Below are 72089 nucleotides of genomic sequence, written 5' to 3' on the forward strand. Positions count from 1 at the left end.
AAATGCACAATAAGGTATATATATTAGACAGTCAGCTAAAAAAAAAAGTCCCAGTAGAAAAAGAAGAAAAATCTAAGATACCATAAAAGAAATACAGAAAATTGCAAACAATATATCATACCACTGCGCAAAAGTATACTATATTGATATGTTTCATGTATCCATTATTATAAATACTAAAAATGTAATTTTTAAAATTTTACTTTATTATTTAGTTTGTCTTTATTACATGTGAATATTTAATTTTATACATTGCAGCAGGCAAATCAACAACAGCTTAGAGCAGCTTAGATCAGAATCTGTTGACCAACAACCACAGTAATGTAAACATAATTATGTACTTTTTTTACTAGACGATGATTTTGTGAGAAATTGTCTGGTGGATGTTGAAACCTTCCACACGGGTGGGAGTTTTGAAAAAACAAATATAGCACAAAAAAAAAGACTACTAATGTCAGTAAAGTAAAAAGAGGTCCTTCAGGGCTTAGGGTTGTGGTATCACAAATGGGAGAAGCAAGAAGCTAGCAGTTAATATCTTAACTCTTTTGTATATAACCTCCAGCTTCAAATCCCATCTCTGATGTTTAGTCATAACCCTAAAACTGATTCTGCCTTCAACCGGTCTGAAATTCAGACGGTTCCGCAGGGTCCAGCTGAGATTCGATCCCTGTATGAGCAGGCTGATTGAACCTAAAGTGATCCATAAATCAACTTGGGTACAACCAGCCTGTTGGATTTTTTACATATGAATACTATCTGCGGCCATAGCCACTAGCAGTAATCTTTGAGTTCTGCCAGCCAGCGTACCCCCCTCCCTTCCCCCACCAGCAAAACACAAAACCCCTAAAGGGGACATTCCCCCGTCAACATTGACTGTTTTGATAGGGGAATCAAGCAATTTTCTTTCCTTTCATCATCATTATTATTATTATTATACAGGATTTATATAGTGCCAACAGTTTGCTCAGCTCTTTACAATATAATGGGAGACAATACAGCAACAATACAGTTCAATACAAGAGGGTTAGGAAGGCCCTGCTCCTCGGAGCTTACAATCTAGGAGATCATGGGAATCAAATCATCTATGGCTTGCCTAACACTACCAACCTATCAGTGGTTATGCAACCAACCATCCATTTCTGCGAGCCAGTGGAGGAACTGGAAGTCCTTTAAGGCACCATAAAGAATAGTTTAAAATATCACCAGGAAAAAACAAAAATGGCACAAGTGTATGGGCAGGGACTGCCAAAGATTAGTAGATTTCTAAAGTGAGCAAATTAGCGCAATTCACTCAAATGCTCAGCTTACTTGCAATCCAATTGCAAATGTTTCTGGTTGTAGTGGTTTACAAAAGGGTCAAAACATGTTTTCTCATTGCATTACTTATTTCTTAAAAATTATCAATAAAATTACTAGCAAGGTAAATAGCAAGTGTGATAAGTGAATCTCAGCTGCTGAATAGTGTAATAATTTACCAAAAATATTTTGTTAAGAACAATTCATGGGAACCTATTACAAAAATGTAATTTTCCTGGCATTAGGCTTTACTGCTTTGTTAAGTAAAATAACATCTGTTTTAATACTTTTGTGGTTATATGCTGCTATATATGTTTATTGTCCTGCTTGAGAAATTCAGAATGAAATATTTTGTCTTCTTTCCTATCAAAAGCTGAAGTCTGATAGCAGCATATGAGCTATGGCTATTTTAGTGAAATGTAGGATTCTCTCAGATTTAAAGGTTCATGTTTTTTTTTTTGTAAACTAACAAACGTCATACTTACCTGCTGTGTGCAGTGGTTTTGCACAGAGCAGCCTGGATCCTCCTGTCTGTCTGTTGCCCCACAGCAAGCAGCTTGCTATGGGGGCATTCGCTGCTCCATGTGTCCATGCACACATGGAACCACAGCTTGGTCCCGCCCCCCTCTCACTCCTCATTGCTTGACTTGACTGTGATTGACAGCAGTGGGTGCCAATGGCTCCCGTTTGTTGTCTCAGCCAATGAGGAGGCAGAGACCCGGGACAGTCAAGGCTGTTGTTCACATTGCTGGATCGTGATGAGGCTCAGGTAAGTATTAAGGGGGCTGGGGGAGCTGCTGCATACAGAAGGTTTATACTTTCATGCATAAAATGTATGAAGGTAAAAAAAACCTTCAGCCTTTACAACCACTTTAATAAACAAACTGCAAAGCTGGCATAATTTGCATCCGAGTCTGGCATTTAATATTGTTTTATGTTTAAGCCTACCCAATTATGTACTCTCATATTATCTAAAGCTATTTTTGGGTATGCAATTAATCATCCAGCAACTGAATTTTCAGTTAATTTAGCAACACCCAAGAATATTCAAAAAGAGTATGCCTTTCCATAGGAAGAGGTAGCCTTTGTTTAACCACTCACCTGTTCATCCTCTATGGACCAGAGCAATTTTTACACTTCTGCTATGGACCTGTTCATTCAGCAATAACTTTGCCATTGCTAAAGTTAACAAGGTAATACATACTTTAGATGTTTTTTAAGGTCAAACAAGGCTTTCTTCTCAACATATTATCTTGCAACCATGATTTTCTTTTCCTTAGACAATAAAACTCAACAAAACTAAACAAAATGCACCTTTTCTTTTTCTTATTTTCTTAGAGCAGTGTTAGTAAAAAAAATTATTATTATTATACAGTATTTATAAAGCACCAACAGTTCGCTCAGCGCTGTACATTACAAAGGGAGACAGAACATGCGACAGCACAATAACAATACAATGTGATACACGAGGGGTTCGAGGGCCCTGCTCCTTCGAGCTTACAATCTAGGAGGGAGGGGATAGTGGTACAGGAGGAGATAGCTGTGGGGGATGGGGTGGTAGGAGGAGTGGAGGAGGTTAGCAATTAGCAGGGGGTGGGGTAGGCTTCCCTGAAGAGGTGGGTTTTTAGGGTGTGCCTAAAGGAGAGGAGAGTAAGTGATAGTCTGATGGCTTGGGGTAGGGAGTTCCAGAGGATGGGTGACGCCCTGGAGAAATCCTGGAGGCATGCATGGGAGGAGGAGACCAGGGAACTAGAGAGAAGGAGGTCTTGTGAGGAGCAGAGTGTGCGTGTTGGGTGGTACTTGGATATTAGGTCGGTGATGTGATTTGGGGCAGTATGATGGTCAGCTTTGTACATCAGTGTTAGGATTTTGAATTTGATCCGTTGTGCAATTGGAAGCCAGTGAAGGGATTGGCAGAGGGGGGTGGCGGAAACGGAGCGGTTGGTAAGGGGAATGAGTAAGGCTGCCGTATTCAGGATCGACTGAAGCAGAAATAGCCTGTGGCAATGCAGGCCAGTGAGGAGGGAGTTGCAGTAGTCTAGTCGTGATATGATGAGGGAGTGGATGAGCTGTTTAGTGGTTTCTGGGGTTAGGAACGTGCGTATTTTGGCGATGTTGCGGAGTTGGAGTCTGCATGAGTTTGTTATTGATTGTACTTGGGGCTGGAAAGAAAGGTTGGGGTCCAGAATGACACCAAGTACTCTGGCCTGCGGGGCGGGCCTGATAGTGGCATTGTTGGACATGATGGAGAAGTCAATGGGGGGTGGTGTGCGGGCTGGGGGGAAGACTAGGAGCTCGGTTTTGGAGAGGTTCAGCTTAAGGAAGTGGAGCGACATCCAATCTGATATGTCGTTTTGTGGGTTTGTGATTCGGGCAGAGACTGAGGGGGTGAGGCGAGGGGTTGAGAGATAGATTTGTGTGTCGTCGACATAGAGGTGGTAGTTGAAGCCGTGAGAGTGTATGAGCTGGCCAACGGAGGAGGTGTAGATGGAGAAGAGAAGGGGCCTGAGGATGGAGCCTTGAGGGACCCCAACAGAGAGGGGAAGTGAGGGGGAGGTGGTAGCGTTATAGGTAACGCTGAAGGAGCATTGTGATAGGTAGGACGAGAGCCAGGAGAGAGCGGAATCTCTGAGGCCGAGGGAGTGTAGTTTTTTGAGGAGGAGGGGGTGGTCGACTGTGTCGAAGGCCGCGGAGAGGTCGAGGAGTAGGAGCACTGAATAGTTGCCATTAGCTTTGGCGGTTAGAAGGTCGTTGGAGAGTTTGAATAAGGCAGTTTCAGTGGAGTGTAGGGGGTGGAAGCCGGACTGTAGGGGATCGAGGAGGTTGTTGTCATTGAAGTGAGAGCTTAGACAATTGTAGACTAAGCGCTCGAGGAGTTTGGATGTGAATGGGAGCAGGGAGATGGGTCTGAGGTTGTTCGGGTCATTGGGGTCCAGGGAGGGCTTTTTAAGTATGGGAGTGATGTGAGCGTACTTCAGAGGGGAGGGAAATGCACCGGAAGAGAGGGAGAGATTAAAGATGTGGGTGAGGGAGCGTAGGATGGAGGGGGAGGGAGGTCGTAGGAGTTGTGAGGGGATAGGGTCGAGGGGGCAGGTGGTGAGGCGGGCATCAGAGAAGACCTTGGTGACCTCCTTGATGATAGTAAGGTCGAAGGTGTGGAGTGTTGATGGGGCTTCAGTGTGAGGAATGTTAGGTGGGGTGGAGGTCAGAGCAGTGGTGAGGCCGAGGGAGAGGGGTGATGAGGGGGTAGCTGTGTGAGAGGGGATGAGTTTGGAGGGAGTTTGAGCAACGGTGATGTCCCTGCGAATTGTGTCAATCTTGTTTTTGAAGTGATTGGCAATCTCAAGGGCGGTGAGTGAGGTGCTGGGTGGAGGTGGGGGTGGAGAGAGTAGAGAGTTGAAGGTGGAGAAGAGTCGGTGAGGATTGGAGGAGAGGGCCTTGATGAGGGTCAGGAAGTAGGCTTGTTTGGCTGCGTGGAGGGAGGAAGTGTAGGTGTGGAAGGCAGATTTATAGCGGGTGAAGGCTTGTTGGGATCTGGTTTTGCGCCATAGTCGCTCCAGGGCACAACTGTGTCATTTGAGAGTCTTGGTGTGATCAGTCTGCCAGGACTGAAGCGGTCGGGGTCTAATGTTTCGTTTGGTTAAAGGCACTAGTGAGTCAAGGGCGGTTGACAGTGAGTTGTTATAGGCAGCCATAGCCAGGTCGGGGCAGGACAGGGGGAGGATGCTGTCGTGGAGTTGATCAGCTGCAGAGTGGAGGGGAGCAGGGTTCAGGTTGCGGAGGTTTCGGCTGGTAGTAGTATGACATTTGGAGGGGTAGGCGTTAGAGGACTAGGAGACAGAGAAGGTAATAAGGTTGTGGTCAGAGAGAGGGAAGGAGGTGTTTGTGAGGTTGTGGGGAGTGCAGAGGTTCGAGAAGACAAGGTCCAGGATATTTCCGTCAGAGTGGGTGGTGGATTGTATGCACTGTGCGAGTGCAAAGGAGGAGGTTAAGTGGAGGAGTTGGGATGTGGCCGGGTTGTCGATGTTTGCAGGGATGTTGAAATCCCCAAGGATGATGGTGGGTAGCTTGGAGGAGAGAAAGAAGGGTAGCCAGGTGGAAAAGTCATCAAGGAAGCGGGATATGGGTCCAGGAGGCTGGTAGATTACGGCAATCTTCAGGGGGGTTGGGGAGAATAGTCGGATGCAGTGGGCCTCGAAGGAGGAGAAGGATAGAGAGGGGGGGTTTGGGAGGACTCGGAAGGTGCTCTGTGGTAACAGGAGCAGACCAACCCCACCACCTTTACGACCGTTGGGTCTGGGTGAGTGGGTCCAGATGAGACCTCCATTGGAGAGTGCAGCAGGGGAGGTAGAGTCAGTGGCCTGGGTCCAGGTTTCCATGATCGCTAGGAGGTTGAGGGAGCGGGAAACGAAGAGGTCGTGGACGGCGGTGAGCTTGTTGCACACCGATCGAGCATTTATGAGTGCACACGAAAATGGGGGGGTGGTTTTAGGGAGCAGGGGTACAGATACTAGGTTGAGGGGGTTGCGGCAGGACGTGGAAGCGGGAGGGTGCTGTGTGGGTGAGCAAGATGGTGGAGGGCCAGGGTTCGGGGAGATGTCCTCCGCGGTTAGGAGGAGAAGAAGTGTGAGAAAGGTGGCATGGGAGCGGGATGTGCAGCAGCGTGTAAGTCTACCAGTGGAGGTGTTCGGGTCAGTGGGAGAGTGGAGTATTAGGAGGAGGTGGCGGGTGCCGTAGAGGGGCGAAGGAAGCAGTGAGGACATAATATACAGTTGTTTGGGAGGAGCAGAGGGGTATAGAGAATAGATTTTGGGAACAGAGGAGAGGGATATGAGAAGGAGGAGTGGAAGAGGCATTTTAGGGAGGTGCACAGGGTGGCGGACAGGAGTGGTGGGAGGCTTGGCTGCCGATACTCCAGCATGCAGTGGCGTATCTTGTCACTGTGTCTTCTGGCAGCTGGAGTTTAGGGGAGTAGAGAGAGGGGATTGCGTGTGGATGGATGGTTGCCAGGGGCTGTCAAGAGCCGACTGACAGTAGCCTCTAGCGACCCACTGGCCGGAGTTCCTCAGGGCGCGGAATCTAAGCCTCAGTCTGCTGGTTCACCAGAGCCCCTGATGGTGGGGATGGACTTGTAGCAGCCTGAGACCAGGTCGCGACCCCTGAGTCACACCAGCTGTGGTAAAGGCAGCCGCCAATGGCGTAAAGCAGGTAGGAGCCAGATATGAAGAGGTATAACGTAGTCAGACAAGCCGAGTTGGTAACAGCGGAGCAGACAGTACAGAGCGGCAGGCAAAGAATAAACAGGTCACAGGCCGGGTTCAGCGACAGGAGGTCAGGCAATCAGGATCAGGCAAAGAGTAGTCAGGACGAGCCAAGGGTCAGAGCAGGAGAGGACAGCAATATCAGGATCAGGCTGGGTTGGCAACAAGGCAATCAGATATACAGCATAAGCAGGAACACAGGAACAAGACCATAAGGCAAATTGGAGATGCACAGGGCTGGTTTAAATAGGGCGCCCTGTGCTCTCATTGGTGCCAGGCGCACGCCCGCGATCGCGAGTGCGCATGCACAGCCGCCGCTGCCACTGCGATTGCCCCAGTGCTCGCTGGTTCGTGCGCATCGGCGATCTGCGCATGCGTGTACCCGTGTGCAGCCGAGGTCCCTGACGGGCGCTTGGTTGGAGACAGTCTGGCGTGCAGTGGTGTTTCTCGTTGTGGTGTCTTACATCTAGGGTTTTAGTCTTTAGGTCAAGTTGAGCTGGGGTCAGTGTGAGTGGTCTCTGGGTGGTCGGATCTGGAGAGTTGTGTGGCTGTTTCTTGTCCTTTGGGTCGAGCTGGGTTGGGGTCAGCGTGAGTGGTGTCTCGGTGGTCGGATGAGGAGCGTTGTGTGGCTGTATCTTGTGGGAGGGTGCACGTGCTCTTGCGGACACTTGCTTAGCCGGGTTCAGGGTCCAGGTGGAGGTCCCAGGTAGAAGGATGAGGGTTGGCGGATGCGGGGAAACTGTAGGGAGCCTTGGGTGTTCACTGCTGTCTGGGTGGAGTCCTGGGCGCCTGAGCCTCAGATTGAGCGGACGCGCCAGGCTGTGAGGTAGTGGCCATGGGTGGTGCGGGGGTCGGGTGGTGGTGATGCCGTGCTTGATCCTGTCGGGGGCTACGGAAGCCTGGTCTTGCAGGGGTGGCTCTTGGTGCCGGCAGAGAGGGCCAGGGAGCCTGCTGGGGTGTCCGTGAGGTGGGGGGACTGCGGGTATGCGGCCGCGCCAGGCCACTAAGTGGTGTCCCCAGGTGGTGTGGTCGTACCAGGATGAGAGGTTGGTAGAGTAGTGGTGATGCCATGTGGGGGCCTTCCGGGGTCCGCGGCTGCCTGAGTGGTGGTGCTGACGTGCGAGCACAGCTGCTTGGGTGGTGGTGCTGCCATGTGGGTTGCCTGTGGTGGCCTTTGGAGCCTTCTGCACTGCTGTGGCCCCCTCTCGGTGCTGGTGGCATCCCCTAACGGTGCAGGCAGGACAGGAGCTGGTGGCTTTCCCTCTTAGTGTAGGCAGGATAGATGGGAGCAGGAGGTAGGGTCTCTCCCTCCCTGTGGCGGTGGCTTCCCTGGGTACCTGTGTTGGTGGTGGCAGCTTCGGTGGGGGTGATGGCTGCTTCCCCCTCTCACTGGAGAAGAGTATCGGTTCGTCTCGGAGGCCGCCAGGAAAGACCGTGGCTTCGCAGGCCGTGGTAGGCCGCAGGTCGTCGGAGCTCTGCCGGAGGGATTGAGCGCCCAGCACCCCTCCAGGGTGTCGGCAGGACCTCCGGTGGGGTTCCAGAGCCCGCTGGCGGCGGATTCAGTGGGGGGGGGGCACTGGAGCTGGAGCTGGCGATCAGACGGTTGCTCCGGATACCAAAATAAATTGTTACTGCACATAAAATACAAAATACATGTGTTACTGTACATGTAAATACAAAATGCAGTTTTAAAATGATGATTTCATTGATTAAGGGGAAAATCTGTCCAAACTTGTCTGGCTCTATGTGAAAAAGTAATTACCCCCCCCCCCTTGCTAAATCATGAATGAACTATGATTAACCATAGTTTTTGGAAATCTGAGTCAGATTTTTATTTGCCACACCAAGGCCTGATTACTGCTGAATCTGTTGAATCAAGAAATCACTTAAATAGAAGCTTTCTGGCAAAGTGAAGCACGCTAATACATCTAAAAAAGCAACACAACAAAAATCAAGGGCAGATGAGAAGCAAAGTAACCGATATGTATCAGTCTGGAAAGGGTTGCAAAGCCATTTCTAAGGCTTTGAGATTCCAGTAAGCCATGGTGAGAGACATTATTCACAAATGGAGAAAACTGGGAATAGTGGCGAACCTTCCCAGGAGTGGAAGGCCTACCAAAATTACTCCAAGAGCAGAAGGACGACTCAACCCAGAACAACATCTAAAGAACTCACTTGCCTCAGTTAAGTTCAGTGTTCATGATTCAACAATTAGAAAGAGACTGTGCAAAAATGGCATCCATGGGAGACTTCCAAGGCAAAAGCCACTGCTGACCAAAAAGAACACAAAGGCTCATCTCACATTTGCAAAAAACATCTTGATTATCCCCAAGATTTTTTTGACAAATATTCTGTGGACTGATGAGACAAAAGTTGAACTTTTTGGAAGGTGTGTCCCATTATGTCTGGTGAAAAACTAAAACAGCATTTTATAACAAGAACATGATACCAACAGCCAAACATGGTGGTGGTAGTATGATGGTCTGGGGCTGCTTTGCAGTTTCAGGACCTGGATGGCTTGCCATAATTGGTAGAACCATGAATCCTGCACTATCCCAGGAAATCCTGAAGGAGAATGTCTGACCATCAGTCCATGACCTCAAGCGCACTTGACGCAGCAGGACAAAGACCCGAAACACGCCAGCAAGTCCACCCAATTGGCTACAAAAAAAAATCAAAATTAAGGTTGTGGAGTAGCCGTACATCTGGACTTAAATCCAATTGAGTTGCTGTGGCATGAGCTTAAACAGACTGTTCATGCTTGAAAGCCCTCCAATGTGGCTGAATTAAAACAATTCTGCAAAGAAGGGTGGGCCAAAATTCTCCACAGCAATGTGAAAGACTCATTGTCAGTTATCGCAAATGCTTGACTGCAGTTGTTGCCTCCAAGGGTGGCACAACCAGTTATTAGGTTTAGGGGGCAATTACTTTTTAACATAGGGCCAGGCAGGTTTGAACATGTTTTTTCCCTTAATAAATGAAATCATCATTTAAAAACTGCATTTTGCATTTACTCAAAGGTTATCTGTGTGTAATATTAAAATTTGTTTAATCTGAATCATTTAAGTGTGACAATATGCAAAAAAAATACTTTTTCACAGCACTGTAAAATGAGTTAATTTTAATCTATAACTGGTCCTATTTAAAATGACACTAAAATTATGATTCTGGTGCAAAGCATTGCAAAGTTATTTACAAATTAAATAAAGCAGTTTTTTTTTTTATTTGTAAGCTTTTTTAAATGTGAAATGTATAAATATATGTTAAAGGTGTAAAAACATTAACAAACAAAAACAAATAAAGTTTAAATATTAATGGTAAATAAAAAAACAAAAAAAACTAAAAAATCAGCAGGAAAATAATAATTGGATGGAGAAGGAGAATAAGGAGTTAATTAGATTAGAGTAAACCAAAAAAAGAGTAAAATAAGGGGTTAAACAGAGGAACATTTTTTTTTTTTTTTAAACAACTTTTTTCACTTGTCAGGTGGCTTTAACTAACATGTATCTGCAGATTGAAGTTCATCCCTTTGATCTACAGATCAATGAATAGAATTCTACAAATCTAACAATAAGTTACATTGTATCTTTCTGTAGCATCTGAGCAAGTGTTATTTATAAACACTGTCAGGCTGCTTTTTTTGACACTAAAGCAACCAACCTTTTTTACATTCTGTGACAAAACATGTCCAATAAAAAAAATGAAAAAAATATAATTTCTTCATAATATTAGGCCAAAATGTATTCTGCTACATGCCATTGGTAAAAAACAAATTCCCAATAAGTGTATATTAATTGGTTTGCGTGAATTATAGAGTCTACAAATGATGGTACAGTATATATACCGGAATTTTCTTATATATATATATATATATATATATATATACTAGTAATGGCGGTGATCAGAGACCTATAGTGGAACTATGATAGTGCAGTGGGCAATCTGACATTAACACTTTGTGGGAACTGACTAACTGCCACTGACACTTATACAGCGATCAGTGCTAATAATATGCACTGTCACTGTACTAATGACACTGGCTGGGAAGGGGTTAACATTTAGGGGCAATCAAAAGGTTAACTGTGTGCCTAACAATGTTTACTACAGGTACTGTGTGCTGATTTTACTAAGCAATATGATGGTTCTTACTCCCTGCTTTGCAGGGAGAAAAAAAAAAAAGGCACACCGCTGCTGTGTTTAGAGAACCCTGTGTTGTTTACCAACACAGGGCTTTCTTCTGTCATTTGCTCAACCAGTCAGTTAGACCCAGCCATTGAGCTGTAGCAATTCCCTACCTGGAAATACCAAATCACAAACATGTACGAGATCTGGCACAGGAGAGCCGCAGGCCCACAGTATATTTGCATGGGCCAGTTGGCAAGCGGTTAATACAGGGTACATCCTATTCAACTGTCCAGTTCATTGGTATTAATGCATCATTTCAAGAATTCAGTTTCCAAGTCCTGTGGTATATTCTTGTAACTGTTCTGATGATGCCCCAATATGACACATGGTTTTCAGGAGGGGTGCTGTAGTGTACTCAGTGATATCACATGGTGTGCTAGTTCCAAGCCTTAGGCCTCCTTTGCTCCAGAGCTTTTTCCCCAGGAGGAGCTATCCTGTGTTCATTGGATCATTTTGTCTGTTCTGCTGCTGACATCCCAAGTGAAAGAACTAGACTCGTCCTCCCATATATATAATGAAAGGGAAGGGAAATTCCCTCTAGAACAGTGGTCTACAAACTGCAGCCTGGGGGCCGGATGTAACCCTTTGCTTGTCTTTTTCCAGCCCCTTGGGAACTATTTCATTCACCAACACTAATGTTGCACAGTTCCTGCCAATGACACCAACAATGGGGCACAGTTCCGTTCCTGCCAATGACAAAAATAATGGGGCACAGTAACGATGGCCATAATTCCAATGGCCAATGATGCCAATGATGGAGCATCATTCCTCCCAATGATACCATTGATGGGGCACAGTTCCTCCACATGACATCAACAATGGGGCCCAATGACTCTAATGAAGGGGCACAATTCATCCCAATGATACCAATGATGGGGCACACTTCCCCCCAATGATACCAATGATGGGGCACAGTGCCTCCCTATGACATCAACAATGGGGCCCAATGACTCTAATGATGGGGCACACTTCCTCCCAATGACCCCAGTGATGAAGCACAATTCCTCCCAATGACATCAACAATGGGGTACAATTCCTCCAAATCACACCAATGATGGCACGCTATTCCTACCGATGACATCAATGTTGGGGCACTATTCCTACCAATTACACCAATGATGGGTCGTGATTCCTCCCAATGACATCAATGATGGGGCACAATTCCTTCCAATCACACCAATGACTGGGCACTATTTTTACCAATGGCACCAATGATGAGACACTATTCCTACCAATGAGCCAATGATGGGGCACTATTCCTACCATTGATGAGGCACTATTTCTACCAATGACACCAAGAATGGGGCCCAATGACACCAATGATGAGGCACAATTCCTCTTAATGACACGAAGAATGGGGCACTGTTTATTCCAACAGATGCTGGGATATTTTCTACTCCCACAGGCCACAGTGTGGTCCCTCTAAAGTCTGGAGGACAGTAAACTGGCCCTTTGTTTAAAAAGTTTGGAGACCCCTGCTCTAGACCACAAACTAAAGAGAGTGTTCAGTGAAAAGAGAAAATTCTCACTTCCATCTGCCTTCTGACAAAACCACCTTCCATTACATGCCTTATTTTAGACCAGTGACGTCACTGTATCTCTGTGCTGCCCTAGGTAATACCCACAGGTGATGCTGAATCCCCATGATTGAACGAATTGAAATAGAATGAATGAAAGGATAGGACCAAGGATAGTTAGACAGGGAAGGAAAATCCAAGAGGATGCTGGACGTCCTCCATCAAAGATATAAAGCAGACTCTGTATGACTTACTGTAGCTTCAAATGCACACTGGGAAAAGCTCAGTGAAATCAGATATTATTTTTAATATAGGACAGAAGCCTGTACAACTCTGCAGGACTGACGGTAAGGCTGGAGTTCTTTTTCATTCCTAAATGTTGCAGCTTTCTGTAAAATAATGCCTTGTGATTCAACTTTAAAGGTCCTTGGTTCAAGTCCTGTTAGGACCAAGGAAGATTGTCACTGCCCTGAGATGGAATGCAAATATGTGTTAAAAAGGTTGAAAAGAGTATTGGGCAGTCTAGACAACTGTTTAATCTCCGGAAGGTTTTACCCCCTTCATGACCAGGCCATGTTTTTCTATTCAACACTGTCATACTTTAACTGGCAGCTCTGTCATGCAACACTGTACCCAAGTTAAATTGTTATCATTTTTTGGCACACAAGTAGAGCTTTCTTTTGGTGGTATTTGATCACAACTTGTTTTTTTATTTTTTTCTATATAAATGAAAACTGAACAAAAATTTTGAAAAATGTATCAGTTCTCAGACTACAGACAATGATCATGCATTAACTTGTGCAGTACCTTGCCACATGCTTCATGTTTCTACACAAATGGAAATTGCAAATGATTGTGAAGATCTGCTGTGCTTTAGGCTGACCATGCAGGACAACAAAGGACACCCTGAAACTACATGATCAACGCACATCTTATGCAGGTAAAACACAAGGTGCTGGTAGAAAGGTTTATAATGCTTTTAAAGTGGAACTTTGCCCATAACAGTTTGATAACAATGAATGTTTTTTAACAAAATAACATACATTCCACATTAATAATTATGCAACCAAGATTAGTGTTTGCTGTATATTGCCTCCAGCATTACTCCCGTTTTTTCTTCCTGGAGGCCACCATTTTGTTGAAGTCCAGAGCAGTCAATTCCAAATTGGAAACTCTCCCCTCTTCTTGTTCTCAAAAACTATATGTCACTCTCTACAATTAGAATATGTACATTTCCAGCCTTGATTGTATGTCTTGGCTCACTTAGAAGGGAAGGCTGACAGAAGCTTTATAGTCACAGATCTGCCAATGAGGGAGAAAGGAGATCATATAAGACAGGCAGACAATGTCTCCCTGGCAGCAGAGTTTGTCCTGTCACCTCTCCAACTTTTCTCTTCTCTCTCCCTAATCTGTGTCCCCCACAGTCTGTGTCATTCCTGTTGCTTTCTTCCCCCTTTAGAAACGGTACATTTTAAAGCTGTCAGCAGATTGGCCTCTAGTGATTGCTATTAGGCACAGTGTCGAGAACAGAGAGCAACTGAGCATGTGCAGAGCAGGAGGAGACAGTGTATTACTGGATCTTAAACCATATAGACACTTTTTTAATGTTTTACATATCTATACCTGAAAAAGAGGCCGGCCTGAAGTGATCTAGCAGGACTACATTTTCTGAATAAAGTTCCACTACCACTTGCCTATCGGGCACTTATACCCCTTCCTGCCCAGGCCAATTTTCAGCTTTCAGCGCTGCCACACTTTGAATGACAATTGCACGGTCATGCAACATTGTACCCATAGGACATTTTTATCATTTTTTCACACAAATAGAGCTTTCTTATAGTGGTATTTACTCACTGGTGGGTGTTTTATTTTTTGCACTATAAACAAAAAAAGAGCAAAAAAATTTGAAACAAAAAGTTATAAAATTTTGCAAACAGGTAATTTTTCTCCTTCACTGATGTGCATTGATGAGGCTGCACTGATAGGCAGCACTGATGGGCACTGATAGGCAGCACTGACGAGGTGGCACGGATAGGCGGTACTGATGGGCACTGATAGGCGGCACTGATAGGCGGCACTGACAGTCGGAACTGATGGGCACTGACTGACGGCACTAACTGGCGGCACTGCTGGGCACTGACTGGCGGCACTGTTGGACACTAATTGGTGGCACTGCTGGGCGGCACTGATGGATGGCACTGCTGGGCTGCACTGATGGGCACTGGTGGGTGGCACTGGTGGGCACAGGTGGGTGGCACTGCTGGGCACAGTTGGGTGGCACTGCTGGGCACAGTTGGGTGGCACTGTTGGGCACTTGCGGGTGGCACTGCTGGGCACAGATCATCAGGGCACTGATCATCAGTGCCCTGATTATCGGTGCCAATCCCTCCTCTGACAACTGCCGGTTCTGAGCAGTACTTTCATCATGCTGTGACAGCGTGAGGAAAGTGCAGCCGATAACCGGCAATTGCATTTCCCGATGATCAGTGTGTCATTGGACACGGCTGTTCACGTGGTAAAAGGCCGCTGTGATTGGCCTTTTACCATAACATGTCATCAGCTGTGTCAGTAGGACACAGCGATCACGGAGATCGCCGAGTGCGCACCCCAGGGGGCACGCATGAGAGCACATTCTGGGAGGAACTGGCCGGCCGCAGTGAAGCCATCATTCGGCTATCTGCAGTCGGCAAGGGGTTAAAGTATTATTAAGGCCACAACAATAAAATCAGTCTGTATATGCAGTAAAGCATGCTTGTTATACTCACTATGGAACCTCTGTGTTGTGTTAATCCTCTGCGTTGTGTAAAAACATTGTTTGATCCTGATTTCTCGGATCCTCCCCTTCTTTCGGATCCATCCCCCTTTTACCACCTGATAAGACATATTGTGTGGTGACACTCTACACATGCTAAGTTTGGTGTGTATTGCTAGAGTTTTTTTTTTTGGGGGGGGGAAAGTGCATGTGATCAGCACAGGGCCAATCAGCACTGTCCATACAGAGGTCAGGGGTTCTGCATCCTACCAGAGCAAAATGAAAACTCCTCCTACAAGCTTTAACCAGAGCTCTGCTGGACACTGATAGAAGTCACAAGACTGCTTTAACTGCTGATGAGAAAAGGTATTTAGCAGTTTATATTTACTAAAATAATTGAATTTCCATGTTGTGTGTGCTGTGGGAGACCAGATATAGTGAAGGCAGTAACACTTGAAGTTAATTTGAAATGTCAGACAAAACAAAAACACCACCCAATACCTGCAGCACCAAAGCAATGTTTTAAAACTTGAAATGACAAAAGTCCTTGAATTTTTGTTTTTGTAGACTATAAAATTATAATGAATATGTTTTATGGGACTGAAAGACACAGTCAAATGAAAGCGCCATTAACACACTGAAATACATAAGACTGAATATTGTTAACCTTTGATATCACCACAATATAAAACCCTTTGTAATGGGATTTGAAATGTAAAACATTACAAAGTAAACCCATGCATCATACAGACATCTGGAGCTCTGGATGAACCTGAGCTCATTACTTCCTGCTACACAATGTGCACAGTTTACAGAGTACAGACACTTCACAGAGCACACTTCATTGCAATGTTGCAGCAGCATTATCTTCATTTACACCTGGCATGTAGCTATGGGGTTTTTACAGTAAGGTTTTGCAGGGCCTTCAAATGTTTGCCACTATGGTGTCTACCAGGGGAGGACTGACAATTCATAGGGCCCCCGGGCAATAGGGGATCATGGGGCCCCTGCGTCCTTGCCCAAACTTAAAAAAGCCTATGAAAAAGGTACCAGGAGCATCTCATGGGGCCCCCTACTGACCCCGGGCCCTCGAGCAGTGCCCGAGTTTCCAAATGATCAGTCCGCCCCTGCCAGAGGCATCTCATGGGGCGCCCTACTGACCCGGGCCCTTGGGCAGTGCCCGAGTGGCTAAATGGTCAGTCCTGACCTCTGCACTCACTGCCACCGCTCTAACATGCACTTTTGTACATTTCACAGCTGGAGTGTGCAGGGAATGCATGGTGACCTGCCCACGCGCAATCATGTGTGCATTCAAAAGACGACTGTGAGCAGGCAGTTGAGTGGACATGTTCTGAACGAAAAAATTAATTTCGTTCTGATTCGTTATTTAAATAATTTTGTTTTAATTTGCTTTTGCAATGCGTTTCATTTTGTTTTCACATTCAATTCAATACGAATTCATATTCGACCAAATTTGGAAAATTCGAATTGGCATTCGCTTTCGAAAGACAGTTATATTTTTTCTGTTTTATTCAATTCTATTTAATTGCTTTTTCTATTCTATTTTATTCTTTTCTATTCTCTTATTTTCTATTAATTTCTATTCTATTCTAATATATTCAAATTCAAATTTATTCTATTCGAAATGCGAATTTTAGAAGACGGTTATATTCTTTTTATTCCATTCTATTTTTATTTCTATTCTATTCTATGCTTTTCTATACTATTCGAATCTATTCTATTCAAATGTATTCTATTAGAAATTCGAATTTCGGAAGACAGTTATATTCTATCTATTTTATTCTATTCTATTGTTTTTTTCTATTCTATCTTAGTCTATTCTTTTTCTATTCTAGTCTAATCTATTCTATTCAAATTTGAATTTATTCTATTCAAAATTCGAATTTCAGAAGACAGTTATATTCTTTCTATTAAAATTATTTTCTATTGTTATTTTCTATTCTGTTCTATTCATTTCTATTTTAGTCTAATCTATTTGATTTGAATTTGAATGTATTCTATTTGAAATATGAATTTCGGAAGACAGTTATATTCTTTCTATTAAAATTCTATTCGATGGTTTTTTTTTATTCTATTCTTTCCTTTTCTATTCTAATCTATTCTATTCGAAATTTAAATTTTGAAAGACAGTTATATTCTTTCTATTAAAATTATATTCTATTGTTATTTCTATTCTATTCTAATCTATTCTATTCAAATTCAAATGTATTCTGTTTGAAATTTAAATTTCAGAAGACTGTTATATTCTTTCTATTTTATTCTATTCTATTGTTTTTTTATATTCTATTCTTTTATATTCTATTCTTTTATATTCTATTCTTTTCTGTCCTCATCTTTTCTATTCTACTCCTTTCTATTTTATTCTAATTTATTCTATTTGAAATTTGAATTTTGGAAGACAGTTATATTCTTCCTATTCTTTTTTTAATTCTATTCTATTCTATTCTTTTTCATTCTATTTTAATCTATTCTATTCTTTTATATTGTATTCTTTTCTATTTTTTTCTATTATACTCTTTTCTATTCTATTCTATGTTAATCTATTCTATTCTTTTAAGTTCTATTCTTTTCATATTCAAGTTGAATTCGGTTTGAAGTTTGTCCGAATCTTGTTTCGTTATTTCGGATTCATTACAATTGTAATTTAGAAATTCTGATCTCAGAACACAAAACATTTGTGCAAATTTGAATTTGGAACAAAAAGAGCCGCACATGTCTACAGGTAAGTGTTTGTTATTGCAGAAGAGACATTGCATGTCTCTTCTGCAATAAGGAGCTGCCTGCTCGCAGTTTTCTATTAGTTACATGTAGTTCTGCTAAAAATATAATCATCAGCACAAAAGTGTGAAAAAGGATATCAATTATAGAGGTCATTAGTGTCCAGAAACAACTCAAAATGTCTCCCATAAAACTACTGGATACGAAATAAAGTCCATGGCTTTGCAGCACCCTGCAAAGTTGGAAATCCTTGAACAGTATTAGAAAACATACATGTGTAAAAGCACCATTGTGTAAAATCCTTAATATGTTTTTATGAACACAAAAGTGATTGATGCAAGCACACGTAACAAAAAATCCAAGTGGAAAATCTTTCATATCAACAGGCACAGGAGTCCAACTAGCAAATCCTCATAGCAAAAATGTTCGCTGCCTCAGTCATAAATAAATGACTAAAGTGGTTCAGGGGCAAACCGTCTTCATCAGAGCCACACATTGTGGCTTCGTCTTTGGAACAAAAGTCTACTTAAAGCAGAGTTAAAGTCTCCACACTTACCTTTTATCAGATTAACTTCTTGCTGACCAGCCACTTTAGAAATAAGGTGGCAAGTCGGCATGGCTGGGCAAAACCACGTTTTAAAACGTGCGTTTGCAAAACAGGTAGGGGGCGCGCACGAGGCACGTGCCCGCCCTACCCGTCCCGCCGATCGTGGCCGCGGTTGTCAGTCGCCGGGTCACAGCCAGTCATTAACTACCGTGTCCCAGCGATTAGCGGTAATCACTGACAGAGAGGACGGCTCCAGTGTTTACACTGCAGCTGTGCTTTCTGTCAGTCCCGTCAGCTCCTGACATGCTGATCCGGAGAGAAGAGTTTATCTCTCTGGATCAGTATGTTCCCCTGCAGTACACACCCCCTAGTAAAACACTCCGTTCGCACAGTTAACCCTTTCAGTAAATAAAAAAGTTAACCCCTTCCTCCCCAGTGCCATTAGTACAGTGTCAGTGTTTTTTTTTGCACTGATCACTGTATTGGTGTCACTGGGGATGTCAGTGACCCCAAGTCAGTTCCCCCCCAGTGTCAGAATGTCCGCCATAGTCCCGCAGTCCCGCCATAAGTCACTGATCGCCGCCATAAGTCGCTGATCGCCGCCATTATTAGTATAAAAAAAAATTAAAAATCCCAGTATCTTTCCTGCCATTTGTAAACGCTATAACTTTCACGTAAACCAATTAATTTACACGTATTGGGTTTTTTTTTTTTAGCAAAGACATGTCGCAGAATACATTTTGGCAGAAATTTATGACTAAATTTGATTTTTACATTTTTTTTTACTGGACATGTTTTATAGCAAAAAGTCTCAAAATTGTCAGCCTTTTTTTTTATAGTGCAAAAAATAACGCACAGGCGATCAAATACCACCGAAAGAATGCTCAATTTGTGGGAAAAAAAGGACAAAAATTTCATTTATGTACCGTATTGCATGACCGCGCAATTGTCCGTTAAACTAGCGCAGCGCTGTATAGCAGAAAAATGGAGTAAATTGCAGTATCTATACCAGCAATGGGCAAACTACGGCCCGCGGGCCGTATACGGCCCGGCGGACCTTTTAATCCGGCCCGCGGAGCTAGGCTCCCGCTAGGCTCCTCTCACAGTCCGCCCTGAAGACCGGTGTAGCATGAAAATCTGTCTCCTATGAGGATCTGTCCCCCTCGACGTATCTGCGCATGTGCCGGAGATCGCCGATCGGCTGCTAATGCCTGAAACTGGCACATGCGCAGATACGTCGAGGGGGACAGATCCTCATAGGAGACAGATTTTCATGCTACACCGGAACGGCGCGGGAACACGGCGAGAGGAACGCGCGGAGCAAAAGTAAGTGAATTGACACAGGGGGGACTTGGGGACTTAATATGGGGGATGAATTAATATGGGGAATGAATTACTATAGGGGGGATGAATTACTCTAGGGGGGATGAATTACTATATGGGGGATGAATTACTATGGGGGATGAATTACTATAGGGGGGATGAATTACTATAGGGGGGATGAATTACTATATGGGGGATGAATTACTATGGGGGATGAATTACTATATGGGGGATGAATTACTATATGGGGGATGAATTACTATGGGGGATGAATTACTATATGGGGGATGAATTACTATGGGGGATGAATTACTATATGGGGGATTAATTACTATATGGGGGATGAATTACTATGGGGGATGAATTACTATATGGGGGATGAATTACTATATGGGGGATGAATTACTATGGGGGATTAATTACTATGGGGGATGAATTACTATATGGGGGATGAATTACTATGGGGGATGAATTACTATATGGGGGATGAATTACTATATGGGGGATGAATTACTATGGGGGATGAATTACTATATGGGGGATGAATTACTATATGGGGGATGAATTACTATATGGGGGATGAATTACTATGGGGGATGAATTACTATATGGGGGATGAATTACTATATGGGGGATGAATTACTATGGGGGATGAATTACTATATGGGGGATTAATTACTATGGGGGATGAATTACTATGGGGGATGAATTACTGTATGGGGGATTAATTACTATGCTTACTATGGGGGAATATTACTATACTTACTATGGATGACACATACACATCATTCATCTACTCTTGGTCTGGCCCCCGGGTCCAATATATGAACCCATTGCGGCCCTCAAGTCAAAAAGTTTGCCCACCCCTGATCTATACCATAGTTTGTAGATGTTATAACTTCCACACAAAGCAATCAATATACACTTATTGGGATTATTGTTACCAAAAACATGTAGCAGAATACATTTTGGCCTAAATTTATAACCAACTTTGAGTTTACTATATTTTTACTATTTTTTATAGCTGAAAGTAAAAAAATATTGTTTTTCTTCAAAATTTTTGGTCTTTTTTTGATTACAGCATGAAAAATAAAAAGCGCACAGGTGATCAAATACCACTGAAAGAAAGCTCTATTTGTGTGAAAAAAAGGACGTAAATTTAATTTGGGTGCAGCATTGCATGACCGCGCAATTACCAGTTGAATTAGCAAAAAGAGGCCTGGTCAGGAAGGGGGGTAAATCCTCAGGAGGGCAAGTGGTTAATGGAGATGTACTAACTCCACCAATATCTGACCAAATATGTAAATAAAATTCAACACACGATATCATATAAAAAAATGATGTATACACATTTGTCCGTGAAGCAAGCTTCCTCCAACCTGTTCACAGCTACTTCACTTTTTAAACTCTGTATATAAATGTGCAACAATAACAAACACATCTCTATGTGAAGATACACTTTGCAGAGCTCAGTGGGGAGAGTTCTGAGAGCTGATTGGAGAGAAGAGACACACTCCCCTCCACACAGCTCACAGGAACAGAGCTGAGGCTGTCAATCACCTGGAGGTCCCTCCCATGTCACCATTCTTCTTTGGTGTCAGAAAAACTTGTCAGAAGTGACTCATGCTGATAGCAGTGGAATGAGGCAGCAGACAGTGATGAAACTTAGTGCTCTGGATTGAGACAAGTACACACTACAGAGGGACATGCTTTGTTCATATTTCATGTCTGAGGTTTACAATCACTTTAAAGCAGAACTGAACCATCCTGCCATCTTAGCCTGTTTTTGATCTTCAACTGCCATGATGCTGCACATGTGATCTGTTTGTGACACCAACCATTTGATGGCTTGGTTGAGAACACAAGCCAATGTCACAGTTAGCATTCCCGACACGTGCCTGGAATGTAAAATGCACTGGACTGCATGTGGTGTGAACTGGCCCTAAATAAGTATGTGTGTTCTGGTGGGTTTTTGATGTGTTTTACTGCGTTCCAGTAAGATTCAGTGCGGTTTCGATGCGTTCTAGTGCATTTCTTCCCCGCTTTTTTTCTTCACCTTAAGGGCCGGTTCACACCATAGAAAAACAGTCCGGATGCATTCCAGATGCGTATCTATATGCACATTTTTGGTGCATTCTGGTGCACGTTTGATGCGTTCTGGCTAATTTTTCCCCTCTTTTTCTTCAACTTAAATGATGTGCATCCTGGTGCATTTTTGGTGCGCTTTTGATGTGTTTTACTGCTTTCCAACACAGTTCAGTGCAGAAAAAATGCAGCATGTTTTACTTTTTTTTTCTGGAACTGTTACTGACGGCACTAGTGTGAACTATGCCATTGGAAACCATGTAAACTACTATCAATGCATTTTTGATGCAGACAAAAGTGCACTGGACTGCATGTGGCATGAACTGGCCCTAAATAAGTGTGTTCTGGTACGTTTTTTATGTGTTTTACTGCGTTCCAGTACAATTCAGTGCGGTTTTGATGCATTCTGGTACATTTCTTCCCCTCTTTATTTCTTCACCTTAAGAGCCGGTTCACACCATAGAAACAGTCTGGATGCATTTCAGATGTGTTTTTGATGCTTTCTGGTGCGTTTTTGATGTGTTCCAGTTCATTTTTCCCCTCTCCTTTTCTTCAACTTAAATAAGGACATGTACTTTCCAGTGCGTTTTGATGCGTTTTACTACGTTCCAGTACAGTTCAGTGCAGAAAAAAATGAAGCATATATTACTTTTTCTGGAACTGGAACTGACTGCACTGTGTGAACTGTGCCATTGGAAACCATGTAACCTACCATCAATGCATTCTTGATGCAGAAATAAAACGCACTGGACTGCATGTGATGTTAACTGGCCCTACATAAGTGTGTTTTGGTACATTTTTGATGCGTTTTACTGCATTCCAGTACAATTCAGTGCGGTTTTGATGCGTTCTGGTGCCTTTCTTCCCTTCTTTATTTCTTCATCGTAAGGGCCGGTTCACACCATAGAAACGCAGTCCAGATTATTGTTTTTGATGTGTTCTGGTGCGTTTTTGATGTTTTCCGGTTCATTTTTCCCCTTTTTCTTCAACCTAAATAAGGACATGTGTGTTCCAGTGGACTGCATGTGGTGTGACCTGGCCCTATATAAGTAAGTGCGTTCTGGTACGTTTTTGATGCATTTTTCTGCATTCCAGTACAATTCAGTGCGGTTTTGATGCGTTCTGGTGCGTTTTTGATGTGTTCCAGTTAATTTTTTCCCTTTTTTTCTTCAACTTAAATAAGGACATGTGCGTTCCAGTGGACTGCATGTGGTGTGAACTAGACCTAAATTTGTGTTTTGGTAAGTTTTTGATGCATTTTACTGCATTCCAGTACAATTCAGTGCAGTTTTGATGCGTTCTGGTGCATTTCTTTCCCTCTTTACTTCTTCACCTTAAGGGCCGGTTCACACCATAGAAACACAGTCCAGATGTGTGTTTTTGATGCATTCTGGTGCGTTTTTGATGTTTTTCGGTTCATTTTTTCCCTTTTTTCTTCAACTTAAATAAGGATGTGTTCCAGTGGACTGCATGTGGTGTGAACTGGCCCTAAATAAGTATGTGCGTTCTGGTACGTTTTTGATTTTGCATTCCAGTACAATTCAGTGCGGTTTTGATGCGTTCTGGTGCATTTCTTTCCCTCTTTACTTCTTCACCTTAAGGGCTGGTTCACACCATAGAAACGCAGTCTGGATTATTGTTTTTGATGCGTTCTGGTGTTTTTGATGTTTTCCGGTTCATTTTTCCCCCTCTCTTTTTCTTCAACTTAAATAAGGACATTTGTTCCAGTGGACTGCATGTGGTGTGAACTAGACCTAAATGTGTGTTTTGGTACGTTTTTGACGCATTTTACTGCATTCCAGTACAATTCAGTGCAGTTTCGATGCTTTCTGGTGCATTTCTTTCCTTTTTCACCTTAAGGGCCGGTTCACATCATAGAAACACAGTCCGGATGCGTGTTTTTGATGCATTCTGGTGCGTTTTTGATGTGTTCCGGTTCATTTTTTCCTTTCTTCAATTTAAATAAGGACATGTGAGTTCCAGTGGACTGCATGTGGTGTAAACTGGCCCTATATAAGTATGTGCGTTCTGGTATGTTCTGGGCCAGCTTGCACTACAAAAATGCATTCCAGATCCAGTTCACACCACACACAGTTCCGGTGCAGTTTGCCATGTTCTAGTACGGTTCTGTGCAAAAAAAAATGCAGCATGTTCTACTTTTGTTTCTGCACCGGACACTGACTGGAACTGACTGTACTGGTGTGAACTGGGGCCATTGGAATACATGGAAAACACTGCGTATGCATTTTTGATGCAGAAAAAACGCACTGAACTGCATCTAGTGTGAACAAACCCTTACTGCGTTCCAGTACAGTTCAGTGCAGATAAAATGCAGCATTTTCTACTTTTTTTTTTCTTGAACTGTCCACACTAGTGTGAACTATGCCATTGGAAACCATGTAACCTACTATCAATGCGGTATTGATGCAGAAAAAAAATGTACTGGACTGCATGAAATAAAAGAAAAAATGTGTCAAAAATCGCAAACGTTCCAAGCGCAGGTAAACGAATATGGTGCATGGTGAACTGGTGGTATAAATACAGTAAGGCTGCGTTCACACTAGCTTTGTCAGCAGGTGTCAGACAGGCATTTCGGAAGCGTTTTTAATGCTTCTCAAATGCCTATGAAAATTCTGCACATGGCAGCACACAGTGCTGTTCACAGGGAAGCATTAGCGTTGCAGCAAAACCGACGCCTCATGTCCAGTCATGAGCTGAAGCCTCCCATTCAAGTCTATGGTGATGCTCCTCCAATGCCTGGCAGGCGTTTGCGGTGCAGTTGCGGCGCGGTTGCAAGGCATTTGCGGAGCATTAATATCATTTAACTTCATTATAGGCATTTTGTGGTACAATTTTAACACTTGCCAAACATTTATAAAACACCTCAAAAACGCTATAGGAGCATTTGGCTAGTTACACAGTTGTACAGAACGCCTCCCATTTGTCATGCTACCTACACTATACGTTTCGTTGAGTGGCAATGTCCAGAGGTCTGACTGTCCCCGTTCACACATCACCACACTGCGCTCCACTGACACCACAGCCCGGTCTACAGAAGCGCACAGCTCTCTTCCCCGCTGATGTGTGCGCGCTCTGCCTTCCTCCCGGCGGCGCGCATTCCTCGCCTAGCAACCAACTCTGTTTAGCTCCCTAAACACCGAACGACGTCACGAGGGCTAACAGCCGCGCCCACCCGCTCATTCTCCACTGACTGACGCCGGGGCCGCCACTGCCGTCACACTCCGAGGAGCTCTTGCCAGCCAGCTGCTGCTCTGACGTCACGCCCCCCAAACCGCGCCCTCCAAGGATCCTCCCACGTGCACACTGGAGCTTCGCAGCTGCACTCGGTGGCTGCGCGTCACTAAAAAAAAAAAAAAAACACGTAGAATAGATATTCTATTTAACAATAACATTTGTCTGCTAGGAACTTTTTTCTTGTCCGTAGTGGCTATGAGTTGGTTCCTATGGTAACACAACTGTGGCGGTCAGTTGCGCCGCCTCTCGGGGGCTCCTAGGAACTTATGAAGCGGGGCTGGGTTCCAGGTGTATTGTGCCGGAGCAAAGGGCGTGCCGGCCATGTCACGTGAGGTGAGCCCCCGCCCCCGTGCTTTTAAGGCTTGTCAAGCCGCCCGCTCGCAGTCATACATAACACGAGGCTGGGGCTGAGGCGCGGAGCCGCAAGCGGGAGGCGGCTCTGATGGCAGCTGCGGCAGGCATAGGGAATCCCCGCAGCCGGCTCGGTGTCCCCGGGGCTGGAGAGAGCTGTGTGCTGCACAACACTGTGCATAGGCTGCGCCCCTTCTCGTCTCACTGCACGCTCTAACAAACTCTGCCCCCTCTCTGTGTGTGCCTGTATGTGTGGGCAACCTGCTCAGGACTGACAAGTGACCGCTGCCTGGATTAGTCTGGTGTCGGATGAGGACTGTTCTATCAACAGGGATACAAGGGGCTCCGCTACGTTAATGAGGTACGTGGGCTGCCAGGAGAAGGTGGGGGGACCAAAGGTGATCGATCTGTCTGATCTCTACCTGTCCATAGCTTGCACACACCCATATATATATTTCTGATTACTTCTTGTCCATAGGCTGCACCTACAGGGAGAGCCTCCTACATACATGTATCCCAACGTCTGATCACTTCTGCATAGGCTGCACCTTCAGGGAGGTCCTCCTACATACATGTATCCCAAGGTCTGATCACTTCTTGTCCATAGGCTGCACCTACAAGGAGAGCCTTCTACATACATGTATCCCAAGGTCTGATCACTTGTCCATAGGCTGCACCTACAGGGAGATCCTCCTACATACATGTATCCCAACGTCTGATCACTTCTCCATAGGCTGCACATACAAGGAGAGCCTTCTACATACATGTATCCCAAGGTCTGATCACTTGTCCATAGGCTGCACCTACAGGGAGATCCTCCTACATACATGTATCCCAACGTCTGATCACTTCTCCATAGGCTGCACCTACAAGGAGAGCCTTCTACATACATGTATCCCAAGGTCTGATCACTTGTCCATAGGCTGCACCTACAGGGAGATCCTCCTACATACATGTATCCCAACGTCTGATCACTTCTCCATAGGCTGCACCTACAAGGAGAGCCTTCTACATACATGTATCCCAAGGTCTGATCACTTGTCCATAGGCTGCACCTACAGGGAGATCCTCCTACATGTATCCCAACGTCTGATCACTTCTGCATAGGCTGCACCTACAGAGAGATCCTCCTACATGTATCCCAAGGTCTGATCACTTCTTCTCCATAGGCTGCTCCTACAGGGAGATCCTCCTACATACATGTATCCCAACGTCTGATCACTTCTCCATAGGCTGCACCTACAGGGAGATCCTCCTACATACATGTATCCCAACGTCTGATCACTTCTGCATAGGCTGCACCTTCAGGGAGGTCCTCCTACATACATGTATCCCAAGGTCTGATCACTTCTTGTCCATAGGCTGCACCTACAAGGAGAGCCTTCTACATACATGTATCCCAAGGTCTGATCACTTGTCCATAGGCTGCACCTACAGGGAGATCCTCCTACATACATGTATCCCAACGTCTGATCACTTCTCCATAGGCTGCACCTACAAGGAGAGCCTTCTACATACATGTATCCCAAGGTCTGATCACTTGTCCATAGGCTGCACCTACAGGGAGATCCTCCTACATACATGTATCCCAACGTCTGATCACTTCTCCATAGGCTGCACCTACAAGGAGAGCCTTCTACATACATGTATCCCAAGGTCTGATCACTTGTCCATAGGCTGCACCTACAGGGAGATCCTCCTACATGTATCCCAACGTCTGATCACTTCTGCATAGGCTGCACCTACAGAGAGATCCTCCTACATGTATCCCAAGGTCTGATCACTTCTTCTCCATAGGCTGCTCCTACAGGGAGATCCTCCTACATACATGTATCCCAACGTCTGATCACTTCTCCATAGGCTGCACCTACAGGGAGATCCTCCTACATACATGTATCCCAACGTCTGATCACTTCTGCATAGGCTGCACCTTCAGGGAGGTCCTCCTACATACATGTATCCCAAGGTCTGATCACTTCTTGTCCATAGGCTGCACCTACAAGGAGAGCCTTCTACATACATGTATCCCAAGGTCTGATCACTTGTCCATAGGCTGCACCTACAGGGAGATCCTCCTACATACATGTATCCCAACGTCTGATCACTTCTCCATAGGCTGCACCTACAAGGAGAGCCTTCTACATACATGTATCCCAAGGTCTGATCACTTGTCCATAGGCTGCACCTACAGGGAGATCCTCCTACATACATGTATCCCAACGTCTGATCACTTCTCCATAGGCTGCACCTACAAGGAGAGCCTTCTACATACATGTATCCCAAGGTCTGATCACTTGTCCATAGGCTGCACCTACAGGGAGATCCTCCTACATGTATCCCAACGTCTGATCACTTCTGCATAGGCTGCACCTACAGAGAGATCCTCCTACATGTATCCCAAGGTCTGATCACTTCTTCTCCATAGGCTGCTCCTACAGGGAGATCCTCCTACATACATGTATCCCAACGTCTGATCACTTCTCCATAGGCTGCACCTACAGGGAGATCCTCCTACATACATGTATCCCAAGGTCTGATCACTTCTCCATAGGCTGCACCTACAGGGAGAGCCTCCTACAGACCTATATCCCAAGGTCTGATCACTTCTCCATAGGCTGCACCTACAGGGAGAGCCTCCTACAGACCTATATCCCAAGGTCTGATCACTTCTCCATAGGCTGCACCTACAGGGAGATCCTCCTACATACATGTATCCCAAGGTCTGATCACTTCTTGTCCATGGGCTGCACCTGCAGGGAGAGCCTCCTACAGCACCCTATAGAGAAGCCACAGTTGGGGTTGCTGGTTATCTTTGAGCTGTGACTGATTGACCATGTATAGGGATAACTATGATCCTTACTGAGTCACATATATAGAGTATTATAAGATGGTTATGTATACTTCATTTTGCCTGTTCAGATGCTTCAAGTTGTTTACTGCAAATGACACTCACATATCTAGATTGTAACTGTGCCAGCAGGCGTGGGTGACATTTTCGGTGGAGTGTCCGCCTTAGTCCTTTAAACCTCCCTGTTGCTATTTGATAAGAGAGGATATATAAGCAGAGAAGAACAGGGGAATACTATTACTAGGGCAACACAATTTCCCATATACGTTTATGCAACAATAAATGTAATTCAGATCCCTAATTCATCTGCAGGTATTTCAAGTTTCCTTAAAAATAGAGGAACTTGAGCAAGGAGGTACAATCCACCCTATACAACCAGGTCCAAAGACATTTGGCAGAGCCAGCATCTCACCCCCCCCCCCCCCCCCCCCCCCATAAGGGGATGTTCCTCCCACTTATCACCAATGTGAGGAACCTTTTTTGCAATGACCCAAGGTCTATTCTCACCAGAGGATCTCTGAGAGCTGAACATTATTTCAAGGGTTCCCTTGGGGTAAAAAAAAATTAGGAAAGGCTGCTGTAGAGATGTGTCTGATCATTTGTCACAGCAGAGGTCCTGACAAAACCATCTATATTAGGGTTGGATTGAGTGGTTAAAGGTTGCATCTCCTGTTGGGTTTTTACTGCTATCTGGGGCTTCACATCAGAGATGTCTCCTCACTGTCCTGGTGACAACACTTTCCTCTGACAGGAAGTGAAGGAACATCAGTAGACCTTTTATTTTGGGTTGGGGAAGGCTGGGTCCCCTTTCAGCTTACTGCTGTCTATTACTTGTACAGGTTTTGTTTTCTATTAAGAACTGTCATCAGGATTGAAAGAGGAAAGCTCTTCTATGGTGGCTATACACCATTCAATTGATGTGTGATTTTATTAAAATGCTAAATTTCCCTTCTAATCGGGTTCTGCCAAACTGAGCTGATCAGCCAGTACAGAAAATTGATTGTTTTGAGCAATCGGCAGTATTGAGATGCTTGGTTATAAATCTGACCAAATGCAATCAGAATATGAGACTGCATGGCAGAAATAGATGCAGTTAACTTTCAGTTGTATCTTGCAACTATTGAATGAGTAACATGTCCCTTTGTATGGCATATTTTGCCTTCCTCGATCAACTGTGGGTATAAGATGGAGCTTTTCTTTTCTCATCTCCTTTTTTTTTTTTTTTTTTTTTTTTTTTTTAATTGGTTGAATAAGATGGACTTTTTTAACCTTACTATGTAGCTATGTCAATCAGTTGGGTTGTAAACAATCATTCAACCAATTCTATCAAAAGATTAATCATGAAATAAATCAAGGTTTTACCAAAGGTTTTAAGGTCAGCCTGGGCAAACTTAAGGTTGTAGAAAAAATATTGACACGGGTTCTGATCCTTACCTTGGCTGTACTTGCACTTGAAGCACATACAAGATCACATAAAGAGCCTTCTACAGATCTTTCAGTATTAAAGTCATTTTTTTCTTTTGTCAGGATGTTGTGTGCTCAATGGGTACTGATAACTTTCTACTGTCAATGTATGCAGTGTGATCTGACCGACCCTATGTATATATCTGCTTAGGCAGCCGCCCAGTGAGTGTGACATGGCTCTCAGCGGGACCTTGCTGCCTTCCATCTCCACCTTCACAGCGGGGACCCCAGGCAAGGACAAGGTTTTGAGACAGGCAAGTGTTGGCAACGTGAGTATCCCAGAGCGGATATCCAGATCATTGCTTGTAAACAATCTTCAGATTACCCACATTTCAATTAGCACTGGCTAGAGATGACCCTTATTTGTAAACTCTTCTTGTTGAGCCTTCTCTGTGGGAGCTGATTATGTATATTTGTATGATGTATCTTTATTGGCCTTCTTAGCAGTTTGACTTTCTGCCACCTCTGCTTGTGTTTGCGGGGTTCCCTGCCCTACAACCCTGTTTTAGATGTCAGTGACAGTGTAGCTTATTAGTTTTGATTGTGGTATGTCATGGGATTTGTTTGTCTAACAAGATGCTTTTCATTTTATCATGAAGCTTGAGTTTGTTTTTATTCTAATGATGTGTTGGCTGTTTGGCTTGCTTTCCCTTTTTTAGTTTAGCACAAATTCACTGTTCCAAGAAAATGGTGTGCTTTTCATTCCAGGTTTCTAAAGTGTTGGAGTTCTGTTTTTTGCAGTCATTTCCTCTATGGCTTTTATACAAAGAGAACTTGTAAATAATTTCTTTAACTATAGCATCACTTCTTTCTTATGGCATGAAGAGTTTTGTCCTAGCTTCTGTACTGGACAGTAATTGTTGCTTGTCTACAGAGGTTTGCTTGTTTAGTCCTTGCGGCTTGCTCTTACTCATCTCCTGCTGATAGCCTTCAGCTGGCAAATAGAAGGCTCTCTGTTAAGTATTATCTTCAAAACCAGTACATATACTATTAAAGGGAAATGTGAGATGCAAATTTTTCATGGCTAACAATTTGACATATGTATTTTTAGTTGCTGGGAAGCAGGTACTGTTTGTAGCGATAACTGAAATGCATGTGGATTTTCTTTTTTATCGCTATGTTTGGTGGGTGCAGTGTTTGGAAGTGTAAGTCTAGGTGTTTTTCATTTGTTTTAGTTGAAATGGTGAACAGATCTTGTAATCACAAAACGTTAGTCTGGGAAGATCTTGGGGACCAATTTAGAAATACAGCAGTAAAGAAGAATCGGGCCTTTGCCCAGAGTAATTACCTGGGCTTCAGCTTTTGTTGTAGTGGGGGGCAGCACCATCCCTTTTATCTAGGTTTCCTAAATCTGCCCCATAATGCATTATATGCCATTTGGTAAATTATGTCCTGTTTTAAGAAACTTTTATTGTTTTGATTCCCACAGAGGTGGCGAGAAGAGCTGTCCCTCATGAAAAGACATCCTGCCCTTAACCAGTCACGCCCCTATGATGGCTTAGAAGGGGAGACGGCACCGTTGGGTTCTCGTAGGGAACAAGAAGAATTCAATGAGCTGCTGGACTTTGATTTTATACTCTCCAACTCCCTTATTCATCAGGAGTCTATGGTGGCTTCTTCATCTTCATCTTCTGCTACTGCTTCCTCATCACCACCAGCTGCACCTCTCCAAGACAACATGTCTGCCCACTCATCTGTCAATTGTAACTTTACCTACCAGCTACGCTGCGCCCAGGACACAGCTGGAGGTAGTTCACTCATGTACACTCCTAGGGACACAGCTGTGCCAACTCCCACTTTTAACCTGGCGGATATAAATGATGTTTCTCCTTCTGGTGGATTTGTGGCTGAGCTTATGAGACCAGATTTGGATCCTGTTTATATGCAACAGTCACAAACTAGTCTTCAAGGTAAATTTGTTTTGAAAACTGCTGTGGACATGGGTGATTATGGCCAGTCTCTCAGTGTTAGAAAAAGTGGATCTGGTATGGACGGTCCTATGGTTTACACCAGCCATCCGCTGCCTCACATGTGTCAAAAGATCAAGCAGGAGCCATCTGCATCTTGTTCTGTGTCATGCCAAATGGATGGACAAATACAGCAGTCACAAGGGCAGCATGACTTCCAAGTAGGGAGGGTACTGCCAAGTAGGACTAACCAGCCTTTGACCCCAGAGGAGCTAATGGTTAGAGATTGCCATGCCTCCCCACAGACATTAAGCCATCCATCACTGTCAATACCTCCAGGCTACCACACTTCTGCCAGCTTCCCTCACTTCACACCAGACCAGCAGCAGCCACAGCTGCCTCCAACTCCACTTCAGTATCAAGGTCAGTCTTATCTAAATATTTATGAAGATCCTTCTCTAAACTTTCAACTATTGAAACAAGAAGTGATGCTGACTCCACCCTCTTCACCTTTAGAGCTCCTAACATCAGGATGTATGTCAGAAGAAGCTAAGCCTAAGAGAGGTCGTAAATCCTGGCCCAGGAAAAGGACAGCTACTCACACTTGTGAGTACGCAGGCTGTGGAAAGACCTATACCAAGAGCTCACATTTAAAGGCCCACTTGCGAACACATACAGGTATGTGGTTTTACCAATACTGACTCCATTTTCTAGCTTGAAGATAACTGTCTCTGGTTGTAATAAGTAACACTAGTATTACAAAACATCAGTGTGCTTTGCATAAACATCTGTGCCCACACAGCTCTGTTTCCTCCAGGAGACTATTTATAATGTTGGGTTTTGTGGTTTACTCTTGGCAAAACTTGAGAACTTGAGGCATATTACAGAGGGAAACAGAAAATGAGGCCATGAAAGACATTTCTACAGATAAAACCTAAGACCCTCAAGCTTCCTTGTTATCTAGCCTGTACATTGTTCCTATTAGTAAATTTAACACCTGGGTAAAAATCACATAGGGATCTAAAATTCTATTAGGTTTTAAAAATTGCACAATCCTGTTTTGCATCTCAAATGCAGGTGTAATAAGCCTATTGAAACTGCACTTTTTATAGAGAAAATGGAGATTGGGTTGCCCATATTATCCAATTTTTCTTTTATTTGTAAATCTAAAAAATTTCAATGGTTACTGCGAGCACCATATTTGATACTTAGCAATTTTCTTTTTTCTAGTTGAATATGTAATTCTATGAAAGTGTGTGTAATAATATACATTACACGCTCATATACACACACTCAACAGATGTGCTTAAGTCCCCAATTCAGACCTTAGGTTTTTAAACACAACTGTATTTTACGGCACATAAGACACATGTTTGCATGTTCCAATGATGCTTTTAGTGAAATTTCAGTTGTGCCAAGATCTACTAAAAATTACCAATTTTTTTGCCACTTTGGTAAACACGCATACATACATGCACGCGCACACACATGCACGCGCACACACCCTGGTAAAGTTGTGTTACGGATTATGCTTATTTTATGAAAAAGTTGTATACAAACACCATTTATATCTATATCACGTTCTGTTTTTAGTTTGTATTTCAATTTAGAGAGTTTTTCAGGAGCAAATATAACCCCCATATGAAAATGTGGTAAATCCAGTCAGTTTTTTCATCAGTTGGTGCACTTACAGCTTGTTAGTCTATGGGGACTGTCATAATTCACTTCTCTCCTATCTCACTAGAAGTCCCCGGCATCTTATTTTCCTGTTTATTGCAGTTGCCACTTTCAATACTAAGGAGCCTATTTTATATTTTTCTCATAAGTCACTTTGAATAGAATTAGGAAAATGTTTGAATCTTGTGTGAAAACATTTGTATTGAATCTTGTGTGAAAACATTTGTAAACGGGCCTCTAAGTCCACAAAGTTGAAGTGTAACACATGTAAGCAGTTTTAGATATCTTGATGAAGAAGTTGATGAGATGGTGCATCTGAACTTTGTTTTCCTATATAGTTCATTTGGAATGATTCAATGGATGCATTATTTATGACTTTGGTTACACAAACAAAAGTATATACTTAACGAAGAATCAATTTAGATTCATTGAGCTTGATGACCTGTTTTCCACCTCTGATTAGTGGAATGAACTGAACGAGCGCGCACATTCAGGTTGTTTTTCACCCAAGAGCTGCTTGTTCTATTTATTTTTTACCTTGTGCCAAAATTTGTCAATACGGGCAGTTGCATATTTGTCACTGGCTTTCAAGTGGAAAATTTCATTTCATAAGACTTTGAGGTGTGGTTAATATCCTATGCAGCCTGGCCAAGTTTTAAGCAAGTTTACCACAAAGCAGATTCATTTTTGGAATAGCAGAAAATATTTGTAGCAAACAATAAAGGTAAAGTGACTTTGATCTTCTGAGACACTACCGCAGAAGCCCTATAGGCCAAGTGCTTGATGATTGTGAAAATGCTAGATGGCAGGTAACTTTGGAAGTTAAGAAAATACTTTTTCAAGATAAACAATGCTGACAGTTTTGTAAATGCAAATCTGTGTCTCTTCCCTACTTTTTGTTTGGATTATCGATTGCATATCTTTCTAAGTACTTGTGATACATGGGGCAGTTTTTTTGCAACACCGTAAGAGATTGAGATAGGTTCACTATTGAATTTTGAATTTCAGTTTGAGTCGGAAGTCTCAAACTGAAAGAGTTCCCCCCCCTTCCCATTCAGTAGCACTGCAGCAATAGGAGATACACTCTTTACAGTACAGTGGTAGATATGCTGGTCTTCAAAATATTGCAGGTGTTTGCTCAAGATTGTAGATGCAAGCAGTACCAAATATACTGTCAATCCTTTGCTAAAGAAAAGGCAGTCTTCTATCTACGTCTGTGGCCTCAGATTTTTTTTTTTTTTCTGGCAAGTTGTTTCATAAATATCCCTCACTATATTGATAAGCAATGATGCATGCCAATACACATTTTGAGAGTGTTAACTTATGTTTTTGTATGGAAGTAGAAAGCACGCTTGTTAGTGTCTGAGTAGTGGTTACAGTGGCAAACCCCACTGATAGCTGATAAAGATATGTATGAATTGATTTATCTGCCAGGTTCTCCTCAAAAGACAAAGGTCAGCTTTCCCAGCAAAGATTGTGTCCTCTCTCCAATTAAAACATTGTAATTAAATGATCACCCTTAACAGCTGGGCTCCCAGTATCTCCTAGACAAGCAGCATTTGCTTTGGACAGTTGAGTTAGAACTAGGAATTGTTGGCCACTGAAGTTATCAAGTGATACAAAGAAGCATGTGATGCAACACACTAGTAACTATGCACAACTGTAGTAGTTTTATGGCGTAAATTTTAAAATAAACTGACTAATCACTTCAGGAAACCCTGAACATTTAACTTATAATAGAAAAGTTTAGATGATGGGCATTAAAAAGCAAGTCTTGCCTTTTGGAGTAATGGAATGGGTAAATTTCTGTGAAAATCAACAAAATGTTGGCTTCATTTTTTGCCTCACTACCTTTGTGCTATAGTGGCTTTCAGTTTTACAGGTTTTATTTTCTTATAGCTCATAAAACATGGTAGCTTTTTTGTCCTTAAATTATACAAAATGGAGTCTTTTCAGGTAGTCTTCAAATTGGTCAGGTTGCTTTTACTATTGCAGTGCTAATTCGTATATCGGTAGCCTATACATATTTTTAATTTTAAGTTGCCAATTTGTAACTCCAAGTTTCTAATGCAAGTTTTTTTATTTTTGTACTTTAAATATTTAGCTTTGGAAATGTAACAAATTTCTTGGTCACTGTAGTAGCAGTTAATCCGGACTGGGGTCCCCTCCAGCTTGTTCCTTAAGCCTGTCTGCCACTGGTGTTGGCCTGCCTAGTCATGAGGACTCGGAGGTGTTTTCTATCTGCTTCAATGTTTATGTACGGTCTTAACTGTTGGCACTGCATAGCACTATAAATACAGGTGCTGAACGAAGTAGATTTGATGCCCATCCTCACAAACTCCTGTTACTGCTTTGCTACTGCTGGGCATATGTGACTTTCTGCTTTAATGGAATCTCCATTTATGAAATTGATCTTTTTACATCAGGAAGTTTTTCCACTGAAGAGTTGAAAAAAGTATTGAATGCTAAAAAACACGTTTGATTCAGTCTAAAATGAGGGGTCCTTTCTTGGTTGAACTTTCATTAGCTTGTAAGGAGTTTTTGGAAATCTAAAAACTAATTGCAGGATTAAATTGAAACAAAAATAGGTGATTAACAGTACACTTACCAACATATTGCTGTTATTACCTTAATATCATGGGTCAGCCCTGCCTCTTCATTTACAATTTTGTAGTTTGTATTGTCCATCAGATATTCTTAAAAGGAACCAGTGAGAGAAAGACCTACGCAACTTTGGCCGATGGTGTCCATGCAGCTACAAGCTAGCTGTGAAACCTACTTTAAATGTACTATTTAAAGAACTATGTAGTGAGGGTTTACCTGATATACAGTTTCTTTGGCTATACCCTTGTACTGAAGCTATTTGTTTCTCTAAACAAGATAAGATTGTAACCTGTATGGTCAGCTTTAGTAACAGAGCTCTTCCAACACACGAGGGTTTTTGAGCTAGTAAAAAAGTGGCACCTTGAGGTGCCAGCCCATCATGGGGTCTTTAGATTTTTAAAGTTTGTTGGCAGTTTTTATATTAGTGCAGTTTGCTACATCTTTCCTACTAGTCATCAATACCTTTTCACTAGCTGTGTATTAAATACTCTGTATAAAGTGCCACCTGAATGGCACACTATAAGGTAGAACCTTGGCAACCAATTAAGTGCTGGCTTTCAACAAGTTTACTATAGTGTGACTAGAGAATGCTGGCTACGGGTCACAGTAGATTTCTGGTTTAGTAATTTGAAATGACACACCATGTTGGTTGCTTAGAGGTGATAATAAATCTCTATACACTTTGGAAATGCACAATTATAAAAATACTATGCTTAAAAGATTTATAAAGTGTTTCAAAGCATGGCGCGTTCGTTTGTATTGTAAATGTTAAAATGAAGATAAACTGGTTTTAACATATGTCTGGCTCATGACAGGTGAGCCATTCCATAGTCTATACTACATGTATTTTTGTAAAATGACATTGCACTCCAAGCAACGCTTTATTATTATTGCATTGTTTTGTGAGCTGAGAAAAAAATGTGGCAAATGTCTTGTGTCTGAAATAAGACTGGGTTGTCCATATCAATTGGGTTCCAGCTTGCGCTGGAAGAATGACAGATGGAATTTTATTGGTTTATATGAATGACCAATACTACTTTTTCTTGGTTTTCCAGTAGATTTGTGCCTTGTCTGTAATTTGGGGTGTCGTCATGTTACTAATTTTTTGCTGTTTCTTTTGTGTAGGTGAAAAGCCATACCATTGTGACTGGGAAGGGTGCGGGTGGAAATTTGCTCGCTCTGATGAACTGACGCGCCACTACCGAAAACATACCGGCCATCGGCCGTTCCAGTGCCAAAGGTGTGATCGTGCCTTCTCCAGGTCAGACCACCTTGCCTTGCATATGAAAAGGCACTTCTGAGTGGTAAATGTGATTACAGGCCTAAAGGAGTCAGTATTTACAGCACACATTACCAGGGAATGGGAGAGAAACTGAACACAAGCACTACAAATTTTGTGATAAATCAAAACTTGGAAACCTCAGTCTAACTATTCTCCACAGCATAATGGAGAACATACTAATTTAACAGAGCTTCTAGAAACATGGGGTTTTGACTGGATCTTCAGGCATTCCATTTTTGGATAAAACTGGACTTAATCCTGGAACTTTAAGGACTGGAAAACTGGTGATTGCACTATTCAGAAGTGTTTGGTCTTGTCCCACCTGCTGCTGTTGTTAATCATAATGCTCCTTCTGATAGGTTAAGGGCTTTATGGTATGTTTCAGGGAGCAAATGGCCAGAAAAGGACCATGAATAATTTTTTCCTCCTTGTTGCGCGATGCAATTGTGTAACATTTAAGGAAATGTCATTATTCCATTGGATGCTTAACTTGGTGTGCAAGTTCACACAGGTAGTATATAATGCTGGTTGAAGGAATAAATACAATTGGCTAATGGTGCTTACAGGCTGATACTTCTAATGGTACCAAAATTGAAGCCAAAGTTCTCAAACTGCTGCATATTTGACAAGGAAATCTATGTCTTCCGATTTTTTTTTTTTCTTTTTTTTTTTCTTTAAATTCTGACCAAAGTCAGGTGTGTAAACCTGATTTATTTTGTTAATATATTTGTATATGCAGACAGTACGTGATGCACTGTGGTTTCTATGTGCAATAAATTTGTACAATGGTCTTTTTCCCGCATATGCCTTATCCAGAACAAAAGTTTGTTTTCTATATAAGACTTTACATAATAAAATATGTAATATAAACTTATGTCAACTTCTATTTTGTATATTTGTAAACCATGAAGTAAAATGAACTTTTTTGGAATTTGTATTTTGCTTATTCAATAAGTTTTAAATAAAGTTATTTTATTTGGAGGATAGCTTCATGTTGTGGCCTCCATCTTACTTCAAATGAACTGCTGAAAGCAACTGGATGCCCTTGGCTTTGCAGGTTGTATAAATCCAATGTCCTATGACTCAAATTTGAGTTATCCAAGCAGCTTGTTGCTGTCTTAAGCATTACTACAGGAGAGGGATGGATAGCTATAGATCTCTCTAGTCTAGGTCATTAAATTTATTAGGCCAATGAGTTGAAAGCCAGGCATTACCTATTGATTTGCAGGCAAGCCAACAAAGTGTTAATTTAGTCTAAACTCTGAACACCTTCATTCACTTCTCCGTCACATCCAACAACGCTACCATCAAACCCGCCCTGCAGGCCAGAGTACTTGGTGTCATTCTGGACTCCAACCTATCCTTTCAGCCCCAAGTCCAATCTTTAACTAACTCATGCAGACTCCACCTCCGCAACATCGCCAAAATCCGCACGTTCCTAATCCCAGAAACCACTAAACAGCTCATCCACTCCATCATATCACGACTCGACTACTGCAACTCCCTTCTCACTGGCCTGCCTCACCGCTGGCTGTCCCCGCTTCAGTCAATCCTGAATACGGCTGCCAGACTCATTCACCTTTCCAACCGCTCTGTCTCCGCCACCCCCCTCTGCCAATCCCTCCACTGGCTTCCGATTGCGCAACGGATCAAATTCAAAATCCTAACGCTGATGTACAAAGCTGTCCACCATACTGCCCCGAACTACATCACTGACCTAATATCCAAGTACCGCCCACATGCACACTCCGCTCCTCACAAGACCTCCTTCTCTCTAGTTCCCTGGTCTCCTCCTCCCATGCCCGCCTCCAGGACTTCTCCAGGGTGTCACCCATCCTCTGGAACTCCCTGCCCCAACCCATCAGATTATCACCTACCCTCCTCTAGGCGCACCCTGAAAACCCATCTCTTCAGGGAAGCCTACCCCACCCCCTGCTAACTTGCCGACCTCCTCCACTCTTCCTACCACTCCATCCCCCGCAGCTATCTCCTCCTGTGCCACCATCCCTCCCTCCTAGATTGTAAGCTCGAAAGAGCAGGGCCCTCAATCCCCTCATGTTTTGCATTGTATTGGTATTGTTCTGTCACATGTTCTGTCCCCCCCTCTGTAATGTACAGCGCTGAGCGAACTATTGGCGCTTTATAAATACTGTATTATAATAATAACACCTTATGGCAGTAGTATGCTTCTTGACGGTTTATGCTCTAGGTGCTCCCAAGTCATGAACATTTTACTGTGATATAAAAGTACAAATTGAAACCAGTACAGTGCTGCAAACACCAATATTTTTCCTTCTGGTCCCTGGCATCAGGTCATGATGAAAACCTGAATTAACCATTTTGATGGTATTCTGTGCAAGGCCTTACCATGCATGCAGATACTGCAGCTTGGGAGGGTTGTAGTATAGAACCCTCTGACTGTGATTTGGAACATGACAAAATATTATCGATTTTCACATTGGTAATGTACAATGATTATTTCTAGCATGAAGGGCTGATCTTTGAGCTCTGATTTGTCTTCATTCTGCAAATGAGAATGTCCTGGCTGCGTTTACCCTATTACGTCAATACTTGTGTCCATTACCAAGAACCCACATGCAAATGAATCTAAAATTGGTGCAGCTGTGCATGGTAGCCAGGTGGTGCCTTAAGCTTGTTCAGTTAAGCTTTCACAAAGCCTGAAAGATGAATGGTTTCTATGCACCAGATTCTGAGTGCATCGGTTTTAGTAAATATCCCTGTGTCTACTTTGGCCAAAAAAGTTCTATCCTGGGCTTTTATCTAATAAAGTTCATTAAGAACTGGTAAGACCTTAACACAGAACTACACTGCTTCTGAGCATCACAAACCAAAAACACTGTTTGATTCATTTTTAATATTCAAAGCAAATCCCCCCATCTATGTTTGTTTTTTGTTTTTCTCCATGCTTTATTTTGCTGCGATCACTTTGGAAAACACTCCCCTAGCATTTCTTGCCATGGCCATCTTGAGTAAGGGCAGGTGATTCATGTAGCATTTACTTCCTTGAATCCACCTGGATACTTTCCTATCAATTTACTAATGCATGCAGCATAATGATTAAAAATAGCCAATGTTGATTGAGAGTGAAGTTTCACTTTAATATGACTATTTTATGCCTTGGTGTTCTGATAGCTTTCTTTAGTAGTGTAGTCTGCCCAGGAACTGTATCCTTTCTTGTGAATAGGCAATGTTCACACCTAAGAATCTGGTTAGGGTGGTGGTTTGTATATAGAAACCATAAAAAGGATCATCAAAACCTTCCTTCTAATGGTTTTTCCATTTTGAAAGGTGGCTTTACCTGTGCTAAATAAGGCGTTACAGAAAATATTGTTTTAAAAGGCTTCTTCTGACATTGAATGCATAGCTGCAAAACCAGCAAGCATAAAGATAGCTATGCATTAAAATATAAACAAACTGCCTCCACTTGTAACATATTGTATTTTTCTTGACAGGTTTATCTAGGTTTTAGTGATGGGATGTGTACACACAAGTGACTGCTGATGTAGATTTAACAACCTGTTTTGTAGTCCTGATTTGTGGTAGATTACAATAGAAAGCCCACTTAACTATGACAAGTGTACACATGTACATTTTTTTTATATAAAAACAGATTAGCACATTGCAATTTGAATTTTTAAAATCTATAAGCCAGATTTGTTTTTTCTTTAATTTGTCTGCACAGTAGACATGGTTTGGCCAGCTACTCATCTAAATTAACATTTGGTTACCTTGCCACATACCAGGCAGCTACAGCTTGTTACATGTTCCAGCAATTCCTTATTCTAGTGGGACTTGATGGAGGCTAGTGATTCAGAGAATCATATTTTTTGCAACATTACTGGTAATGCAAATTACATCTCTCTGGGCAAAATGCAATTCCAGAACAAGTATTGAAAATAGGTTGTGATATTCAAGCATGCATTTTGAGTAGGTTGAAGCTGTTACAGGGATGATAGTTGAGTATGAAGGGAATGTCTGGATGGGTCAGTTTGTGATTATGGGGGTTTTTGGCAGTCTAGTAGAAGGCATAAGTAGATATTATCTGGGGAGGTTTATAGGTGAACGCCAGTTCTAAAGATGTGGGCTGAGGTTTGTGCATTAATTTAGGGCTGGATTTATTTATTAGCCTCATTCCATGGGTGGATAATGGAGGTAGTAAATCAATAGACTAAGGCAATTACAGTAGTATATTGTAAATAGGTGAGGGTTTGTGGGTTGACCAGTGGGGAGTCAAGTATGTTGTATTAGATGTTAAATTTACATAAAATAAGGCATATTTGTTATATTTTTGGTTTAACTGAATATATTTAACAAAATATAGAATGAACAATACAAACCATTTATAACCAGTGGGTATAAATATGGTACTGAAGGAACTGTATCACAAAGAACATAGGAGAAGTATCTTTTTATTTTAAGACTTTTTGAAAATTGCAGTCCCACAGTTAAAATAAAGATCCTTCCCCCTGTGTTAACCACTTACCCTCCAGTGGATTTACCCCCCTTTCCTGGCCAGGCCATTTTTTGCAATATGGCACTACGTTACTTTAACTGACAATTGTGCAGTCATGCAATGCTGTTCATAAATGAAATTTTTTTTTTCTCCCACAAATAGCGCTTTCTTTCACTGGTATTTGATCACCTCTGCATTTTTTAATTTAAGAAAATAAACACAAACCTGACTTTTTTGCTATAAAACAGCCAATAAAAATAGAATTTCTTTATAAATTTAGGCCAAAATGTATTCTGCCTCATGCCTTTTTGCTTAAAAAAAATCCCAATAAGGTTATATTGGTTTACATGAAAGTTATAGTGTCTACAAATGGTGTGTGTGTATACTGTAACTTTTTATTAAAATTTTTTTATACTAGTAATGGCGGCAATCGGCAACTTACAGCGGGATTGCGGCGGGCATTCTGACACTGGGTGGGAACTGACAGCCACTGACATCCCTAGTGACACTAATACAGTGATCAGTGCTAATAATTTAAAGGGTAAACAAGTGTGCTGTGTGTGTTTTACATTGTGTGTGGTTTTACTTTGGAGACATGCTGTTTTTGTATCTCCCCTGTCAGCTTTGCCCAGTGATCACCAAGTCCTGGCTGGGACTCGGGTGATTGACATCCCAGCAGCCAATAGCAGCACATGTGAGCCCCCCCTACCTGGAGATGCAAATCACATATATATATGATTCTGCACAGCCCTGCTGCCCTCTAGCAGTAAATTTGCAATAGAGCGGCAGGCAAGCTGTTAAACCTTTGTGAATTAAACCTATTATGTATGAAGACTTTCATAACCTAACCAGAATCTACTACAGTATTGAGGCACACATTTTATAATGTGTGTCAGAACAGAGTTGCTTGTCTGTCTGTTTTCATCACTTGTTTGGAAGGAAGTAATTTGTCTAATTTTGCTGTTTCAAGGAGTCCAAGAGTTGTAGGTTATTTGTTGAGGGGGCTCATATGTCCTATTAATGTGGCACACAAGTGGCCATTCAGGGGTGTTCTTTAGAATTAAGTTAAGGGGGTGCCCTAGTCATTTCAATTATATGCAATAATGTTATTAAAATACATTAACAGATATTTGCTTTTGACATAATTGTATAATTGAAATATTCAAACAATTTGTGTGACTCAATTTCTTTAAAGAAATTAAGCAGATTTATTAAATCACTGCCATTGCCCTGATGCTGCTACTATCTTCCTTCCTACTACATAATTCTCTCCTGTATCTTTTTGATCTTCTATTCCTTTTTTCTTCATGCCTATTTTCTTTCACTTGTTTGTCCTAGGAGGTTTTTTTGTTTTTTTTCTCTAATGCTTTTCTCTTATGTGATGTATCCATATCACCTTTTTTACAACACTATCCTCAATGCATTTGTAAGCCAATCTAACATCATATACACTATATTGCCAAAAATATTGGGACACCCCTCCAAATCATTGACTTCAGACATGTTCTCTAGTGTTCCAATCACCTCCATTGCCACAGGTGTATAAAATCAAGCCCCTAAGCATGCAGACTGCTTTTGCAAACATTTGTGAAAGAATAGGTCGCTCTCAGGAGCTCAGTGAGTTAGTATGGTACCGTGATAGGTTGCCACCTGTGCAATAAGTCCATCTGTGAAATGTCCTTGCTACTAAATATTCCACTGTCAACTGTTAGTGGTATAACAAAGTGGAAGCAACTGGGAACAGTAACTAAGCCATAAAAGATGATATCTGAGTCGGCGCATGCTGAAGCGCACACTGCATAAGTCACCAACTATCTGCAGAATCAATGGCTAAAGACCTCCAAACTTTGTGTGGCCTTTAGATTAGCACAACAGTGTGTAGAGATCTTCATGGAATGGGTTTCCGTGACCCAGCACCTGCATCCAAGCCTTACATCACCAAGTGCAATGCAAAGCATCGGATGCCGTGGTGTAAAGCATGCTGCCACTGGATTCTAGAGCAGTGGAGACGTGTTATCTGGAGTAACAAATCCCGCTGCTCTGTCCAGCAAGCTGATGGATGTGTCTGGGTTTGGCAGATGCCAGGAGAACAGTACTTTCCTGACTGCGTTGTGCCAAGTGTAAAATTTGGTGGAGGGGGGGGGGGGGATTATGGTGTGGGGTTGTTTTTCAGAGTGCAGCTGAGCATGTGCAGAGCAGAGTTGAGACAGTGTTTTACCATATTTTAACCACTTGCCATATGGTCACAGATTTACTGTGAACAGGCAATAGCTGCTGGCTCAGCAACTTAAATAATTGCTGTTTGCTTCCTAGTTTGCCAGTGAAGGCCTGTAAGTGCTAGATTGCCATCCACACTAGCAAAATTTGCTGATCACTGACTTTGCTAGTATAGTGTCAGAGTTGTGTAAATTCCAGTATATATACCATAGTTTTGTAGACTCTATAAATTCCACACAAACCAGTTAATATATACTTATTGGAATTTTGTATTACCAAAGACATACATTTTGGGTTAAATTTATTAAGAAATTTGGACATTTTATAACTAAGTAGAAAATATTTTTTTAATTTTTGCTTTTTCGTTAAAATAATAAAAAAATTAAAACAAAACCATTGGTGACCAAATATTACCAAAGGAAAGTTCTATTTGTGAGAAAAAAATATAAATTTCATTTGAGTACAGTGTTGCATAACCAAGCAAGTGCCAGTTAAAGTAGTTCAATGCTGAGTTACAGAAAATGCCCTGGTCAAGAAGGGGGTAAAACCTTCTGGAGGTAAAGTAACAGTATAGGCACTTATTTTTAATGTTTTAAATAGCTATACCTGCAAAAGGGGCCAGCATGAGGTGATCTAGCAGAACTTAATTTTTTGACTAAAGGCTGGTACAAGCAATCATCTGTCCCATAGAAGTCTGTCGACTGGCTTTTATCAAATGGGCATGCTGGAATACCAGTATCCGATCAGGCTTGCAGCCAATGGCTGTGAGCGCTGATCAATGTGTTCTGGGGGGAGGGGCAGTCCTCCTGTTAGAACACAATAGCACATAGCCCAGCCTACTGGGTTAAACGAAATAAAAAAAGTTCCCTGTATGTACCACTTTAACCACTTGCCGCCCTGCCACTGTAGAAATAGGGCGGCACTGGCAGGCAAAAACACGGTTTAAAACGTGTGTTTTGTAAACGGGTAGGGGGCGCACCGCCGCGCCTCTTGTCCCGCCGATCACATCCCGCGGATGTCAGTCGCCGGGTCACAGCCGGTCCTTACCGGCTATGACCCGACGATCGGCGGCAATCAGTGACAGCACAGCTGCAGTAGCTGTGCTATCTGTCACTTCCCTGACAGCTCGAGAACACGCTGACCAGGACAGAAGAGTTTCCCTCTCCCGATCAACAGTGTTCCCTTCAGTACACACCCCCGCCCCCTACTAAAACACTCCCCCTCACTCAGATAACCCTTCCCTGCAAAAGAAAGTTAACCCCTTCCTCTCCAGTGCCATTAGTACAGTGTCAGTGGTTTTTTTTTTGCACTGATCACTGTATTAGTGTCACTGGGGATGTCAGTGACCCCAAGTCAGTACCCCCCAATGTCAGAATGTCCGCCGCAGTCCCGCCATAAGTTGCTGATCGCCGCCATTATTAGTATAAAAAAAAACTAAAAATCCCAGTATCTTTCCCGCCATTTGTAAACGCTATAACTCACGTAAACCAATTAAGTTTACACGTATTGGGTTTTTTTTTTTTTAAGCAAAGACATGTCGCAGAATGTATTTTGGCAGAAATTTATGACTACATTTGATTTTTACATTTTTTTTTAACTGGACGTGCTTTATAGCAAAAAGTCCAAAATATTGTGTCTTTTCCTCAATTGTCAGACTTTTTTTTTATAGTGCAAAAAATAACCGCACAGGCGATCAAATACCACAGAAAGAAAGCTCAATTTGTGGGGAAAAAGGATCTAAATTTCATTTATGTACTGTATTGCATGTCCGCGCAATTGTCCGTTAAACTAGCACAGCGCTGTATAGCAAAAAATGGCGTAAATTGCAGTATCTATACCAGCAATGGGCAAACTACGGCCCGGCGGACCTTTTAATCCGGCCCGCGGAGCGTGATACATTGGCTGTGTGTAGGCGGGGCAGTGTGACAAACGTGAGGGGAGCTAGGCTCCTCTCACAGTCCGCCCTGAAGACCGGAATGGCGCAGGAACACGGCGAGAGGAGCAAAGGTAAGTGAATTGACACAGGGGGGACTTGGCTTACTACTTGGGGGGGAATAGTACTATGGGGGATGAAATACTATATGAGGAATGAATTACTATGGGGGAATATTACTATACTTACTATGGATGACACATACACATCATTCATCTACTCTTGGTCCGGCCCCCGGGTCCAATATATGAACCCATTGCGGCCTTCAAGTCAAAAAGTTTGCCCACCCCTGATCTATACCATAGTTTGTAGATGCTATAACGTTCACAAAAAGCAATCAATATACACTTATTGGGATTTTTTTTTACCAAAAACATGTAGCAGAATACATTTTGGCCTAAATTTATAACCAACTTTGAGTTTACTATATATATTTTTTATAGCTGAAAGGCCTTTTTTTGTTTATAGTGTGAAAAATAAAAAGCGCACAGATGATCAAATACCACCGCAAGAAAGCTCTATTTGTGTGAAAAAAGGACGTAAATTTCGTTTGGGTGCAGCATTGCATGACCGCGCAATTATCAGTTGAATTAGTGCAGCGCCGAGTAGCAAAAAGAGGCCTGGTCATTAAGGGGGGTAAATCCTCTGGAGCTCAAGTGGTTAAGGCAGTAACCTGTTGCATCCAATCATAATTGATTAATATTATAGCTGTATAGTGAGATTCCTCGCAATTAGATATAACAAAGCGTTAAAGAAACAATGATAGAAAAGCAGATAAGGAACCGCTTACCTGCATATTATATAGCTCTTCTCCTCTGCTGGGTGTTCAGAACTGCAGCCTTTCCACTGACTACACTAATAAAGGCAGCAGCATTGGACAGTAAACAATTGTTACAATATGTTTATTTCACAACTGTAAAAGTAAGTGCTGCTTCTTTATCAAACTGTAGCACAAATGGCTTAAAAATGTACCTTTCTCCAAATGGATTACTGGCAGTGCTGCTGTTCAATCATATATTTTTTTTTTTCTGATAGGTGACCTGAATGTGTTCTCTCTCTAGATTGCTATAATAGTATACTGTAGACCACAAAAATACAGTTGCAAAGACGGTCTGTTTTCCAGTATATATTTAGGCAAGAGCGCAAGAAACCAAAATGCTCTGAATACAGAAATCACTAACAGGCTTTGGGCACATGAGACATCCATAATCAAAGATGCTTAGTGGGAGACAGAAGGAGTCAGAAGCTTTTTTTTTTTTTTTTGCGTGAAATGGCCTCTGTAATTACCAACTTTAAAATCAAATCTGTGCAAAGAACAAAACTTGCAGACTAACATAGAAAATAATTTTCTCACACAAGACAATATTGGCAAAGAATTCTAATTGCACATAAACTGCCATATATCCTTAAGCAGTATTACAGACTTTGGGGTTCTTTCTGATAATGGTCCAAATAAAGATTTAAGGTAAGATGCTAACATCTACTCGGGGCTTGATCGGGTGCAACCTTCCAAGCTTAATTTCACTTTAAATAGTTTGTTTTGGGCCAAGCTGTCCCAATTGAGCTAATCCATTAGACCTTGTGATGTCATCTGGAGAAAGGGTCTCTCCACCTTGGCCAGTTAGAGTAAGCCTGATATTCATTGTAAAAATACATGACTTCTTCTAAATGGCAGAGAAGCATTCAGCCTACTCTCTTAAACCTGATCACTACCTTTAAAGTGCCCTTAAATAGTTTTTTTTTGGACCAAACAAACTTTACTGCACTAACAGGTTGCGCTTGCTGGGCACTGAGTATACATACGCTATACAGCACTGTGTTTCTGCAGTAAAATGGGGACTTCCTGTCTCAGTCCTCAAAATAAAGTTGGGCTGACAGTACTCAGCTATTCACTGGAAGCTATGTATTCTATTAGTAAATCAAAAGCTTCCTCTGATTGGAGTTGGAGATTGTGACATCATCTGCCTGCCTCAGCCAATCAGAGGAAGCTTTGGCTTCTTTCATAGAATACAAAGCTTCCGGTGAATGACAGACTTTAGACATTGTCAGATTTGGCTCTGAAGAAGAAGGGTTGTCTCTTGAAACGTGTAAGCCATATTGGATGCATAAGAGGTCTTCCTGGGTTATAGAATATGCGTTGCTGATGGGGAGACAGTCAGCTCTTGGTCCTTTAATATGCTTGTTCAGTCACAGTGTTTGTTCAGTCACATTGTGATTATAACATGTTTTTATTTATCAATAAAAGGTGTATTATTGTAATGTGCTAGACTGGTGCACCCTCTTTTTGTTATTTTGTAGTGCTGTATACTGTATGTGGCAAATTAGGTTTAATGTTGATAAATGTAAGGTTCTGCACTTGGGGGCTAAGAATATGCATGCATCATACATACTAGGGGGGTACAACTGGGGGAATCAATGGTGGAGGGGGATCTGGGAGTTCTGGTAGATCACAAGCTTAACTAGTTGCCGACCGCAGATAGCCGAATGACGGCTGCACTGCGGCCGGCCAGTTCTGAGTGGACGTCATATGACGTCCTCCCAGAACGCGCTCTCCTGCGCGCCCCAGGGGGCGCGCACCCGGCGATCTCCGTGATCGCTGTGTCCTACGGACACAGCTAATCACGTGATGTGGTAAAAGGCCAATCACAGCGGCCTTTTACCACGTGATCAGCGGTGTCCAATGACACGCTGATCAGAGGGAAATGCAAGTGCCGGTTCTCGGCTGCACTTTCCTCACGCTGTCAGATCGTGAGGAAAGTACTGCCGAGAACCGGCAGTTGTCAGAGCGGGGATCGGCACCGATAATCAGGGCACTGATGATCAGTGCCCTGATGATCGGTGCCCAGCAGTGCCACCCTCAAGTTCCGCCCACCTGTGCCCAGCAGTGCGCCCACTAGCTCCGCCCACCTGTTCCCAGCAGATCACCCACCTGTGCCCAGCAGTGCACCCACCTGTGCCACTCTGCAGTGCCACCCACCAGTGCAGCCCAGCAGTGCTACCAGTCAGTGCCACCAGTCAGTGCCCAGCAGTGATGCCAGTCAGTGCCGTCTATCAGTACCCATCATCAGTGTCACCTATCAGTGCCGCCTATCCGTGACACCTCATTAGTGCTGTCTATCAGTGCCGCCTATCCGTGCCACCTCATTAGTACTGCCTATCAGTGCCCTTTAGTGCTGCCTCATCAACGCACATCAGTGAAGGAGAAAAATTACCTGTTTGAAAAATTTTATAATAGAAACAAAGAAACTTTTTTTTTTTCAAATTTTTTGCACTTTATTTATTTATAGCGCAAAAAGTAAAGCGCCCAGTGGCGATTAAATACCACCAAAAGAAAGCTCTATTTGTGAGAAAAAAATGATCAAAATTTCATATGGGTACAATGTTGCATGACCGCGCAATTGTCAATCAAATGCGGCAGCGCTGAAAGCTGAAAATTGGCCTGGTAAATAAGGGGGTATAAGTGCCTGGTAGGCAAGTGGTTAATAATGGCATGCAATGCCAAGCTGCGGTTTCTAAAGCGAGCAAAATCCTCTCTTGTATTAAAAGAGGTATAGACTCCAGAGAGAGAGATATCATATTACCCCTGTACAAATCATTAGTAATACCTCAGCTGGAATATGCAGTTCAGTTTTGGGCACCAATTCACAAAGAGAACTGGAGAAAGTACAGAGAAGGGCAACTAAACTGATAAGAGGCATGGAGGAGCTCAGCTATGAGGAGAGATTAGAGGAACTGAATATATTCTCTCTTGAGAAGAGGAGATTAAGGGGGGATATGATGAACATGTATAAATACATCAGTGGTTCATTTAGTGAACTCGATGTAGAGCTATTCACCCTGAGGTCAACACAGAGGACAAGGGGGCACTCTCTACGTCTGGAGGAAAAGAAATATCTCCAAACATGGAAAGGTTTCTTCATAGTAAGAGCTGTGAAAATGTGGACAAGACTCCCTCAAGAGTTGGTTCTGGCCAGCTCAGTGGATTGCTTTAAAAAAGGCCTGGATTCTTTCTTGGATACACAGAATATAACTTGATACTAACATTTATAGGTAAATCCAGGGAATATCCAATTGCATCTCGGATCAGGAAGGAATTTTTTTCCCTGCAAAAGCAAATTGGATCATGCTTTGCTGGGTTTTTTGCGTTCCTCTGGATCAATTGTGGGTACAGGATTATAACTTTTTTTTTTTATTTTTTAAATGGTTGAACTGGATGGACTTTTGTCTTTTTTTCAGCAAGACTAACTATGTATGTAGCTGAGCTGTAAACAGTTCATAAAGCGTTCCCAGCAAGTGCACTTGTTAGTGCTAGTATAGCCCATTACAGCACACAGAGTGGCCGCATTGCTCAGTAATAAAGATAGTTTGTATGGGTGAGCATTGTCCAAATATTGCTGACAACATAAGCAGTGAGCACGTACCTTATATTACAGGCTATGCCCTCCTGCACTTCCGACACTTCAATAAAAACTACTCCATTTTAGTGTACTCATACCCACCATCCTCATCCTTCAATACAATAACTGTTAGTCCAACACCTATGACATTTTTGGTAAGGAACCTCCTCAACAATGAAAGTGAAAGAAATCCCTAGAGACCTTTCTGGACAATTTTGTCTCAAAGGGGAGAAAAAAATCCTTCTTAACTCCAAATATTTTTTATGGATATTTATATAGTTCCATCAATTTACGCAGCTCTTTACATATGTATTGCACATTCACATCAGTTCCTGCCTTCATAGAGCTCACAATCTAAGGTCCCTAATTCTCTTTCATACATAATAGTGACAATTTAGACAGGAGCCAGTTAACCTACCAGCATGTCATTGAAGTGTGGGAGGAAATGGGAGTACCCGGACGAAACCCACACAGACACAGGGAGAACATGAAAACTCCAGGCAGGTTGTGCCATGGCTGTGATTCGACCCTATGACCCTAGTGCTGCCAGGCAGAAGCGCTAACCACTATGGCTTTGATGATTTACACTCTGGATCCCATATACACAGCTGAACTGCACAGTGGTACAAAATATGTGGACATAGTACCAAGGGGCTTGGAAACAAAATTACGTAGAAAAGCATTTTCTTTTTTTTCTCCTGTAGTCTTGATATAATTTTCCATTGTGTTCTCTTGTTGATCTTTGTAAGCCATCTTCCATTTAGGTGCCAGTAATCTATGCATTCAGATGAGATAGAATAGAAACAAAATAACATAGAAAAGTCTTTTCTTCCATTCTGGTTTTTTTTTTCCCTTGTAGACATGATATCATTTTCCATTGTGTTCGCTCGTTCACCTTTTTGTTCATCTTGTCCAACACATGCATTCAGATGGGGCAGAAAGATACAAAGACTCTTGTGCCTATTTTAAGGTTGCTTGTACGCAGAGATTTACTGTATAGATATATACATTTATGAACTTCTTTAAATAAATAGAAAGGATGGATATGATGAGATAAGTAACCCAAGATAACAGAATAAAGTCTAACTACTCAGCAGTAGCTTTCAATCTGATGAAAAGTAGTTTAGATAAAAACACTTAGGGGTTCATTTACTAAAACTGGAGAGTGTAAAATATGGTGCAGCTCTGCATAGAAACCAATCAGCTTCCACTTTTTTTTTTTGTCAAAGCTTAATTGAACAAGCTGAAGTTAGAAGCTGATTGGCTACCATCAGATAGGCACCATATTTTGCACTCCCCAGTTTTAGTAAATCGACCCCTTTGTTTATAGCTTTTTAAGGGACAAAAATGAATTCTAGTTTTGGTTTGGAAGAGGGTAATCCCTTCTCTGTTTCCTAAAAGCCTAGGGCTTTGTCCACAGATGATGAATTTGGAAACTGTTTGAACCTTTGCATCTAGTAAGGGGCACCCTCAGCTATTGTCATTTGTCCTACATAAAGGGGTACACCTTCTTTATTGCTTTAAAGTAATGTATCAACAATCGGAGGGGACAGCAAAATACAATAAAAAATACACAAAAAGGAGTAGAACATGTTTTAATTTTTCTTTGTATTTTTATTATTACTTTTAGTTGCATTAAAGGAGAAGTACAGCCAAAGCTCGTTTGGCTGTACTTCTCCTGTGGATCACAGCAGTACAGTTCATTCTGCACTCCTGTGACCCATTTTCACCCGACAGTGGGCCGAAGCCTGCTGTCGCCTGACATCACTCAGCTGGTCCAGGCTCGGGAAAGATCCTGACTTCAAAGTCAGTATCCATCTCAGAGTCTGGAGCGGCACTTGGCTCAGCCTCTCAGCAAGCCGCAGAGAGCCTAAGCCAGCCGCTCCCCCCCCCCCCCTCTCCACAGCCCAGCACTCCAGTGAGCACTTGGGGGGCTGAGCGGACAGTCCCGCTCTCTGCTTACAGCGGAAAGGGGAACTCAGAGATCAGAGTTTTTTTTAATGATTGCTGAATTCTCACCCAGCAGGGGACCAAAACATAAATTTCATTTGGGTGTAGGGTTGCATGACTGCGCAATTGTCAGTTAAAGTAACGCAGCTCTGTAACGCAAAAAATGGCCTGGTCAGGAAGGGGGGTTTCACGTACCTGGTGGGAAAGCCTGACGTGAAGAGGAGGGCATCCTCTTACAACTCCCGCTCGGTGCCCCTGATAGAGCAAACAGAAGGCACAAAGCCAGGAGTGGCACGAGTGCTTGGCTGGTCTGCGATGATAGCTGACAGGTGGATAGCCCAGACAACCAGGATGCAGGTGTGCAGGAGCAGCAGCAGGAAGGTATAGCATTGACTTGACAACTGCAGACAGCTGGTAGCAAGTGATAGTCACAGGCAGGAGAAGTAGAAGAGTCAGACAAGCCGGGTCAGGATCAATTGGGCAGATCAGTTACAGGGAGCAGGCAAGTGGATAGTCAAAGGATAAGCTGGGTCGGTGCAGTCAGAGTTCAATCATAGTCAAGCCAGGTCAGGTAGGCAACAGGATCAGGCTACAATGGCATCAAGCAACAGAACATGGTAGACCAGAAGGCAAGGACTCTTAGTGCAGCAGAGGTTTAAATAGCTCGCCTGGCACCAGTTTGGCAGCAGGTGTGCATTCTGGGCATTTTGGAAGGTCTCCTGATGTTATCTTTAAAAAACTCTTCTAAATGCAAATGCGGTATACTAAACAGACGTTTTTTAACCTACATTTTTCCAGCAGTCAGTTTCCATTGTTCAGAAGTGTTTTCCAAATGTTCCATGTACATAGAGCCTTACTGTATATGCAGTCTGACTTCATCACAGCTATAAGAAGGGGAGGTTCAGTCGGGCTTTAAGGATTGCGTTGGGATATCTTCTTTTTTTACATTGAAACTATTCTGCAGTTTCAGATGGAACAAATATAATACAATATAATTGCCAAAATATAGTCACATTGTTATTTGCTACTTACAAATGTAATTAGCTTGGTTTGAGACACCTTATTTGAAAAGAGATGAAGCGTGTGTTGATGTGGGAAGGGTTCTGAAAAGAATAAAAAGAGTCTTGTTATGTAACTATAACATGGCCATACATGGTAAGGGAAATGAACATTAAAAAACGACTCCCTTTACTTGTCAGACCTGTTGTTCTGTGCTTGAATGGCATCAACACTTAACATGAAATTATATAGTATTATTACATATAATTAAACAGTAGGATCTGTAAATCTTTAACTCAATTAACCTATGCATATGCCATATATGTCCACTGCAAAGTTTAACTAATTGTGTCAAAGCTAATCTAACCCAAAAACAAAACTGTAATTTGCAACTTACCTGTGCTAAGATCAGCCTTTTTCAACCAGGGTGCCCACGCAAAATGCTTAACAATTGCCCAAAAACTTGTATACAAGCCAGCCTGCCTTTTCATTACACAAATCCACAGGTTTTCATTGTGCGCCATTACAACTTTCTTGACGCGGCAACATAACAACCAATGATGTCATTAATTGATAAGAAGGACATCGGGCATGGCACAGCATCCTTGCTTGCATCTCCCCTGCCCCGCTCCATCAGCACTGAGGTCAGATTTGCTGAGAGAGAGAGGAAATCAAGAGGAACAGATGAGAAGAGGAACAATCGAATACTATTCAATACCAGTGTGCAAAAGTGTATTTGCTTTGGAAGAATACATCACCTCTAATGTTGGGTGTACTACATGTACAGATGTTGCTGCGTTTTGTAAAACTATTAGTTTAGGTTTTTTTTACATTTTATAATGGGTACCTCAAAATTGTGTAGAATTTTAAAGGGTGCCCCAAGATTGTGGAAAGTCTGAAAGGGTGCCTCGAGATTGTGGATAATCTGAAAGGGTGCCTCGAGATTGTGCAGAATTTTAAAGGGTGCCTTGATTTAAAAAAGTTTGAGAAACACTGGCTTACATGATGTAGCTGCATTCGTTTTTTCAGACTTCTTTTCACCTGCTAATACTGCACATTACACACTTTCTGTCCCTGGTTGGCTACGCTCACACATCCACTGTATTTTTGGAAAAAGCCATAATAGCCACTCATTCAGGACTATAAATACAGTATGTGTGCCTTTTTTTTGTCTTCATGGTGGGAGGATTAGTTGCTTGCAGAACTATTGCCTGTCACTATGATGGGCTGCCTCACAGAACCATGGGAATGTATAGGAAGTGATGTCAAAATATCTCATAATGGCTTGCATTAGGAAAAAAAGGCCCACAGAAGTTGATTTATTAGATTACGGTATATTAGAGGGATTTAGCTTTATGTTCAGCTCACAAGAAGTGACGAGCACAATGCATTTTTGGCAAAATCAACAAGTACTTGTTGAAAATGTTCTGAGCCTGAAGACTACACCACATCTAACAACTGGAAAATGCCATTATAATAAATTTTTGTTCTTAGATTTAGTTAGTCTGTTATGTTCATTTTTGGCTAAATGCATGTTCTCCCACACATTATTGTGCATTGTGGTAAGGCAGCTCATTCATTTGAATTTACTAATGCACCATTGTTGTTAATGCGGTGCAGCACAATATATGATAATGCACCGTGATAATCACACAAGCTCCTTAAAGAGGAACTAAAAATGTATTTTTTTTCTCGTGCAGAGTATTTTAGCCGTAGAGACTTTACATGTTTCCTCTGTCAGAAGAGTCTTTCCACTTGCTCCTGCAGTGCATGTACAGTGGGGTATGCACTCCTGACCCATCTCCAGCCTATTCCTTGCATCTGCAAGATGCCAAAATGGGGGCCATATGTGTGGAATGACGTAACTCCTGGAGTAACATCATCAGTGGCTGTCTAATGTCCAAATATGAAGGACACAAACCAAGAAGATGGCAGCAATGGATAACAATGGTGAGGGGGACAGCTCCGAACTCTCAGCAATGGAGGATGGCAAACAGAGAGGTGAACCTCTGCATACTTGCAAGCAATAAATAATAAATAATAGCAGTAAATAATTAACTATTTCAGACATTTTGAGAGAGATAGAGAGAAGAAGCAGAGAGAGCAGTATGTGTTGAGATTACCTGTCTTTTCTGGTTGTATTCACTATGGATCGCATCATGAGCATAATGCAGCACGTTCTACCATTTTTTCCATAGCGCAAAACCTGGAACTGACTGGTGTGCAAGGTCCATTTGACTACATGGAAAATGCTTTGCATGCATTTCTGATGATGCAAAAAGGACAGCATTTGGATATGGAACAGTTAAAAACTGCTTATAAATGTGGTTAGCCATGTTTACATGTATTTACATGCATTTGGCGTTTGAAACGCTGATAAAATCTACTCCTGAACGCAAGTTTGGTGCGTTCAAAAAAACGACTGTAAACTCAACTGCCTGTAACTGACGATGTGTACATGGACACATAAAAAAACGTTAGGGAGAGTTCAGGGGCTGCTGAAAAGCACAGAAAAGCTCCTAAATGTGAGTTTATCAGCTGCAGTGTACATGAGCCCTAATAAATATGAGTGCTTTTGTTTTTTGTTTACTTTCTACTTTAACACTACTCGTGGAGAGCCTGACCCTTGTTCAACACAGAGTACAACAGTCCAGGTCTCCAGTATTCTAACACGTCCCCTGCACAGTGCTGAAACCAACAATATCTTACACATCCTGTGGAATACTGTTGATAAGATCTGTGTATAAGAGGTCTGTCGGACCCCTGCAGACCGGGACAGCAGAATGCTGTTGATAAGATCTGCGTACAAGGGGTCTGTCGGACCCCTGCAGACCGGGACAGCAGAACGCTGGTGATAAGATCTGCGTACAAGGGGTCTGTCGGACCCCTGCAGACCGGGACAGCAGAACGCTGGTGATAAGATCTGCGTACAAGGGGTCTGTCGGACCCCTGCAGACCAGGACAGCAGAACGCTGTTGATAAGATCTGCGTACAAGGGGTCTGTCGTACCCCTGCAGACCAGGACAGCAGAACGCTGTTGATAAGATCTGCGTACAAGGGGTCTGTCGGACCCCTGCAGACCAGGACAGCAGAACGCTGTTGATAAGATCTGCGTACAAGGGGTCTGTCGGACCCCTGCAGACCAGGACAGCAGAACGCTGTTGATAAGATCTGCGTACAAGGGGTCTGTCGTACCCCTGCAGACCAGGACAGCAGAACGCTGTTGATAAGATCTGCGTACAAGGGGTCTGTCGGACCCCTGCAGACCAGGACAGCAGAACGCTGTTGATAAGATCTGCGTACAAGGGGTCTGTCGGACCCCTGCAGACCAGGACAGCAGAACGCTGTTGATAAGATCTGCGTACAAGGGGTCTGTCGGACCCCTGCAGACCAGGACAGCAGAACGCTGTTGATAAGATCTGCGTACAAGGGGTCTGTCGGACCCCTGCAGACCAGGACAGCAGAACGCTGTTGATAAGATCTGCGTACAAGGGGTCTGTCGGACCCCTGCAGACCAGGACAGCAGAACGCTGTTGATAAGATCTGCGTACAAGGGGTCTGTCGGACCCCTGCAGACCAGGACAGCAGAACGCTGTTGATAAGATCTGCGTACAAGGGGTCTGTCGGACCCCTGCAGACCAGGACAGCAGAACTCTGGTGATAAGATCTGCGTACAAGGGGTCTGTCGGACCCCTGCAGACCAGGACAGCAGAACACTGTTGATAATATCTGCGTACAAGGGGTCTGTCGGACCCCTGCAGACCAGGACAGCAGAACACTGTTGATAATATCTGCGTACAAGGGGTCTGTCGGACCCCTGCAAACCAGGACAGCAGCAATTTTTGTTGAACATAGGTCGACTCGCCAGCATGCTGCTAGCAGATTTTGTTTTCACCTCTTGCTGTATCAAAAAGTAAACAAATAAAAAAACACCCCAATATTTATTGCTGTATATGTAGCCTGACTGCATCACAGTAATACAATCAGAAGGTTTAGTTGGGCTTTAAAGCATTTATTTCTCCTAAAAAAAAAAAAAAAAAAGTTGCTAGCAAGTATAAAGTGCAGGCAACTGGAGATGCCTGCACATACCTGCGGCTGCTTTTAGTGGGCCCTTTTTTCTCTGAATGCTGGCCATTGTGATCAGGCAAAGCTCCAGCAGTTCCTGGTGGTGACATAGCTTGGTGCTACCTCCTCACATTACTATGGTTCAGTGCATCATAGTGATAGGCGAATAGGAATGTGTGGGGGCTTGAGAGGTAGTTGGTAAACTCCAACACTCCCCAATGTGTCTAACCAGTTGCTGCATTTATGTGGTACCATAACGACAGTACATCATGAACTTCAAACTACATCAGAGAATTCAGGTAAAAATGTGTTCTCTGAATTCAGCAAGTCAAGTTTGATGTCTGTACAACATTCATGAGAATGCAGGATTGCCTATTCAAATGGAAGTGACAAATTCACTTTCAGGCTGCTTTTGTAGCCATGCAGCTTTTTAATTTTTTTTTTACAGATCTGAGCACAGACTGAAGAATAGATTAGGCCTTGCCTTGTCTGACATGACCCTAATGAATACAAACAGGTCTAAAGAATTGTATGCACGTAAGAACAGACATCAACAACCACCTTGAAGTATTTTGTATTTGAAGTGCTTTCTGTAGAATATGGACACCGATTAGCCATAACTTTATGATTACTAACAGGGTAAGTAAATAACATTGAATATCTCATTACAATGGCATCTGAGAGTGGGTGGGATATATTAGGAAACAACGAAACATATTGTCCCTGAAGTTGCTGTGAAGAAAGCTGAAAAAACGGGCATCAAAATTTGTTGGGTATGGGCCTGCGTAGCTGCAACCAGTCAGGGTGCCCATGCTAAATTGTGTCCAGAGTCAAAAGTGCCTACAATGGGCGCATGAGCATCAGAACTGGACTATGGAGCAATGGAAGAAGGTGGCCTGGTCTGATGAATCTTGTTTTTTTTACATCATGTGGCTGGCCAGGTGTGTCACTTACCTGGGGAAGAGATGGCACCAGGATGCAGTATGGGAAGAAGGCAAGCCGGTGGAGGCAGTGTAATCCTTTGGGAAATGTTCTGCTGGGAAACCTTGGGTCCTGACATTGATGTTGATGTTACTTTACACATACCATCTACCTAGTCATTGTACACCTGTATATTGAAACAGTATTCCTTGATGGCAGTTGCCTCTTTCAACAGTCCACACTGCCAAAATGGTTCAAGAATGGTTTGAAGAACACAAAAATGAGTTTGAGGCGTTAACATGTCCTCCAAATTCTCCAGATCTCAACTCATGGAGCATCTGTAGGATGTGCTGGAAAACAAATCTGATCCATGGAGGCCCCACCTCACAACTTACAGGACTTAAAGGATCTTGGTGGCAGATATTACTGCACACCTTCAGCAGTATAATGAAGTCCATGCCTTGATGAATCAGGGCTGTTTTGGCAACAAAAAGGTGGCCAACACAATATTAGGTTGGTGTACATAAAGTTATTGCTGATCAGTGTATATTCTAGAAAATTCAGATGTATTTGTTCCAATATAAAATAGAACTAAAGGCAAAACTGTTTCTGAGGAGGGTTATAACCCCTGTCAAGTTTTTGCCATACGTGTCCCATTGGGAAGATTTCCCTGCAAATCTTACACCAAAGCCAAAACAGGGAGTGAGAGGAAATCCCTCCAATGTGATAGAATCCCTGGTTGTCAACAGGGTCACCAGAACTAGCATCCACAATGGAAGAGTTCGTGTCTTGACAACAAAAATCAAAATTTGGCTTTTTTCACTTTCATTCTCAGTGATAATGGTAAACAGGACAAATATAAAGGATGAATCTTTCTAATGAGGGCACAGACAGCAATAAAAATAGGTGTTCTGATCGCTCTGCACTCTATCCAAAGCTAAAAAAAAAACGTTTAGTTATATTTTAACCGCTTCCACAGTGCCCTATAGCAGAAATACTGCTACATTTGCGACCTTAGCTGTCAATTACCAGGTCCCGGGTGGTGATTTCTTGCTGGCACCCAGTGATCGCCGATTATCTCTGACGGGGGAGAGACCTGTGTATAAACAACACAGATATCTTCCCTGACAGCTCTTGCACATTGCTTTCTATGGCTCTGCATAACAGAGCCATACAAAGCAGTGTACTTACAGTGAAACACAGCACACAGCCTCATAGTAAAACAGCACAGTTACCCTTTGATCAGCCCACATGTTAACCTCTTCCTGCCCAGTACCATTAATACAGTGTCAGTGCTTTTTATTAGCACTGATCACTGTATTGGTGTCACTGAGGATGTTATTGACACCAAGTCAGTTCCCTCCAATGCTTGACGCAGTCCCGCAGTCCCACTATAAGTTACTGATCGCCGTCATTACTAGTATATAACAAAAAATTCCAGTATATATACCGCCATTTTTAAACGCTACAACTTTCATGTAAACCAGTTAATTTACATGTGTTGGGATTTTTTTCAGCAAAGACATGTAGTAGAATACATTTTGGCCTCAATTTATAACGAAATTAGATTTTTTATATTTTTTTACTGGACATGTTTAATTGCAAAATTTCAAAAAATATTGTTTTTTTTTCTCAAAATTGTCGGTCTTTTTTTGTTTATAGCACAAAAAATAAAAGACGCACAGGCGTCCACCAAAAGAAAGCTCTATTTGTGGGAAAAAAAGACATAAATTTCATTTGGGTGCAGTGTTGCGAGACCGCATAATTGTCAGTTAAAATAATGCAGCACTGTTTCGCAAAAAAATGGCCTGGTCAGAAAGGGGGGGGGGTAAATCCTCTGAAGGACAAGTGGTTAATGCTGAATTTGTCAAGAACACTTTCCGATATATGCTTGTTTTGTTGATTTTATTTTTTTCCTTAATGGAACGTTAATGAAAACAATTCAAAGACCATGCTGGATTAAATGAATTCCTATCATTCTAGTAATAATTTCATTGTTAAATCTTATCCCTATACCATTAATTATGGAGTTGTTGAAGAGGTGCTCGAGCACATATTTATATTTTAAACCTGCAGACTGGAATAATCTATTGTTGGCGTCACATTTTCATTGCCCTAGGATGCTAGAGAGCCTTACCAAGAATCAGTTTATCCCACTGTCTAATTATTAGCTCTGATGAGAAATATGATATAGCAATACTGCTTTTGATTGACAGATTATATCAGGGAGGTTAAGCTTTGTGCAGGCTGTAGAAAGTTGCGGAAATGATACAGAAAATGGATAAAAATGAATTTGGACGGATTTTTAATTTTTTTTTTTGTAAATTTTATTAAGCTTTATTGCTGTTGAGATGCAAAATGAAGCACCCACATGGTGCCAAAAGTTAAAGTGTTACTAAACCCACAACAGTAAAACCAGTCAGTATATGCAGTAAAGCATGCTTTTTATACTAACTGTAACCTAAGGGGTTAACCCTCTGTATTGTGTAAAAATGCTGTTTGATCCTGACTTTTCTGATTCTCCTCTTCTTCCAGTGTCTCCCTCTTATCTCCTGATAAGACATATCGTGTGGAGACACTGCACATGCTCAGTTTGGTGTGCATGCTACATAGTTTGTTTTTTTTGGGGAGAGTGCATGTGATTAGCACAGGGCCAATCAGCACTGCCCAAACAGAGGTCAGGGGCTTTGCATCCTCCTGGAGAAAATTCCTCCTACAAGATTTAACCACTGCTCTGCTGAACAATGATAGAAGTCCCAAGACTGCTCTAACTGCTGATGAGAAAAGGTATTTAACAGCATATGTCTGCTAAAATAATTGCATTTCCATGTTTTGTGTACTGTGAGAGGCCGGATAGACTCAATGCAGGGCCCTGGGTTTAGTAGCACTTTAAGTACAAACAAAAACATTAAAAATATAAAAGTGCGTTATAACTGCTGGCTGGCTACACAAGACCTCAAAAGTGAGGTACATCAGCCAAGTACAGAACAGCAGCAAAAAAACACAAGACTACAAAGGTACAAAAATAAGAAACAAAAGCAAAAAACAAAAAAAAGTCCCCTTCCCGCTCTCCTTCCTCCCTTTCAGCTCCTCATCCCTGTGACATCATATCCAATCAGGTAGCGCAGAGATAAGCTATAGAGCTGGCAAAAACAAAGTACACTGCTCAAAAAAGGAACACTTTTTAAACAGAGTATAGCATCAAGTCAATTAAACTCCTGGGACATTGATCTGGTCAGTTAAGTAGCTAATCAATTTCAGCTGCTTTGGTGTTAAATAAATTAACAACAGGTGCACTAGATGGGCAACAATGAGACGACCCCCAAAACAGGAATGGTTTAACAGGTGATGACACTGACATTTTTTTACCTACTCATCTTTTCTTTTTGCCACTAATTTGGCATTTGGCTAGGCTCAGTGTGACTACTGGTAGCATGATGCGATACCTGAACCCTACAGAGGTTGCACAGTTCAACTCCTCCAGGATGGCACATCAGTACATGCCATTGCCAAAAGGTTTGCTGTGTCTCCCAGCACAGTCTCAAGAGCATGGAGGAGATTCCAGGAGACAGGCAGTTACTCTAGGAGAGCAGGACAGGGCCGTAGAAGGTAGAAGGGCCTATCAGCAGGACCGGTATCTGCTACTTTGTGCAAGGAGGAACAGGATGAGCACTGCCAGAGCCCTACAAAATGACCTCCAGCAGGCCACTGGTGTGAATGTCTCTGACCAAACAATCAGAAACAGACTTCATGAGGGTGGCCTGAGGGCCCGATGTCCTCTAGTGAGCCCCGTGCTCACTGCCCAGGATCATAGAGCTCGATTGGCATTTGCCATTGAACATCAGAATTGGCAGGTCCACCACTGGCACGTTTTGCACGTGACAGACTTGAAAGGGTCTGGAGAAGCCATGGAGAGCGTTATGCTGCCTGTAACATTGTTCAACATGACCATTTTCGTGGTGGGTCATTGATGGTCTGGGGAGGCATATCCATGGAGGGACGCATAGACCTCTACAGGCTAGACAATGGCGCCCTGACTGCCATTAGGTATCGGGATAAAATCCTTGGACCCATTGTCAGACCCTACGATGGTGCAGCAGGTCCTGGGTTCCTCCTGGTGCACGACAATGCCCAGCCTCATGTGGCAAGAGTATGCATTGAATACCCCCACGCTCGTCCTACCTCAATCCAATAGAACACCTTTGGGATATCATATTTCGGTCCATTCGACGCTGCCAGGTTGCACCTCAGACTGTCCAGGAGCTCAGTGATGCCCTGGTCCAGATCTGGGAGGAAATATCCCAGGACACCATCCGTCGTCTCATTAGGAGCATGCCCCAACGTTGTCAGGCATGTATACAAGCACTGGATGCAAATGAAGAAACAGAAAAAGGGCGCACCGACCTAGTGCATTATCGTTTAAAATATTGATTGAAGAAACAAAGTAAGTATCATACTCACAATAGACATAAAAACACAGGCATGTCAAACTGAACAAGATGTATGACCCAAACAACATCTGAGTCCATACGATGGAACCCTGGATGCCCAACTGGCTAACGCATTTCGAGGACACAACCTCTTCCTCGGGTGCTCCCTTTTTCTGTTTCTCCATTTGCATCCAGTGTATTTGGACCACCCCGGTCTGTTGAGGGCAGCAAGCAGTGCATATTCCAGAATATTCCAGAACATTCCTATTGGATCCACAAAATGGACTAGCCTGCTGCATCATTTTTTCACTTTGATTTTTGGGGTGTCTTTGAATTCAGTCCTCTGTAGGTTGATAATTTTCATTTCAAACGATGGGGCATCCTTATGTTACTAACGCATTACCCAGTCCATATCAGTATAGATATCCAGCATGATATTTTTCCCCATTGAGATCTAATGTGTTTTCAAAGTGTTCCCTTAATTTTTTTGAGCAGTGTACATTGATATTGTCTGTTCCCAGACAACTAAAATGCCAGGATGACCATCAACCTCGCCATTTATTAATCTAGAAAAAATATGGAACATTGAATATCAGGGTCTATAAAGAGACATGCAGATGTTAACTAATGAGCCCAAACAATTGGAGCAGGTATTGAAAATGCAGAGAAAGACTTCAGCGGGTCAACTCCATACAATAATGACTGAGGATGTAGATTTTCTCTCAGTCATTGGTGGAAGAAGTGGATAACTAGATCTGCCATACTTTATCAAACTTTTTGGGGCATCCCCTGTTAGAATATGTACACCAAGGCCTTTGTAACCCATAGTATATCTATAGTATTAACTTGGGGGCTTTTCAAGAAGCCAGAGTGGGTGCATTTGTTTTCTTCCAGTGAAGAATTTTTGCCTTACAAGCATAAAATAAGAGAACAGTGAGCAGAGTTCTAAGAGCCCTAGGGTCAATGCCTTCCACCAATCCCGATAGACAGACAAAAATAGTTAAGACATCAGTTATACAGTTGGATACCTCTGACCAAAACACCTGGATTACAGGGCAGTGCCAGAAAACATGACTGAAGGTGACTGGGGTAAAAAGCATCGCTAGCATTCAGGTGAAATAGCAAGGTAAATGTTAGCTAGCTTAGCTCGTGTCAGATAAATTCTATGTAAAAATTTAAACAGGATAAGGTAATCTCTAGCAGAGACAAAATATTGGAAAGGGTAATCACATATGTCCTCCCAGTCTTCCCCCCTATAGGTCCAGGAAATCACCTGCGCATTTTGCCAACAGTGGGCTACTGAAGGTGGCGTCACAGAATATTGTTCCTTATACACTTCTGATAATATTTGTACAGGTCTGGTAGAGCAACACCCCCTTGACCCCAGGGTTCCTGGAGTGTTCTAATCCCAATCCCTAGGGAAAATGGCGCCCAAAGAAAGGAGCTAACCAATCCATGTATTTTTTTTTTTTATAGGACCATGGGACCATTGGAGAGAAAAAATTCGCCATCCTCTGTTTTATACTTTAGAAACGTTAGCAAGATTCAGAGCAATGTAGTCAGTCACTTAGGCATTGACCTTCACACCAAGATAAGTTAGCTGGGAGACCCACTGAAGCTGTAGGATGAAGTTTGCCATGGACCTAGCAGCAGCATCTAGGGGCAAAATAGATGATTTGGACCAATTCATGCAGAGCCCACAGTATATGGCAAACTCATCTAAGATTTGAAAAACAGCTTGTAGAGTGGGGCCTGGATCCCACAGAAAAAATAGCAGATCATCCACGTATAGTGCTATGCACTCCCTGATGCCCCCCACTTTCAGGGTGCCAACCTCAAGGGATGACCTAAGGGCTATGACCAAGGACTCCATCATGAGGACAAACAAAAATGGGAATAAAGTGTAGCCCTGTCTGGTCCCCTGTCCTATACAAAAAAAAGAGGTAACAACCGATTTTAAGAGCTATTTTTGGTTAACTACATGGCATGGAAATCCAGTTCCTGGAATTGGGGCCAAAACTCATAAACTCCAGAATCATATGTAAATAGCCCCAGTCCACTGAATAAAAGGCCTTAGCTATATCTAGGGACACCAAGGCCCTAGTTCCTACATTGTCCAGGTATATTTGGAGATGAGAAAAAAAGGCTATGAAGACTGGTGTCAGTGGACTTTCGTGGCATAAAGTCTGCTTGATCATTATTCTCTAGGGCTGGGATTACTTTAGACAGCCTAGTGGCCAAAATTTTTGTTTGATTTTTAAATAATTATCAAGTTAGGCTATAGATCAGTAGGAGGAGCAAAATGTATGGTCCTTACCAGGCTTAGGAAGGAGAACCACATGGGCCTCAAGCATTGAAGGGGAGAGGGTTCCATGGTCAAAACAGTAGAAGTAAAAGGACCGCAGTCTAGGGAATAATGTATCAGCGTGCTGTTTGTACCATTCTATAGTAAAGCCATGCGGGCCCAGGAATTTATGTGCCAAAAGGAATGAATAGCCACCTCTGTTTCAAAGGTAATAATGTCTGCCTCAAGTAGAGCCCTATCACTTTTTGTTAAGGATGCTATGGGGAGGTTAGACAGTTCTCTGAAGGCCTTGCCACTGTAGGGAGGAATGAAAGAGTTTGAGGATTGATAGTACTGAACAAACGTGTCCAAGATGGTAGAGGTGGCTGTGGTAAGCTCCCCATTGACCATCCTAATACACTGGATACTAGTCAACAGCATAGCAAGAAGCTTACCATTTTTGTCCCTTTTCTCAAATAGAGACTCTGCCCTACACCTACCTGTATAGGCAGTATGAGTAAGATTAGTCACGTGTAATGACAATTGGCGACTGTTTTGTAAATTGAAAAGAAATCCTTGCTTGAAGTTTCCATCCACTTTTTGTAGCCCTACTGGGTTGATGAAAACACTTTCTTGTATTCACATATTGTTATTGTAGAAGACATATCCTCTCTAATGGTATGGAAGTTTATGTCTACTACCTCAAGAACTTTTTTAACTTTTATTTTTAGACATTCATCTACCATAGTGCTAAAATGGCATATTTTGTACCAGATTTTTTTTGTCTTTAGTCAGGTTTACTCCATTTTTAAATGCATAAATTTAAACTTTATATAAATTTTATTTTATTTACACAAAATCAATATTTTACAAATGAGCATTTTTAAAAGATGCATTTACTACAAAAGCCAGCAACACTTACATATTAGTTAGCAGTCTGACTATAACTAGCTAAGCCAGATAGTCCACTCTGTAGTCAGTTTAATCTAGTCTTGGGCTGACTTCAAAGAATCAGCCTGCTGTTAGTAGATCACTGTCTTGTGGTTGAATATAGTAAATATAAAACATTAACATGCTAAATTTAACCAACTAAAAAAAATTAATAATTTTTTTAAACATACTGTATTATGCATGCACAGTGTAGAGCCAATACAAAAAAAAACCCTCTATGCATTCGCTTTAAATGCCCTGCGAGCTGCTGTGTTACAGTACACGATTCTTATTCTTGCTTGTCTTAAAAAAATACAAGAGAACAGATGTTTGATAAGCATTTCCAAGTCAACACTAATATACTAACACTAAGAAGAAAGGTAAAGATTATTATAAAAACAAACATGATTCTCCCTTGCCCAGAATTTCTCTGATCATGGTCGTAGACATCTGCTAAGTTTCCTTGTAAGAAGTGACTCACTAGGTAACATCATTAACCCAAGAGTAATGATTCTACAGAGGAATTCCTATTGGAACTGGTTGTTGGTGCAGAATCCCACGTGACCTGAGTGAGGAATTCTCTTATTAATATTTTCTATGATTACACTATTCTTTTCCAAAACGTGTAAAGTTACCAATACTAAATAGAATTAAACACTGCATAGGGAATACTGGTAGCTACATGGTTAACATTTAGGATGTTTTAGCAAACTTTATAGTTTTTGTTATTTTCTTGCATTTGATATATTTTATTATTTGGTATATTTATTATGAGAACTTCCATATATGTATACTGTTATCTGCCCCCTGCTGGCCAAGGTGTTTTTCTTTTCTTTTTTTTTACAGCCTTCATTGAATATTTTTTATGATACCAGGTACTGCATACGAGGGTGGATTCTGGTAATGTGAGCCATTTTCACTAATACAACTAGTAGGCAGGGGCGGACTGACAACTCATGGGGCCCCCGGGCAATAGGGGATCATGGGGCCCCTGTGTCCTCGCCCACACTCAAACCACACCCAAAAAAGCCTATGAAAGGTACCAGAGGCCCCCTACTGACCCCGGGCCCTCGGGCAGTGTCTGAGTGCCCGAATGATCAGTCTGCCCCTGCTAGAAGGTGATCTGTGTAAATACTTGTGTATTCACAGAATGTTTAGATATCTTTAGATGGAAGAATGGTGGCATGTGTTAAAGTATATCTTCACCCTGAAAAAAAGCTTTCCTCCTCTCTAACACTCCTCCCTCTGCCACACAATTATTTATCTATTTTTTTGTTTGTTTGTTTGTTTACTTTTTTCATTGCAGAGATTTTGGTCCCGGCCCCATGCTCATCACCCGCCTAGATGAATGACATACCCTGAGCTCCCTGTGCCTCTTGGGATATGCACATCACTTATCCCAGGAGGCATAGTCTTTCATTCATAAAAGGAGGAGGATGCATGCCTAGTAGCACGTCATCTGGAGGCCCTCCAGCTAAACCCAAAAGAGGCAGCAGTTTCCCAAAAATGTCACACAAGAACATGGTGGCACGGGACCCAACCAATGGCAGCGGAGAAGAGGATCTCAGCAGGACAACGCTGGATCCACTGGGTCGGTGTGTATTTGAGTTTTTAATAACCTGCAATCCGGTAAGCAGGGGTTAAAAAAAATGTAGGGGAAGGTGTAGTTCCTCTTTAATGATCAAACTAAAAAGAATCATCTTTGGTGGTGCACATCCAAGCATGCATGTTCATGTACATGGCTGGCAGGATATCTCAACAATCTTGAAACAAAACAGTCCTTTAGGAAGGCCATCCAGGTTGATTAACTATTTTCTAGAGAACAATCAGCATGGGGTTTCACTGGATATACATAAAGGTATCCATCATTGCTTGGTTTAGCCAATACCCGAACAGTGCAATGTCCTTTAATGTATGTGGTTATCTTTAATTATGCAGTGTCCTAAAGGAATGACTTACAATTCCAGTTTCCCCTGTAGTTTGAGTTTAAGAAGTTCAAGACGCATTGGCTTTTACACAATTACAGGGGCATACAGCCAGTCACTTCTATGGCTAGCTTTACACCACACCTGCAGACTCTCTGAACTTTTTTTTTTACATTAGCCATATTTTTATTATTATTATTATTATACAGGATTTATATAGCGCCAACAGTTTGCTCAGAGCTTTACAATATAACAGGAGACAATACAGCAACGATACAGTTCAATACAAGAGGGATAGGAGGGCCCTGCTCCTTGGAGCTTACAATCTAAGATATGTATATTATTATTATACAGGATTTATTATTATACAGGATTTATATAGCACCAACAGTTTGCTCAGTGCTTTACAATATAACGGGAGACAATACAGCAACAATACAATTCAATACAAGAGGGATAGGAGGGCCTGATTCTTGGAGCTTACAATCTAATATATATATATGTGTTATTATTATTATACAGGATTTATTATTACACAGGATTTATATAGCACCAACAGTTTGCTCAGCAATACAGAAACAATACAATTCAATACAAGAGGGATAGGAGGGCCCTGCTCCTTGGAGCTTACAATCTAGGATGCATAAATATGCCCAATGCTGAACATTGCAGTCTCTGGCTGTGTATTCAACAGGGGAAAAACAATTGAATAATTAATGTGGAGTTCTAAAAAAATCAAAAATATCAATCAAGAGTCAATATTGAATATTGAGTTAAAAAGGCAATAGGAACAGAGGAAAGTGTCTGTGCAGACTTTAACAACAACAATATAGTAATATATTTTATATGATGAAGACACCGAGTTCCCACAAAGCTGTTGTTTCAAGCCATAGTATGCTGAATGCTCCCACGCAAAGCATAATGCCTACAGAACATGTTTAGTGGATGGGTTTAGTCATGCGCTCCAGACTTCACGTGGCAAGATATTAAAAAAAAAAAATTGGCTGCTGGCACCTATCTTTTCATACATGGATGTTATTCCCAGGATTTCTAGGGACAATGCAAATAAAAAGAAAAACCTTTATGTTTTTATTTCTATTATAACTATACTTAGCTAAATATGTGAGATGGGACAGACACCTGTTCCATTAGGCTGCTGGCTCCCAGGTCTACACATTTCAATGAATACAACAACACAAAGAAGATCTGAAGAACAAAAGCCAAGGGAACAAAGGCAGAGCTGAAAGGACATCATTTTGTATTACAGAAATAATATAAAATACCATATTAACCCACTGTTACCAGAAGGTTTTCATTGCCAAGTGTGTCTGGTAAGTTTTACAGTATTTATAACTTTTTTTAAATATTAAGGCCCGGGTCAAACCACAATTTCTGTATTTTGGGTGCATATTCCCCCTTTTTTTCTACATCTTGGTGCAGGACATGTGCATTCTGGTGCATTTTTTATGCATTCCAGTGAGTTTTTGATGCGTTTTGCCACTTTCGAGATACATACCATGCAGTAAAAAATCAAACATGTTCTACTTTTGTTGATTGCATTGGAACACACTGCACTGGTGTGAACTAGGGCAATCGGAATACACAGAAAACACGGAGCACGCATTTTTGATGCAGATTTAAAATACAGTGGACTGCATCTGGTGTGTGTAAAGTTAGCAGAGATGACCATAAAAATAACATATTAAATAAGTATAAACTAAAAGCAAATGGTAGCAACTAATGAATACAACACAAAAAGCTTCCCAGGACACTTACTAGCTATCCCGCAATAAATAAATTAATAATAATAATTTCTACACTTTTTCAACAATCTGCTTTAAAAATAAAGGTTTTACTGAGGAATCTGCACTGCCGTGTCAAAGCCTCCCTGTGAAGTGTGGTCTCTAACTCTAATCTTACAGAATACCCATTTTGGAACATGCAGTGGATATAAGAAGACTACACACCTCTGTTAAAATGTCAGGTTTCTGTGATGTAAAAAAAATGAGACAAAGATAAATAATTTCAGAACTTTTTCCACCTTTGATGTGACCTATAAACTGTATAACTCAATTGAAAAACAAACTGAAATCTTTTAGGGGGGAAGTAAACATAAAAAGCTAAAATAATGTGGTTGCATAACCGGGGATGTAGCTGTGTTCAGAAATAAGCAATCACATTCAAATTCATGTTAAATAGGAGTCAGAACACACCTGATCATAAGCGAAATCTCCTGCGCTCAAGGACTCAGGCGGGTGGCGAATAGATGGAACCAGACCTGGAAAGATCGACCACCAATGCAAGTAGAGTTGTGCAGCTCCAAATAAGGCTGGGGAAGCCCGACCAATACTGCAAATCGAAACTTTTCAGGTCCTTTTGAGGACCTATATGCCTGATTTTATTCGCTGATTGTGACTATTATTTTACAATTAATAAACTTTGGTTACTGAGGTAATGCGCAAGGTTGGTGCGCTTCTCGTTTTTGTTTTGATTTGCAGTCAGTACACACCTGCCATCATTAAAGTGCCTCTGATTAACCCCAAATAAAGTTCAGCTGTTCTAGTAGGTCTTTCCTGACATTTTCTTAGTCACATCCTTTAGCAAAAACCATGCACCGCAGAGAGCTTCAAAAGCATCAGAAGGATTTCATTGTTTAAAGGTATCAGTCAGAAGGGTACAAAAGAATTTCCAAGGCATTAGATATACCATGGAACACAGTGAAGACATCATCAAGTGGAGAAAATATGACGCAACAGTGAACCAAGAACTGGACGTCCCTCCAAAATTGATGAAAAGACAAGAAGAAAACTGGTCTGGGAGGCTGCCAAGAGACCATCAGCAGCATTAAAGGAGCTGCAGGAATATCTGGCAAGTACTGGCTGTGTGACAACAATTTCCCATATTCTTCATATGTCTGGGCTATGGGGTAGAGTGGCAAGACGAAAACCTTTTCTTACAAAGAAAAACATTCAAGCCTGGCTGCATTTTGAAAAAACACATCTGAAGTCTCCCAAAAGCATGTGGGAAAATGTGTTATGGTCTGATGAAACCAAGGTTGAACATTTTGGCCATAATTCCAAAAAGATGTTTGGTGTAAAAACAACACTGCACATCACCAAAAGACACCATACCCACAGTGAAGCATGGTGGTGGCAGCATCATGCTTTGGGGCTGTTTTTCTTCAGCTGAAACTGGGGCCTTAGTCATAGAGGGAATTATGAACAGTTCCAAATACCAGTCAATATTGGCACAAAACCTTCAGGCTTCTGCTAGAAAGCTGAACAAGATGAGGAACTTCATCGTTCAGCATGATAACGACCCAAAGCGTACATCCAAATCAACAAAGGAATGGCTTCACCAGAAGAAGATGAACATTTTGGAATGGCCCGGCCAGATCCCAGACCTGAATCCGATCACAACTCTGTGGGGTGATCTGAAGACGGCTGTGCACAGGAGATGCCCTCATAATCTGACAGATTTGGAGTGTTTTTACAAGGAAGAGTGGGCAAATATTGCCAAGTCAAGATGTGCCATGCTGATAGACTCATACCCCAAAAGACTGAGTGCTGGAATAAAAACAAAAAGGTACTTCAACAAAGCATTAGTTTAGGGGGGGCACACTTATGCAACCATATTATTTTAGTTTTTTATTTTTACTTCCCTCCACCTAAAAGATTTCAGTTTGTTGTTTAACTGAGTTGTACAGTTTATAGGTTACATTAAAGGTGGAAAAAGTTCTGAAATGATTTTTCTTTGTCTCATTTTTATACATCACAGAAACCTGACATTTTAACAGGGGTATGTAGACTTTTTATATCCACTGTATATAGCAATAAATACATTATGGGTCAGTTTGCTGGAGGCAGTCCATTCATCTTTGAAGGAGCGGAGGCACACCAAAAGCCCAGAAAAAGCTTAGAGCAGAACTCCAGGAATTTTTTTTCCCATGCAGTGGGGCTGTGCCCGCACTACATGGGTTAACTGCTCTTTTTCATCTAGGGATGAGGAGAGAGGAGATATACTTACCTAATCCACAAATTCTACCAGCGCAAGACCGGTCCCTGCCGCTTCTGCCCGTCTGCAGTCTAGCAGTCTTATGCGGTTTGTGGGGGAGTGCCGTTTTCTGGAGGATCGAAGGATCGGTTGAGTATAAGCTCTGCGTTCACTCCTAGGCAAAACGAGCAGTTCTTCAATGGCAGTCAAAGACCTCCAGTTAGATCCACACCATGTCCAGAGAGCAAAACAAAAATTTCTACTGCTCTAGTCAATTTCACTTAGCTTGATTAACTAGGTGAAAATTCACTTTGCAAGAACATTCAATCATGTACATGGAACATTAGAAAAAAACTGGGGCCAATCAGGTGTGTTGCATGTACATTTGCTGACAAGGAGCATGCTGAAAGAGACTGGAGAGATGAACTTATAAGCCTACAGTTGCACCTTGTTCATTCACAAACTGGGGGCTGAGAGG

At 42.2% G+C, this 72089-nt stretch overlaps 1 protein-coding gene across 5 annotated transcripts; it reads left to right on the forward strand.

The window, feature by feature from the left end:
- Positions 1–25276: 25276 nt before the first annotated feature.
- KLF4 (KLF transcription factor 4) lies at positions 25277–38079 on the forward strand. 5 transcript variants are annotated; one of them, XM_089682604.1, is made up of 5 exons: positions 25283–25672; positions 29775–29892; positions 31053–31953; positions 32047–32208; positions 36937–38079. In XM_089682604.1, the coding sequence occupies exons 1-5, from the start codon at positions 25668–25670 to the stop codon at positions 37110–37112; spliced, it is 1362 nt and encodes a 453-aa protein (XP_089538730.1). In that variant the 5' UTR covers positions 25283–25667; the 3' UTR covers positions 37113–38079. The 5 variants fall into 5 exon arrangements, with proteins under 5 accessions (XP_089538729.1, XP_089538727.1, XP_089538728.1 ...); XM_089682603.1 differs by having other exon boundaries at positions 25277–25672; positions 29687–29892; positions 31053–32208; XM_089682601.1 differs by having other exon boundaries at positions 25278–25672; positions 31053–32208.
- Positions 38080–72089: the final 34010 nt, after the last annotated feature.

Source organism: Staurois parvus, unplaced genomic scaffold, assembly GCF_062004578.1.
Source record: "Staurois parvus isolate SC_StPar_1 unplaced genomic scaffold, SC_StPar_1.0 ptg000292l, whole genome shotgun sequence".
Lineage (NCBI taxonomy): Eukaryota > Metazoa > Chordata > Amphibia > Anura > Ranidae > Staurois > Staurois parvus.

What these genes read in the sequence shown, in the direction of transcription:
- KLF4 (XM_089682601.1), top strand. An exon ending in GACAGGCAAGTGTTGGCAAC is followed by an intron (nt 29,893 to 31,052) that starts GTGAGTATCCCA and finishes TGATTCCCACAG; the next exon opens with AGGTGGCGAGAAGAGCTGTC. An exon ending in CCACTTGCGAACACATACAG is followed by an intron (nt 32,209 to 36,936) that starts GTATGTGGTTTT and finishes TCTTTTGTGTAG; the next exon opens with GTGAAAAGCCATACCATTGT.